The sequence below is a fragment of the Podarcis gaigeae genome (assembly GCF_964106915.1).
Source record: "Podarcis gaigeae genome assembly, chromosome: 14".
In the NCBI taxonomy this organism is placed as follows: domain Eukaryota; kingdom Metazoa; phylum Chordata; class Lepidosauria; order Squamata; family Lacertidae; genus Podarcis; species Podarcis gaigeae.
The window spans coordinates 34,387,600-34,450,574 of record NC_139690.1 but is presented as its reverse complement, the minus strand read 5'-3'; the positions used below and the strand labels follow the sequence as shown (position 1 = coordinate 34,450,574).

At 46.0% G+C, this 62,975-nt stretch overlaps 3 protein-coding genes across 4 annotated transcripts; 1 reads left to right on the top strand and 2 right to left on the bottom strand.

The window, feature by feature from the left end:
• Positions 1-2,313: 2,313 nt before the first annotated feature.
• Positions 2,314-3,684, top strand: LOC310831008 (olfactory receptor 2K2-like; the record flags this gene model as incomplete). Its single annotated transcript, XM_083711008.1, has 1 exon — positions 2,314-3,684. One exon carries the CDS (start codon positions 2,314-2,316, stop codon positions 3,247-3,249), a length of 936 nt encoding a protein of 311 aa, XP_083567134.1. The 3' UTR covers positions 3,250-3,684.
• Positions 3,685-4,209: 525 nt separating this feature from the next.
• Positions 4,210-14,525, bottom strand: EEF2KMT (eukaryotic elongation factor 2 lysine methyltransferase). Of its 2 annotated transcripts, XM_083711000.1 has the most exons (8): positions 14,145-14,525; positions 10,216-10,278; positions 9,229-9,309; positions 8,211-8,312; positions 7,556-7,689; positions 6,147-6,457; positions 5,097-5,246; positions 4,210-4,872 (listed from the first exon to the last, which is right to left on the bottom strand). In XM_083711000.1, exons 1-8 carry the CDS (start codon positions 14,271-14,273, stop codon positions 4,772-4,774), a joined length of 1,071 nt encoding a protein of 356 aa, XP_083567126.1. In that variant the 5' UTR covers positions 14,274-14,525; the 3' UTR covers positions 4,210-4,771. The 2 variants fall into 2 exon arrangements, with proteins under 2 accessions (XP_083567126.1, XP_083567127.1); XM_083711001.1 differs by lacking the exon at positions 9,229-9,309.
• A 1,168-nt stretch (positions 14,526-15,693) lies between these two features.
• LOC310830993 (ectonucleotide pyrophosphatase/phosphodiesterase family member 7-like) lies at positions 15,694-44,703 on the bottom strand. Its single transcript, XM_083710955.1, has 5 exons — positions 44,430-44,703; positions 39,187-39,332; positions 26,201-26,827; positions 21,236-21,567; positions 15,694-16,749 (listed from the first exon to the last, which is right to left on the bottom strand). Exons 1-5 carry the CDS (start codon positions 44,683-44,685, stop codon positions 16,689-16,691), a joined length of 1,422 nt encoding a protein of 473 aa, XP_083567081.1. The 5' UTR covers positions 44,686-44,703; the 3' UTR covers positions 15,694-16,688.
• Between the last annotated feature and the right edge of the window lie 18,272 nt (positions 44,704-62,975).

Here is a 62,975-nt window from a genome sequence, read left to right as displayed (position 1 = left end):
AACATAAATACAGATGGTATATAATATTTTTTTGTGGAATTCAATAACAATTTAAAGCAAGCAACAAACACATTTTTTATCTAAACCAAAATAATACAAACATAGTGTTTACTGACCCAACAGCAGCAATCTGAGCAGATCTAACTCACAACATATCACAAACCTGTTTTGACCTATAAGTAGATACATACTTTTTTTGTTTTTTTAATTGATCTCACAAAATTATTTTTATATACCGTATGCATTTATGTTAGTCTGAAACAAAATTTTGATCTTGATTTCTTTTTCATCGCATCTTCAGTTTGTGGGGACTTTTGTACCTCTTGATTTGCTTCAAGTCACTCAGAAATTAACACTTGCCTGGGAATCTACAGTGCATCGACATGGGAAGAGCCATAGCTCAGAGATAAGAGCATCTGCCTTGCATGCAAAAGTCTCAAGTTCAACCCCCAGCATCTCAAGGTAGAGCTTGGAATGTTTCCAGCATGAAATTTTGGAGAGACATTGCCAGTCTGTGTGGACAGTACAGACCTGATGGACCAGTAACTATAAGGCAGCATCCCATGTACCTTCTATCTGCTCAGTTGTTTTAGAGCATACGCTCATCTGACCTGGGGTACCACTGATGCTGTTCTCCACATGAACTGGGAAGGCATTCCTTCACAGATGTGGTTTCGGAAGAGGGTTGGTTGTGGATTTGCAAATGTGGGTTAGAAACTAAGACAGCTAGCTGTGAGCAAGCCATATTCAGGGGTGCTATTTCACCACTACTAATCTTCAGAGTCTGAAGAACCATTAATTAGCTTCCAGTGTACCCCAAAATTTGCTGTTTGAAAACCACTGCCTTTAAGAAAATGTGTTTCAGGAGGGAATTACAGATGCTCTATAACGCTACCATTCCATTGTCTAAGTAGATGGATGATCAGGAAACAAGAGACGACAGTTTAATTTTGTTCTCAATATGCCAGATATCACATTATGTACCAACAATTTACAACTGATCCCACCTTGCTAGGAGCCCACCTATTCCCAATACTAGAGATACAGAGACCAAGTAAATATACTGTACTTGAGGACCAAGTAAATGGGGACCAAGTAAATATATTTATTCCTGCCTGCAAATCTTTCCAATGATGGTATTCTTTCATTCCTGAACCCAACAAATGTGTGCCGATGTCATTGTAGCAACATCTGAAAACTTTCATGCCCAAAGGGTTTATATTTCAGCTCAGGGGTACTGTTTGCTGTGAGCCAAATAACTTACGATCAAATGAAATGTTATCTTAGCTGCATATAGCTCTCTCTCTCTCTCTCTCTCTCTGTGTGTGTGTGTTTGCTGGCAAAAATGCCAGCAAAAAGGTGGGTGATCCAGATCTGTGGAATTGTGGCTGTTTCACAATTTCCATTTGCTGGAAAAAACAACAACACACCAGCGCTTAGCTCCTATCTGAGTGTATCTTTTCTTTTGTTTACTGTGGTGAAATATCTTTGCAGTCTTCTTCAGCCACTGACTTTGTTTTTATCTCCCTGGCTTAGGGTGTTGTTTGGGTTGCAGCCTTAATTGATCATTTCACACCCATCAGCACCATTACAAGATTCCTGAGTACAGGGTGCACACTCACTTCTGCTCTCAAAGGTCAAGCTAAAAATTATTATTTGTTTACAGCATTTGTATCCCATTCCTCAGCCAAAAAGGCTCCCAGATTGGCTTACAGACAGTCAATTCAGACAAGACAGTCTCGGCTTGCAGGCTTACTACAGTCACACAAGGCAAAAGGACAGGGAGGGATGAGCAGGTGGGGAAATCAAACTCAGCACCAGTTCTTAAAACCGTCACCCTTTTAATGACCAGCTGGCACACTTCAGGCATAGGAAGTGTCTGATGTGTGGATGTTACAGAAAAGTGTGCACAATTTTTAAATAAATAAATAAAAAGCACCTCCAAGAGGCTGCTAGTTTGACTGGAGTGGTAATGATGAAGTACGGGGTCTTCAATAATTTTTCCAGGTAGTGGACTGAGTAAAGCATTGAACATAGGAAGCTGCTTTATACTGAGTCAGGTTATTGGTCCACCTAGTATTGTCTTCCCTGACTGGCAGCATTTCTTCAGGGTTTCAGGCAGGGGGATCTCTCCCAGACTTACTTGGAGGTGCCAAGGATTGAACCAGGGTATCAGCTGCCAGTCAGTGTAGACGATGCTGAGCTAGATGGAGCAATGATAGGTCCAACGAAGCAGCTTCTTATGTTCTTCTGGTCCTACGGGAAATGTGACTTCTTCCTTCTTGCTTTTTAAGGTAGCTACTTGTGACCAGAATGGAAAGTAGGAACCTCACTATTTTCACCGAGTTCATCCTCCTTGGATTTCTGGGCCATCCCCAACTGGAGATCTTCCTTTTTGTGCTTGTGTCCATTATGTACACAGTGACCCTCTTTGGAAACATCTCCATATTGACTCTGACTTGTTTGGATTCTCGCCTCCACACCCCAATGTACTTCTTCCTCAGCAACCTGGCCTTCTTGAACATCTGCTACACATCTGCAGTGGTCCCCAAGATGCTGGCCAACTTCTTAGTGGCCAGGAAGACCATCTCGTACCAGCTGTGCGCTGCGCAAGTGTACATCACGCTCTTCCTGGGGGCGGCCGAGTGCCTCCTCCTCCTGGTCATGGCATTCGACCGGTACGTTGCCATCTGCAACCCTCTGCATTACACGATGGCAATGAATAAGGGCACCTGCCTCGCTCTGGCCATCGGGGCCTGGCTTGGCAGCTTCCTCATGTCCGTGGTCCCTTCCTTGACCATGAAGCAGTCTCTGTGCAATTCCGTCATTGACCACCTGTTCTGTGAAGTTCCTGTCCTCCTCCAGCTGGCTTGTCCCAGCGACGACACATCCCTCAATGAGACCATGATGGTGGCAGGGAGCACGTTCACCTTGCTCATGCCGTTTGTCTTAATCCTGCTGTCCTATGTCCGCATCATCTTCGCCATCCTCCAAATCTCCTCCATGGATGGGAAGCGGAAGGCCTTCTCCACATGCTCAGCTCACATCACCGTGGTGACCATCTACTACGGGAGTGGGATGTTCATGTACATGAGGCCCAAGGCCAGCTACTCAGCTGAGAAGGACAAGCTGATCTCTCTCTTCTACTCGGTCATCAACCCCATGCTGAATCCCATCATCTACAGTCTGAGGAACAACGATGTCAAGGAGGCCCTCCTGAAACTGCTGAGGCGATCCAAAGCACCTTGAGCAAGAAGACAGGGGTGGAGCATCTCAGAACCCTGGGGCCAAATGTGGCCCTCCAGCTCTGTCTGGCCCTTCAGACTCTCCCCAAGCCATGCCCTCTCCCTGTCCCCAGATCATACCCCTACTTCACACCCTCCTTGAGTATTTTAGCCTGGCTGGAACGCATCCTTGAATTCTGATGGTGCCTCTTGCATGCCTGGATGGAGGATAGAGAGAGACATGTGTGTAGAAACTAGCCTGCTCCAGAGGCTAGGATTCAAACCAATGGCTTCAAGTTACAAGAAAGGAGAATCCGACTAAACATCAGGAAGAACTTTCTGACAGTAAGAGCTGTTCAACAGTGGAGTGGACTCCCTCAAGAGGTGGTGGACTCTCCTTCCTTGGAGGTTTTTAAGCAGAGGTTGGATGGCCATCTGTCTAGGATGCTTTAGTTGAGATTCCTGCTTTAGTTGAGACTAGATGCCCCTCAGGATCCCTTCCAATTCTATGATTCTATGAAGCGGTGCAACACAACTTCCCATGTGCCTTTGGAGGATATGGAACTCTTGTGTGAAGCCTATTTTGTCATGCTGTTTTATTGTCTTAATTATTTTACTAATTAGCTAGCATCCCTGAAACATAACTTTAATAAGTAGCTACAGTAATTGGTAGCATGATTTTGGCGTTCCTCCCTTCCTTCTTTCTTTCCTGGCACTTTTACAACATCTCATTGAGGAACCTCCGTGGTGGTCAATGTGACGGGACGCAAAGGCGGCAATAATATCAGACACTCACCTGCTGGGAGTAACTCCTTTGGGTGATCCGGATGCTGAGGGTAAGGTGGTAGCAACTGGGGAGAAGGCCTACATTAGGAGAAAGGAACCTTTATTCAGGTGAGGGCCACATTGCCTTCTGGGGGCGCATGTTGGTGGTGGGCAGAGCAATAAATTTAACTTTGACCTTTGCACAGAAACAGTTGTTGGATTTTTTAAAAAAATCATTTTTATTAATTTTCCAAATTATTACAAATTAAACCAAATTTATTTAACACAATTTCTTAAAATCAGGTTTCCCGCTCCTGTTTCAAACATATGATCATCATCATCATTTCCTTCCATTGCTGCAACATTTCTTATTTAGAGTCCAGTTGACATCCTTCACTTGCCGTTAAACAATTATTCCAGCAGGCTGCTCTTTTTCACCTTACAAACAGACCTCGGTTATGTACAGTCACAGTTGCTGGATTTTTCGCTCTGTTTCAAAGCTTAGTAAACCACTTTTGTGAGTTCAAAAGTGTTGTTTGAGTTCTTCTCCTCTTCTTCATCTTTTATAAAATGCACCATATTGTTTTAACTCATATTCTGGTAGAATTTGCTTTTTCCTTCCCCAACAGATTTTATTAAAGTTTGAAAGAAAATTCAAAAGTTAGTATGAGATATCAAACAGTTTTAGTAGAAACTGTATGCAGATATTTAACAGGTCTGTGATGGCATAATAAAATTTGATGGATTAATGATAAAATGAGTGTTTTAGAGACAACAGAAATTTAAACATGCAATCTTAGAATTGTTATATTAGCATGTTGGTCATAAGAGAAAAGATTCTTCTGAGGGCTGGGGACAACTTGCCATCTGATCCCAACTTTACCTGGAATGAGAGACAGGAAGAAAAGGGGTTACACTCAGCAAGGCTGCCAAAATGTTCCTCATCCCAATTTATCTGCAAAACCTAGAGATTCAGATTACCTGGACCACATGCAATCCATACATTTAAAGTACTACAATGCCAACTTAAACAGTCACGGCTCCTGCCCCCCCAATATATTCTGGGATCTATAGCTGGTTCAAGATTCTGAGAGTAAGGACACCTACCAAGCTCTGTTTGAAACCGGCAGTAAGTATCTGGGTTTCGAATTGTGCAGGCGATGTAGACTTCTGGGGCCTCCCCATCACCGTTGCAGCTGGAAAGCTTTTGCAGAATGCCAATAAGGGACTGTGTCAGCTCCGGATCATATACCACATCTGCTTGGAAAAAGGTGCATTCAAAAAACAGACACACAAAGAAAATGAAGAAAGCAGGAAGTACATGGGGGGAAATCTGGGAGAAAGCTATTGGATAGAGTCTTTACTGGCTGGCAGGCTAAATTTTTATCTCCTCAACCCCTGGGCCCCCCAACTTTGAGAGGTGGGCAGGGTCATCCACTTGTCAGTCTCCTGGTGTCATAGTGACATCAGAGGATGCTGCTGTCTGAAACCCCAAATGGTCAGACCCTGGAGTCCAGTTCTGGGCACCACAATTTTAAAGAAAGATATTGACAATGTGTGTGGAGGAGGGCAACTGAGATGATCTATGTGTTTGGAAACTAAGCACTATGTTGTTGATTATATAAATAGTATGGGGATTAAAAAATTAACTGCCTGGTCTTGCTGGAGGCACCACACTGGAGCCGCTTGTAAAAAAACCCATCTCTGCTTTACCCCAAGGCGATAACCATTAAGCTGTGGCAAAAACAGCAGAGTTCCACATATAATAATGGATCGTGAATACAGTCTTTGAGGTAATATGCTCCAGAGATCTTCAGGACTCTCAATGTAAAAAACAGGATCCAGGGGTTAATGGGCAGCCAATGCAGATCCCTGAGGACTGGCAAGATTTGCACCCGATAAGGGCAGTGGCATTTTGCACCAGCTACAGCCTCCAGAATAGTCATAAGGGAAGCCCCACCCACAGCACATTACAGTAGTCTAAACCAGGCATAGGCAAACTCGGCCCTCCAGATGTTTTGGGACTACAACTTCCATCATCCCTAGCTAACAGGACCAGTGGTCAGGGGTGATGGGAGTTGTAGTCCCAAAACATCTGGAGGGCCAAGTTTGCCTATGCCTGGTCTAAACATAACACTTGCATTCAGTGTACTGTACCTGCAGCAATGATGACGTCAGGGCTCTGAAGTTCTGCCAGCCGTTCTTTTGTAACTAGGTTCCAGTCAAGCTCTGCTACAGTTATTTCAGGGCCCTGGATTCTAGGAAGCTCAGCCTCACAGGTCTCTTGTTTTGCCACGCCATGACCGCAAGTTCCAGGCGGCAGAAACAGGCCGTTCAAGCGGATATTCTCCGACAGCTGTTGAAGAACACACTCGTGGTGATCGCTGAATGTGTACGTCCTGGGATGGCAAGCTTTGGAAATTGCAATGCCTGTCAGTCCAGTCCCACTTCCTAGTTCCAAAACACTCCTAAGAAAAGTGAACAGGAGTAAATCATGTTAAAGAAGACGAGGATATGAGCAATAAATGTAGGAAGCTAAAGGTTTCAGGGAAGCTGAAAGCAGGTTTTTCATATATTCAGATCCCACATTTTCAAATCATTTTTGGGTTTCAAGCATCTTTGGATCAAAATATACAACATACGCACATACATATACAATTTTCTTATATATATAAACCTTGGGACGTATCCAATGACCTTATGCAAGGACTTTTGTGTGCACAGCAGAACTCCACTCTTTTCCTCTCCCTGTTTTTCCCTTCACCCTCCCCGAATTTGCTTGGGGGGGGGGGGTTAGGGGACTTGAGAAGTGGGTGACGAGGGAGGGAGAGAAAGCCCTGTTGCACGGCCAAAAGTCCTTGCACTGAAAGAACTACTGCATTGAATATTACACTTTTTTTGGTTGACCACGCCTATCCAGACATGTACATTTTTATGTGGATTTAAAATGTAATTTTATCTAATAACATACATTTTAAAAAATGCTTTGATTTTGAAAAAAAAGTTAGGCTAGCTTCTTTTTGAAGTCTAATTTCCTCAGCCATTTTAATGGATATTTTATATTTTAGGTATTTATTACATTTATATCCCACCTTTAAGGAGCTCAAGGTGCTTCTCTTTCTCCCAATTTTATCCTCACAGCGACCCTGTGAGGTAGGCTAGGCTGAGAAACTGACAGGCCTAAGAAAGCTCCTTAAAGGCTTTGACATTTTAATTGGTATATAAATCCTGTTAAATAAAAATAAATAAATATACCACCAAATACTATTTATTTAAGTCTAATCATAAATTTATTAATATATCAATCTATCTAGACATGCACACACCACCTTTCCTTATCAGTTCCAAGGTGGTTGACAAGATATAGTAAAACAGCATTAGAAACGACGACTCAGAATGTCAATACCACCGTGGAAACAAAAATGTCAATACCACCGACAGCAAAACTAAACTGCCGTCTGGTTTGCATTCCAACAGCCCCTCACAAACCTCTGCATGGATCCCAAGGCTAAGCCCTGACCAGCACTGGGGTCTGCCTATGACCGAGCACAACAAGAAATAGCTACCTGTTGCAAAAAACTGCAGAATTCTCCAGCGCCCATTCAGCCAGGAAGAGACCAGCATCCCACGTAACAAGGCCTGTGGTTCCCCGTGAAATAATTGCTACGCTCTCACAAAGTGTAATGGCATCTCCAGAGGGCTACCAAAAAAGAAAAGAGAGCAATACACCATAATATTTTAAGAAAACACTTAAATACCTGAGCCCTCCAAATCATTTCCCCATGTAAAATGCACAGAAAACAGTAGATCTAACAGAAAGGTAACACATATAGAGTTCTGCCCTGATGGTTGCAATTCATCCCCAATTATTCTTATTGTATAATTATGCAATAGTCTTATAAAGGTTGCATAATCTTAGAAGGGGGGTTGACTGTTACTATCATGAAGGAACCCCGCACCTCTGACTTTGCCACTACTCCACTGGCTAAGATCTGGCAGTCCTGGTTTCAAATCCCCACTCAGTCATGCAGCTCACTGGTTGATCTTGGGCCAATTGCTGTCTCTCATCCTAACCAACCTCGCAGGGTTGTTGTGAGCACAAAATGGGGGAGGAACCACGTATTTCACCCAGAGCACTTTGGAGGAAAAGAGGGATATCAATGCAAATCCATAAAGAAAGGTCACCCACAGTACACACAGAATAAAGACATTCTTATTTACCAGTAAATAGCTTTTATAACACTGTGTGGTTTCTTCAGTGTTTAAGACATCCCCAATCGCTTCGTACAGCTGTTCCAGAGGTTCAGCACCCATAGACTCATGCTGCATGGAAAAAAGAAAGAACCAGAAGTCCAGTGATCTTTGAATATCACACAGGCAAACACAGTCGTGGGTTCATGTTGCAATTGCAGAGTGCAGCCGTTCTGGTTTCCAGCTGTTCCGTTCCATCCTCCCTCCCACATCTGGGCACCAGCATTCCATGCATACTGAGCATGCTCAGTCCTTACTGAGCTGTTTTGGGGAGGTTCCAAGCCTCCCACCCCCAGAGTGAGGGTTCTTTCCTATAATAATAATACATTTTATTTATATCCTGTCCTCCCCAGCCAAAGCCGGGCTCAGGGTGGCTAACAACAATAAAATAATACAACATTCCAAAATCATTTCATTATAAAATTAATTCAAATCAAATTGATGGCAACCATTGGGCTAGAGTTCTGTGGAGATTGCCAAAGGAGGGAGTCAGGCTGTGCCCTGGCCAAAGGCCTGGTGGAACAGCTCTTTCTTGCAGGCCTAACCTCTCTATGGCCTGGGACCTTCAAGATATTTTTGTTTGAAGACCGTAAGTTCCTCTGTGGGACATACCAGGAGAGGCAGTCCCGTAGGTACGAGGGTCCTAGGCCATATAGGGCTTTCCTACAAGTCACATAACCCAAATAGTCCAGCATCTTGCCCTCACACCGGCCAACTGGGTGCCTATGGGAAACTGACAGGCAGGAAGCGTTTTTGGCTGAAGAGTGGGTATAAAATTCTGCAAATAAAATAAAAAATATAGGATCAACTAGTTCCAATCAGCAGTCCGGCAGCTGCACTTAAAACCAGCTGAAGTTTCTGTACTGTCTTCAAGGGGCAGACCCACGAAGAGTGCCTTAGAGTGGTTTAATCTCCAGGTGATGACACCATGAACGACTGAACTATCAGAACTTCAATGGTATAAGCCATATTACTATCATATTTTTACCTTCTTAATAAGCTCTGATAAGAAGCATCTTCTATACTTCACTGAGAGAGGGTACTTCAAGCACAGTGGGTGAAAAACAGTCTGAAACAAATAAACGCAAAAGCCGATAAATGCAACACACTGAAATAACTGTGTGTGTCCCAGGCCAAAGTAGGAGTAGCCAACCCGCTGCCTCCCCTGATGTTGTTGGCTCCAACTCCTATCAGCCGCAGATAGCTAATGGTCAGGGGTGATGGGAGTTGTAGTTGTAGAGGAGTTGGCTACCCTCGGGCCAAAGTAACACACACAACTATATGTTACAAAACATGTTGGAAAAGTGATGATGCAATCATTGTAATTTAAATCAAGAGGGAAACCTCTTTGGACATATAATTGGCAGGATTTAGCTGGCCAGCTAACGCTATTATATTATCCAACCAGTTCAGCTTCTTCTTCTATTAGAGTCTAAACCTCATAGATGCAGGATAACAGGCCTGAAACAGACCCATGGATATAATCCAGGCAGCCCCCCTCCCCCACCAACCTACACCATTATAATAGGTGGGAGTTTGGGTGACTGACTGCTGCCTCACTGTATGAATTCACTGCCCAGTGAAAGCAAGCTTTTCAGAAAAATGATAATTTTGGACCCCTTTTCCACCCAACATGCTTATTTCCCATGTTGTTTTACAGAGAAAAACCCTCAAAAATCAAATTCCCCACCTGTTTTCTGGTGGCACAGTCTTTGAAAGGCTCTGCCGCATGTCTTTTCCTGAAGATGTAGATCAGTGTGAAGATGCACTGTTGCTTGCAATATGAAACTGGTCACCCCTCCTCCCAAAGCCCCCAAAACAAAACCCAAAGAGAAAAACTCATCACTAGAAAAAGTGGTAGAGTGTCTGTGAGGGACCAGATTCACCCGCAGCTGCCCCCCCCCACCTCAGTTTCTTCACAGTATCTAATTGCATATGGAGCATGAAGTATATTCAGTTATCCATAGATGTTTACCTTCTGTAAAACAGTCAGCAGTGGCGAGGAGTCTTCTGAATTCTTTAGTATCTGTTCAAGATCCTAGATCACAAGAAATATAAATGATCAGGTAAGGTGTGTGAGGAGGGAGCAGCAAAAAGGTATTGTGGCACCCCAACTATGAATTTTATTATGGCGTAAGCTTTTGCAGACTAGAAAGTGGGTTAAGACTTTGTATAAGCTATGGACACAGTTGGACAACTTTTGAGAACAATCCCTCTGCAAGTGTGTGTGTCTGTGTGTGTGTGTGTGTGTGTGTGTGTTACCCCGGGCTAATGCTGCCTTTTGCATACGGTGAATCTAGCCACTGGAATCTGCTCCACTTCCATCTGCAAAGCCCCAACCTTTCATTTGCATAGCTCTGTCTTAGATACCACTTCTTGGTTACACTGCTTGGAATGTTTGGAAGTTGCTTCATGGAACATAGGATGTTGCCTTATAATGAGTCAGACCATTGGTCCATCTTACACTGACTGGCAGCGGCCCTCCAGGGTTTCAGGCAGGGAATCGTTCTCAGCCCTACCTGGGATTGAACCTGGGACCTTCTGCATGCAAAGCAGAAGCTCTGCCACCAAGCTATGGCCTCTTGCTACCCAAAGCAGCTAGGAAATAATGGAACGCGACAGGAAAGGCAAATGTAGCAATTAGCAGAGTGATATTTAATTCTATTTATTGTGTGCATTGTAGCAGCAGTTGCTGCAATGCTGCTTTTCTGATCTACGCTGGAAATATTCTCTGGTGGTTTCAGTTGCTGAAATTAAACTCTTTTGTTGTTGCTGCTGCTTTAAATTACCAAATGCTGTTAACAGATGAATGAAAGCATCAGGCAAAGAACTTTCTGGGAAAGAAAAAATCGCCCCTATTTAATTTTACTTTGAGGGGAGAAACAACTTTATTAAAAAACTAAATTAAAGCAATACTCTCTGCTACTAGCATACCGCACAAGAAATCCAGAGCTCCGTGCAGGCATAAAGGGCTAGTGGAATTTCTCAGCCAATGCAACACTGCATTTTGTTGGTTAAGGTTTTTTTTTTTAAGAGTGAGATTGCAGATCCCAGGTTCAATCCACAGCATCTCCAGGTTTGGCTAGTAGAGATTCCTTGCCTGAACTCCTGGAGAGCCTCTGCCAGTCAGTGCAGACAATATTGAGCTAGATGGACCAATGGCAACTACCTCAGTTCCTAGGATGCAAATCTGTGTCACGGGCCTGTGGCTCAAGTCTTTTTAAGTACCAAATAATGGCCCTGAAAGGGACGCGGGTGGCGCTATGGGTTAAACCACAGAGCCTAGGACTTGCCGATCAGAAGGTCGGCAGTTCGAATCCCTGTGATGGGGTGAGCTCCCATTGCTCGGTCCCTGCTCCTGCCAACCTAGCAGTTCAAAAGAACGTCAAAGTGCAAGTAGATAAATAGGTACCGCTCCGGTGGGAAGGTAAACGGCGTTTCCATGCACTGCTCTGGTTCGCCAGAAACAGCTTAGTCATGCTGGCCACATGACCCAGAAGCTGTATGCCGGCTCCCTCGACCAATAAAGCGAGATGAGCGCCGTAACCCCAGAGTCGGACACAACTGGACCTAATGGTCAGGGGTCCCTTTACCTTTTAATGGCCCCGAACAGCACAATCTCATGCATTTTTACTTAGAAGGAAGGCCCACTGTGTTCAATGGGTCTTATTCTTAGGGGTTGTAGGTCAATCTGCTAACTATTGGGGGATGTGCTAGCTGTACATTTCCAGCATGGAGCAAGTGGGTGGATTGCATCTAATACCCGCACCAACACCAGGATTCTCAGTGCAGGGACCCCTGGAGTGTTCCAAAGAAGTAGCGGTTGTGTTCAAGGTGGTCAGGAGCTACTTTTGGCAGCTATTTTCATATCTGCTTATTTAGTGATAAAATAATACAGTGGTAAGCTGTCACATTCAATATTGCTGAGATGAGCTTATTGCAAATCATATGAATGCTTGAACGAAGAAAGAATTTTTAGACCCGGTCATTGATCAAAAGCGACAAGGATGCTTACAGAACATTCATCAGCCTTAAATACGAGTCTTTTTTGTTTGTTGCCTGGTTATCCTAAAGGGGTGGGAGAAACCAGCAGTCCTCCCCTACACAGGTCAAACGCAGGAGCAGCTCTAATACCCTCTGCCTCCCACTTCAGAGGTTCTTATGTTTAGGATTCCAGCCTAAAGGAAGGTCTGAGAGTATCACGTACTGCTTCACAGAGAATGAGTTGAGCAAGCTATAAGTGGCTGAGCACCTAGTTTTCATGCAAAAGATCCCAGGTCCAAGCCATAGCATCTCTAGTTAGGGCTGGGAAAGGTTCCTGGTCTGAAGAATCATAGAATTGTAAAGTTGGAAGGGACCACGAGGGTCATCTAGCCCAGCTCCCTGCAATGCAAGAATCTTTTGCCCAACATGGGGCTCAAACCCACAACCCTGAGATGAAGAGTCTCGTGCTCTACTGACTGAGCTACTCTCACCCCGGAGTCCCCAGAGAGCCACTGACACACAGGGTAGGCAAATACTGAGCTTGATGGACTAATGGTCTTAACTGCCTTATACATTAGTCCATCAAACTCAGTGCTGTCTACTCTGACTGGCAGCGGCTCTCCAGGAGCTGTTCAGATCAGGAATCTTTCACACCCCTAACTGGCGATGCTGGAGCTTGACCTGAGATTTTTCTAGCTCTTCCCTTGGAAGTTCAAAAGTTTTTGCATTGGATTTGGCTGCAACTCAACCACCGTTGAGTTCATGTCCAGGTTAATTAAACCCCTGGGTAGACGGTCCAATTATGGATTAAGAATAGCTTTTCCATTTTAAGCCTTTCTTCCAGGAGCGGATTAGGTAGTGTATCTCACAAAACGGGAGAGACGCCAAGGCAGGTCACGCTCAGGTTAACCTAGGATCGAACGGGCACATTATCTATTTGTCAAAACATTTCCTGCCTGACCTTCAACTAAAGTTCCGGGTGGACAATTTATAATAAAGTGCAAAATGAAACTATCTGCAAAGAAGGTGTAAAGCTACAGCTATGCAAAGGTCACCACCACCAGTAGCCACATAGCAGTACGGAGAGTCTTGTTGACAACTGCAGGTGGGGAGAGATTTGCCTGCAGGCGTACCAACCAGGGGATCTGTTCGGCCACTGTAAGAATAGAATGCTGGACCAGGAAGGCCACAGAAGTACAGTTGTACCTCGGGTTAAGAACTTAATTCGTTCTGGAGGTCTGTTTTTAACCTGAGGTACCACTTTAGCTAATGGGGCCTCCTGCTGCCCTGCATGATTTCTGTTCTCATCCTGAAGCAAAGTTCTTAACCCGAGGTACTATTTCTGGAGCGTAACCTGAAGCGTCTGTAACCCGAGGTACCACTGTATCTACTCTCTGATGCATTTAAATTCGGTGGCTACTAGCCATGATGGTTGCAACTTCCCGTATCAGGATCTGGATAGCAGTTGCTGGAGAGTGTGCTCTTATATACAGGGATTCTGGGTTTCTGATTGGCCATTGTGAGAATAGGATGCTGGACTAAAGAGGCCTTTGGCTTGATCCAGCAGTCAGGCTCTTAGCAACAGATGCTGGCTGGGATTAAACTGTGGCCGGGGAAAACTACTCTGTGCGTGCTCTCAGCTGTTGTTCTTTTTATTTTTTTAAAAAACCACTTCTGTCCACGCGGCCGAATTCTTATTTCAGCCAGTAGCAGACCAAAGGCTCCGTCTAAGGCTTTTCTTCTAATGCAAAGGACTGCTCCTCTGTCCCCCAACAAAGCCCCTCTGCCGCCTCCCGAACAGAACCAGACTCCCCCGTTCCCATCCTTAGCCGATGGGGTTAGCTCGCCCAGTCCCCTGCTTCCGCGCAAGGCACGCCCAGGCCAGCCTCCGACCGCGCGTCCTTCGCTCCGCCTCCTCACCTCCCAGGGCAAATCGCGCAGCCGCTTCCCTGCGAGGAAGCCGCGCTGGAAGCGGAGCGCCACGCTCTCTTCCGGGGCTTCTCTCGGCTCGCACGCGGCGCTTTCCTGCCGGGGCTGTTGCTCCTCCATCGGCGACGGCCGCTCCTCCTCCTCCCGCTCCTCCTCCGTGCGCGCCGGCGGGCGGGCTTCGTAGCCGCGCCTCCTGGGCTCCGGAGCCCGGCCTTCCGGAACAGGGGGAGGATCGCCGGGCAACCCCGGTTTGTGGGCTGGCTGGGTGTCTAAAGCGGCGTGTAAAACTCCCCAGGTTTTTGTTTCAGTTCCAGGTTTTTTTTCCCTTTTGCGAGCGGCTAGTAAATAGGGAAGAGTGTGCTTTGTGGCATGAGCAGAGTGGCATTTCGTAAATAATAATAGTTATACTTGGGCGGTGCAGACTACCCATCTCCAAAGTAAGGTAAAGGCAAAGGGACCCCTGACCATTAGGTCCAGTCGTGGCCGAATCTGGGGTTGCAGCGCTCATCTCGCTTTATTGGCCGAGGGAGCCGGCGTACAGCTTCCTGGTCATGTGGCCAGCATGACAGCCGCTTCTGGCGAACCAGAGCAACGCACGGAAACGCCGTTTACTTTCCCGCCAGAGCGGTACCTATTTATCTACCTGCACTTCGACGTGCTTTCAAACTGCTAGGTTGTCAGGAGCAGGGACCAAGCAACGGGAGCTCACCCCGTCGCGGGGATTCGAACTGCCGACCTTCTGATCAGCAAGTCCTAGGCTCTGTTGTTTAACCCACAGCACCACCCGCATCCAAAGTACCAAATGTTTATGCACATGTAGTCTCGGGTGTCAGACCTCTACCCCAAAAGGTGTGCCCCAGCCTCTCTATTGGGTAACCCTGGGGGAGGGCGACACAGAGCCTCTGTACATTATTTTGACAGGTATATGCATTTTATGCACCCCCACCCACCCAATACGTGCCTATGGTTCGTTGGACAACTGCACTGCAAAAATCAAAGAAGTGTGAGTTTCATAGGCTTGCCATGTTTTGGTTCGCTTATTGCATTGGGTAGTGCAGATTAGGCAGGTTTGATGTGAAATGTGAACTAATGAGAATTTCTCTCCCATTGCTGGCTTGATGCAAATATTTGCTTTCACTGCTTCTGTCAACGTGAGCAACCAGTTGATAGCGCTCAATTGGTGTGTTGAAACAACAGACGGTTTATGAGTTTGCTTTCTTCTTCTTCGCTTCCTGTTCTGTTTCCCCTTGTGCGTTGTGTGTTTTAGATTGTAAGCCTGCAGACAGGGACTACTTTGTTTTAATAGGTTTGTATGTAAGCTACTCTGGGGGCATTTTTGGCTGAAGAGCAGGGTGCATATGCACTAAATGCAATACATACATACATACTGAGAGTGCTTTTTTCTGGGGGGACGCAGGGGTACGCATACCCCTAAACATTTTGTGAATCATTGAGGGGCACTATTTCAATAGGAGTAGGAAAATGAGAGTGCCCCTAAACATTTTTTTAAAGAAAAAAAAGCACTGCATACTGATTTGCATATCTATTTTATTCCAAGAGGCAGCAAGACATCCCGTATTGTGTTTATATAACAATTTGTGTTAATATAACAATGTGGGTGCAAATGACACCTCCCTATGTTCCCTTGTTAAATCAGCCCTTTATATAGAAACACAAATTTTGGTCTTGGATTGAACCAAGGCAAAGCAGGTGCTCTCCCACTGCGCCAAAGCCCTTCTCCAGTGGCTGAGATCTCACCTTACCCATCTGCTCAGTAAGCAAAAAATGTATGGCTACCAAAAAGGGGGGCGGGGAGGGGAGGCAAGAGGTTCTGGGGGCCAGTGCCAAAGATTTCTGGACCAGCCCCTAACGACACCCCTGGAGCTTGTGCAGATAACTTTGGGGGTGTTTTTAAGTGCACTCCTACTTTTTCAGCAGCAAAATGTTATTGGGTATGAGGTCAAGTCTGTAACAAAAGAATATCACTTTGGAGCACTGAGTTACTGAGATGGTGGTTCTACTGCTCCTGATTTTGGTCAAGCGTGTGGAATCAGGCTGCTTCTCTGGGAGAATTGATGTTGCAATCCCCCCCCCCTCCCTGAAAGGCAAATGGGTGTTTCCTGCCACCCTGTCCATCTTGCCAGATCACCTGGTGCCATAGCCAATGATAGGCAGAGTCAACTAATGCTTGTTTTGTGCCCATCTTCCCCACCCCCCCAACTAAGTCTACAAGGGCACCACTGAGGCTAAGGACAATGGAGATGACAGCCAGGGCCACCAGCCCCCCCTGAACTGGCTGTAAGTAAGAAGGGAGGGCAGGTGGGGGCTGATGGAAAGTGAGGGTGGGGCAGTGCCCCATTCTCCCTAATAAATCCGGCCTCTGCTGCCCTGCTGTGGTTTGACATGGTACAGTCTATCCAACCTCTCAGAGGACTCTTTCAACACCTCATGAGCATCTCATTCTGCAGGGTGTGCAACCTAAGCCTTGGACAACGTCATTCCAAGAGTGCCTTCTTTGAACATGAAAGTGAGTCATCATAAGCCAGTTGACGGCGGCGCTGTCTTTTTCATTTCTTCGGGATGCTCATCTTTCTTCCTGTAATGGATGGGAGCGTTTGGAGAGAGAGAAAATCAGATATGATTTGGAGAGCGTTTTTGGTATTCAAATAGAATTTAAAATTAACTTGCCTTTGGAGGGGAGTGTTTCATTGCACACAGCAGGGTTTCTAAATTTGAGAACTGTCATTTTAAGGTGACACAGAACCTCTTAACAGCTCAGAGCAGGTAAGATTCCTCTAGGGGCACAGCAAAGACAGAACTGCGAGTGCTGCAGGTTGGGAGCCCCATCTAGACATCTCTTTTTATTGTGCATTCATGATTATTTGTGCTCATGGTATCGGGGTAGTTATAGGCACCCTGCTTTTAATACTGTTTGCACCTGCAAAAGTTTTGGGGCAGACATACTGCTTGGTTTCCAATCAATGCATGCCCCTTACCTTCCTGCTGAAATCCCACAGCCTTTTATACATCAAATGTTCTGGTTGTTGTTTAGTCGAGCTTTTGTCGGACAATGATGATAATGAGGTGACATTGCGGAAGCAGCACAGAGCAACTAATAAAGCAGAATGAAGTATGGATGGCTTTGTATCAATTCATGTGCTATTATGGCATCAGTGGCATGCTGCAGAGCACACTTTCTCTGGAAACCTCATGGGGAAGCAAGATGTTGCAGTGTTAATGCTGTGAGCCTCTCCATCCTATGTTCAGGTTGTTTATAGGTGTACATAAAGGCATATATCCCAAAGACATTGCAGACATCCTAAGGAAATCGAACCCTGGGTATGTTCTGGGACCCCCCAGAATCTCTCGCTGCTTGGATATTGGGGTAATGAGCAACAGTACTGGGTAACAGATTTTTATACCTGAGCTAGAAGCATAACAATTGACAAAATTGGTTTTTTTTTTTTTTAAAGAGACTTTATATTCCTCTGCTCTGGCAAAGCTGTTCACAAAAAGCTGATTGCTTTCCCATTTCACAGCCCACAAAACCAGCAAAAAAACATATGTGCAATCTTTGAAAATGCGTTTTGAATGGACGCGTTTTGTCGCTGTTTACGTAGAGCGTTCTGGCTTCTAACAGATTGCCGAAGTCGTTTCTAGATGCTTTTTATCCAGAGATAGATGATATGCTTAATAAAACATCTGCTATGCTATTGTTAATTAGGGATTGGAAATGGTTTCTATGCAAAGGGAGAGAAAGAAAAAGAAAAGAGCCCACAACTGGAGATATATTTCAAGCTAGGGAGTAGTGGAATATCATTATTTAATGAGATGGCAACTAGCTGTAGTCTTGATCAGATCCTGGCACACTCAGGAATGCAGGAAGTATTCCAGCTAAAACGCATGCCTGTTAATGTGGACTTGTTCAGGGCTGACCACAAGCGTTTCTTTCTCAAGATCCAAAGACTGTTCCTATGTTTCTTGTTGAACCATGACCTGGGAGACTTGGGTTCAAATCCCTACTCAGCTATGAAGCTTACTGGGCGATCTTGGGCCAGTCACTGTCTCTCTGCCTAGCTTACCTCACAGGGTTGTTGTGAGGTTAAAATGGGGAGGGGAGAACCATGTACACCACCTTGAACTCCTTGCCATTGGGGAGGGGAAGGTGGTGTATAATTAATAATAAATTCCTGGCTGGCAAAGAGGCAGGGGTGCCAACTTGAATAAAATATATGGGGGGCCCAGGTAAGCCCTACCCCCCATAATCGATCACATGACACGGTGCATGCACACCATTTGAATGGCAATGCCCATCAACCTTTGGGGGCCCAGTCCCCCTCAAATATTTTATTGGGGGGCCCAAAGACCCCTTGGCACCTAGGAGTTGGCTCGTATGCAAGGAGGTATGGGCTGCATGGAGGCATTGCGGGTGCCAATCTGATGGTGCCTCCATAGAGTCCTAACCCTGCTGCCACCTTATTGCATCCAAATATGCTGCAGTGACAATGACAAACCTAGACAGCATCTTAAAAAGTAGAGACATCACCTTGCCAACAAAGGTCCGTATAGTCAAAGCTATGGTTTTCCCAGTAGTGATGTATGGAAGTGAGAGCTGGTCATAAAGAAGGCTGATCACCAAAGAATTGATGCTTTTAAATTATGGTGCTGGAGGAGACTCTTGAGAGTCCCATGGACTGCAAGAAGATCAAACCTATCCTTTCTTAAGGAAATCAGCCCTGAGTGCTCACTGGAAGGACAGATCGTGAAGCTGAGGCTCCAATACTTTGGCCACCTCATGAGAAGAGATGACTCCCTGGAAAAGACCCTGATGTTTGGGAAGATGGAGGGCACAAGGAGAAGGGGACGACAGAGGATGAGATGGTTAGATAGTGTTCTCGAAGCTACCAACATGAGTTTGACCAAACTGCGGGAGGCAGTGGAAGACAGAAGTGCCTGGCGTGCTCTGGTCCATGGGGTCATGAAGAGTCGGACATGACTAAACGACTAAACAACAACAACAAGCTGCAGTGATGCCAGAGCTGGCAGGGTGGCTCTGTTGTGCCACACTGGCTCCCACTCATCTGCACATCTCAAGATGAATGTATGGATTGGGATGTAGCTGTCCAGCAGGCAAAGCTCTCAGTATGGTCTGAAGGCACACAAGGCTACCATGAGGCCCTTGCTAAAGCCCAGTGGGTCTTGGTTTGATTGGTGCCTGGAACATAGGGAGCTGCCTTACGCTGAATCAGACCACTGGTCAATCTAGCTCAATGCAGTGCTTTTCTGGATGGATGTGTGTAGAAAATAGCCTAGGAACATAAAAGTAGCCTTTGGATCAGACCAGTGGCCCATCTAGTCCAGCATCCTGTTCTTACAGTGGCCAGGCAGATACTGGTGGGAAATCTTGAAGCAGTATCCAAGCACAAGAGCCCTCTCCCATCCTGCGGTTTTCTGCAAGTTGTACTTAGATGTGTTGGCTCTGATCATGGAGGCAGAGCATAGCTATCCTCGGAAGAAGAAGAAGAGGAGGAGGGGAGGAGGAGTAGTAGTTTGGATTTGATATCCCACTTTATCACTACCCTAAGGAGTCTCAAAGCGGCTAACATTCTCCTTTCCCCTTCTCCCCCACAACAAACACTCTGTGAGGCGAGTGAGGCTGAGAGGCCCAAGGTCACCCAGCAGCTGCATGTGAAGGAGCGGGGAATCAAACCTGGTTCACCAGATTACGAGTCTCCTGCTCTTAACCACTACACCACACTGGCCATGGATAACCTTATCCTCTAAGAACCTTATCTTTAGCACTCACTTTTGCCTCTGCTCCTGCCCATCACTGGTGTCTGGCCCCGAGAAGGTTGCCTAAAAGGTAATGTGGCCCCCCTCGGCCTGAAGAAGGATCCTTACCCCTGCAGTTAGGCCTTTCTGATCTTTTGTATTGTGTTTCTGTGCTGCATCTGTGCAAGCGGGAGCGGAGTAGGGTAATGAAGCAGGCAAAGGATAAACTTCCTGTGTTTTTCACTGCATTCTCTATGAATGCGGGTTGCATTTTGCGAATTTTACTGAGCCATAGTTTGCAGTGCAGATGTCCCTTTTTACGGGCCCAGCAATTTAGAAGGCGAAATGAACATTGCATGAGAGATGTTTTATAGTGTCGCAAGCAAAAATAAATAAATAAATGAAATAAATGGCCCTCATAATTGCCGGCTGATTGAATCCACGTGAAAGTTTTATACAGATACATGTTGTTTACTAGGATGTTTTCATAGGGTGTAATAAGGCTTGCATTGATATTTCATTGCTGAATAATCAATGTGTTAGTGAAACATGACAAAATTATGACCGGGAAAAGAGCATGCTGGTGTTTTATTGTGGTTTCAGAGTGCGGATGTGATTTGTGAAGATGCAGATTTTTATATTTATTTCTTAGAGGAGTGAATAAAACAGGATTTGCAGTGAATGGCTTGCTAGCTGGCGTTTGCTGATCTGCCTCTCAGGAATAAGAACACTCCTGTCCTTTGCCTTATGTAGTACATTATGAGTGGAAAGACCCTTTTTCAGCCTGAGGGACACATTGCCTCAGTGGTGGGTGGGGCCAGAGCCAAAAGTGGGCAGGGCAATTTATGTGATTCTTACCTTTGCACCTTTGACTGGCAAAGGTTCTCCTGGATTTCAAGTAGGGGAGTCTTTACCTCCCCAACTGGGAGATGCTGGGGACTTCCTTCATGCAAAGCAGATACTATACCACTGAACTGTGGCCCTTCCCCAAAGGGCAGATGGCCATAGCTCAGTGGTAGATCATCTGTTTTGCATGCAGAAGGTCCCAGGTTCAATCCCTGGCATCTCCAGACAGAGCTGAGAATGTCCCTTGCCTGAACTCCCAGAGAGCTGCTGTCAGTCATTGTGGACAATAGTGGACCCCATGGTCTGACTCCAAATAAGTTATTTTCCTGTGTTCCTGTGTAGCAATGGATCCTGTCAGCTGCCTGAGGGTGCCAGGTGCCAACACTGGCCTTCTTTACCCCTGCTTCCTCCTTCCACAACATGCCATTCCAGAACTAGGGAACAAAGAAGGAAACACGGCTTACCTCTTCTGACGTTGACTAGCCTTGTAGGACACTATGGAGATGGGTATCAGAAGAAGCAGGACTCCCAGGATGCCTCCTACAAGGATGGGAATAAGGATGTTCCTGGATTGTGCTGAATGGAGCATGTTGCGAGTGAATGCCAAAGAGCCATTGTTGGGTTCGGGGTGGATTCCCAGGAGCTCACACATCAACGGGTAAATGTGGATGGTGTCAAAGGGTTGTGCCAAATAGCCCTTCTTGAAATCTGGACCAAAAGCTCTGAAGATGGTCTTCATATCCATGTCTTCGTTGTCAAATCCATGGTCACCTTTGTTGACGTAGAGGATGAACCTCTGAAAAGAGAACGTAAGCACATTTCCAATGGTTTGTGCACTTATATTTATTGCATGCCTGAAGTGCTCTTAGGTTTCTGGAGGAAAGTGCTTCCTTAACGATTCCATCTGGGTGCATAGCTAAGCAACACAGAATTAAATTATGGGATTTGTAACCACAAGCTGTAGCGATGGGTAGCAGCATAGATGTGTGTGTGTGTGGTTTTTTTTTTGGGGGGGGATACTACACAGCAATCATAAAGTGGGTGTGGGAATTGGAGGTGGACAATCTGCCTTTTCCTATGCCCTGCTGTGTTTGAGCAGAAGGTACTGGTGGTGGACGAGACATTTTTCTTTCAGTTCTCCCAGACCCTTTCTCTAATTTTGTTTTGGGGGGACACTTTTTTCTTCCCATTGATTTCAAAGGGAGAGAAATAAACTAGATCAGCTCCAGGACTAGTATAATCCCCCCCTGTTCTCATTAAAAGAACCATAGAATCATAGAGTTGGAAGGGATCATCATAAGGGTTAATCTAGCCCAACCTCGTGCAGTGCAGGAATCCTATGCCCAACGTGGGGCTTGAACCCGCAACCCTAAGATTAAGAGCCTCATGCTCTGCTGACTAGATGAACAGTTTGTGGGGGAGTACACAGGGTGGGTTCTTTTAAGCACAGCACTATCCAAGGCAGCTGCCAAAAGGAAGATTACTCTTTGGATGGATTCTTTGGGGATCTGCAAAACAGCCCCAGAAACTGTACAGTAGCAATAGCAGCAGCAGCAGCAGCAGCAGCAGCAGCAGCAGCAGCAGGGGCCTATGATTGTAATACAGTATTGAAAATATGCACTTTGAGTGTTTTATACTGTATTTTTATTGGTTTTCATTCTAAGCCCTTTGAATATTTTAACAGGAAAAATGTGTTGATATTAAATCTAGATCTAAAAATGCACCATGGGCATGCCATGGGTAACCCTCTGCAAACATGTCACTCAAGAGGAAATGTGTGCAAGGAATAGATAGATAGATATAGATAGATAGATAGACAGACAGACAGACCGATAGATAGATGATAGATAGATGATACATAGTTAGATAGATAGATAGACAGACAGACAAGTAGATAACTGTGCAATGTCAAAATGATTCATACAAAGCATGACCTCTCATAACCTCTCAGTTCTCATCACTGCCTTCCAAATGTTGGAAGCCTTAGGACTTGGTGCATCAGCCACTATATGTCACTATTGCTCCACTCGAAACTGGGCACCAAGTTCACATCCGTGGTTTATTCTAGCCTTATGCTTTGAAAACTTCAGACGTACACCTAAAAAAAAAAGTATGATGTGTGAAGAGGTCTTTCATGCTTCAGGATGCATGAACTGTGTTAACTTGGTCTGAAGATCAGTCTACATGTTTAGAAATAGCTTGTGGAACTGCAGATTGCACTGCTTGAGAACGCAGGCCGGCAACTGTATGACTGAAAACTAGCTTGTTTGGGGAAATGGCTCTTTATCTTTATTGATACTATTTTCACTGTGCTCTTCAGCTGAGAAAAAAAGGCCTGCAGAGCACAATTAGAGCTTGCTGGATCAGGCCAATGGTCCGTCTAGCCCAGAATCTTGTTCTTGCAGTGACCACTCAGATGCCCATTGAGGACAAGCAGGACCAGAGCTCAAGAGCAGCCTCTCCTCTTATGGATTCCAGCAGCTGGGATTCAGAAGCATTTCTGCCTCCAAGCAGCTTACGAATATAAATAATGACTTGCACTCTGAAAGGTGCAACATAAGAGGCAAAGGGATGGGGAGAGAGGAGGAAAAAAGCAAACTCAGGCACTAATTCTTAGTTACAGAGTTCTTGTAAGGACTAACCAGAATGTGGGTGGATTGGGGCATGCAAGGAGAGGAGAAAGCAAACATTGATGAGCTCTCTGCTGAGTGGGGAATGGACCTGCTTCCTTTCCCTTCCTCAGTCTGCTGCAGGCTCATGCAGGGTCTCCTGCCAGGTGACAGCTGAGGGAGGAGAGACCCTGGAGTCCCATCTCCTCCTCTGCTATAGGCTGGTCACTTCCTTGACATGCTAGCGGGGAGTTTTTAAAACAGAGGTGCATCCATTCCCCCTTCTCACCCCTTCCATACAAGGAGGGTCATACTATGCACCGTGTTTTTCACTCTATAGGACGCACCAGACCACAAGACACACATAGTTTTTGGAAGAGGAAAACAAGAAAAAAAAATATTCTGAATCTCAGAAGCCAGGACAGCAAGCGGGATCGCTGCTCAGCGATCCCACTTGTTGTCCTGGCTTATGGGATAGCCGCACGCAGCCGCTCCCGGGCAAGGGGATGAAGGCTCCCCTTGCCTGGAAGTGGCTAAGCCAGAAGCCAGAAGCCAGGACAGCCAGCAGGATCACAGCACAGCGATCCCGCTGACTGTCCTGGCTTATGGGACACAGCCTCTCCTGGGCAAGGGGCTCCCCTCCCCATCATCCCCTGCCCAGGAGCGTGCGGAGTGTGGGTGCGGCTCTTGGGGGCTTTTCCCTGAAAAGCCCTGAAGAGCTGCACACATGCTCCACGCGGCTCTTTGAAGGAGTGCTGAGCAGAGCCTCCAGTCTGCATTCGCTCCATAAGACGCACACACATTTCCCCTTAATTTTTAGGAGGGGGAAAGTGCGTCTTATAGAGCAAAAAATATGGTACTTTTTCTGAATATGTTTTTAGGTTCTGTGCACATTTTCATTTTGGATACAACAAGCTCAGTGGAGCACACCATTTTGCAATGGAAACATTTCCATAGGATGCACGCCCAGGTGGTGAGCTTTGCCATGTATTCCACTTTGCAGATCTTTGGAATTTCTTGTCTCTCCAGGTTGCAGCATGCCTGAGAGTTTGCCACATGGGGGCGCAATCAGAAGGAAAAGATCCCAAGGCGAAAGTGAGAGTAAAAAGCCATGCTGTGCACTTACTGTCATTTCCCCACAAAAATTGTACTAGTCTTTACGATGTTTTGAATTTTAACCACTATTCTGAATAACAAACATTTAAGATCACAGCCAGTGGAGTGTGTATTTTGCATAGGGAGAATTCCATCAGAAATTGAAATGGGAGCATAAATTGGCTACGATTTGCATATTCAAGAATGGAAATCACACAGTCAAATATGAGCAGTGTTCAGTATTGTTTTTTTCTTTTAGTCCACAGTCTTTATGTTAAATTATATATTATTTCTTTACGTTGCATCTGATGTTTCCCTTCCACTGAAATTGAAATAGTTTTTGGGCACAGTGAATAGTGGGATGTAGGTTTTAGTGGAAGCCAAAGTGCTGCAGAAGGTTAAAAGTGCTGAGTGCAATGAACACAAGACGAGACGGAAATCTCTGCCTCCTGACATGTCTAACAGTGCACCTCAACATGTAAAGCTTCTGTCCAGTATTACTTTGGGCTGCCTGCATGGGCCAGGTATGGTGGGTGCTGCCGTTTATTTCCTCATTCCCTTTCATTTATGAATCATTTCCTATGAAACATCTTAGAGGGATAGAACAATAAAACATCGGGAACAAAAACATACAACAAACCAAGTTCATATATAAAAACAATTAGTTCCACAACACTTGGAGGACCAAAGGTTCCCTTCCCCTGAATTATGGCAATTGCAGGATGGATGGTGGCTAACAGATTGAGGTTGAATCCTGACAAGACAAAAGTACTCTTTTTGGGGGACGGGGTGGGCAGGTGTGAGGGACTCCCTGGTCCTGAATGGGGCAACTGTGCCCCTGAAGGAGCAGGTGTGCAGCCTGGGAGTCATTTTGGACTCACAGCTGTCCATGGAGGTACAGGTCAATTCTGTGTCCAGGGCAGCTGTCTACCAGCTCCATCTGGTACGCAGGCTGAGACCCTACCTACCCACAGACTCACTAGAGTGGTGCATGGTCTAGTTATCTCCCTCTTGGACTACTGCAATGCACTCTAATCCAGAATGCGGCAGCTAGACTGGTGACTGGGAGTGGCCGCTGAGACCATATAACACCATTCCTGAAAGACCTACATTGGCTCCCAGTACGTTTCCGAGCACAATTCGAAGTGTTGGTGCTGACCTTTAAAGCCCTAAACGGCCTTGGTCCAGTATACCTGAAGGAGCATCTCCACCCCCATCGTTCAGCCTGGACACTGAGGTCCAGTGCTGAGAGCCTTCTGGTGGTTCCCTCACTATGAGATGTGAGGCTACAGGGAACCAGGCAGAGGGCCTTCTTGGTAGTGGCGCCCACCGTGGGGAATGCCCTGTCATCAGATGCCAAGGAAATAAACAACTATCTGACTTTTAGAAGACATCTGAAGGCAGCCCTGTTTAGAGAAGTTTTTAATGTTTGATGTTTTATTGTATTTTTAATATTCTGTTGTGAGCCGCCCAGCATGTGCATGTGTTAATATGGCATTTTACCTTGAAAAGATCCAAGTATTATTGCATGATGTGGAAACTACATAAGGATACTCCAGTTGGATCAGACCAGGGGCCTATCTAGTTCAGCATCCTGTTCTCAGAGTGGACATCTGGATGCCCCAGTGGGAAGGCATAGCCAGGACCTGAGTGCAATAGCACCTCTCCTCTGTTAGGACCCCCAGCAACTGGTATGCAGAAGCCATGATTTCATAATGAACTTACCCCATTGACACTGTAACCTGAATCTCCATAAACCAGGATTGGCAAAACCCGTTCATGTTGAGCGTAATGGAAATGCTCAGGAAACTCTCCCTTTTTATACACTTTGAGATGAGGGTGGGCATTTTTCAATGCCTGATAGATTTCCTCTTCTTTACCCGGTTTGGGGAGGATCATGCCAAAGCCACCATAGTCTACGATGTCAAATTTCACCAGGTCGCTGAATTTAATGTAGTTGCTCAGCATGATCTCAGTAACGTTCGGTTTCTTTTTGACCGTGGTCATTCCATGATCAGACGTGATGATGACATTGAGGGTCTCCTTCAAGCCGTGTTTTTCAATTGCTTCAAGGAGGTAACCGATGGTCCGGTCAATTTGTCGGATGATCGTTTTCCTGTCTTCAGTCTCTGGGCCAACCATGTGCCCCACCTTGTCAGGTTCCCCATAATAAAGTGTGACAAAATCAAAATCTTCCTCGGCGAACCATTTCATGACGATATCAATGTTTTCCCTCCACTCTGTCTCGTTGCTGTCGGGGTGAGTAAAGGACTCAACCAAACTCCTTTGGACTCCCTGGCCACTGTAATTGGCACCTCCACCAGGATAGTGAAATGAAGCTGTTTTTTTTCCCTAGTGGAGAAAAAATGAGGAGTTTTTAAAATTAAAAAACGGGGAGTTCAGGGAATATTCTTAACTGCGTGAAGGACAAGAAAAATCAAGCCAAAGCATCTCTCTTCGTTGTTGCAACCTGAATGCAAACATACTTCAACACACTCTGAAGCTGCTTCCAGACACTCTGTTTATTGAACATTTCCCCCGGTTTGTTAGTGCAAATGCCACCTCCTTACTATCAGTGTTTTGTGGAAGGGATTCAGCTGCAATAATGTAAATTTAGAGTCACACAATTGTAGTGAATTAAAGTGCTCTGGTGTAACAATTCCACTTTTTGTTTTTTTAATTTGGACTCTTGCAGTTAGGACAGTGATGGACATTTGCATAGGCCTCATTGAGCTCAATGGGACTTCTGCTTAAACACGAATAGGATTTAAAGGAACAAGACAGGGATGTCCGTTGTCACCACTATTATTCATTACTGTCCTGGAGGTCTTGACAAAAAACCTGCGGGAATCTACAACCTTGAAAGGTATAAGAATTGGTGTAAAAAAGTATAAGCTAAAAGCCTTTGCAGATGATTTGGTCCTAACATTAGAAGAGCCACAAACCAGTGTAAGGGAAGCACTGGGGAAAAATGAAGAATTTGGGCAGTTGGCAGGTTTTAAGTTGAATAAAGGAAAGACAAAAATGATGAAAAATATGAATAAAGGAAAATTAGAAGAGATGCAACAGGAATTTGGAATTACGGCGGTCAAAAAAGCAAAATATTAATATTAATTTGTTTAATGACAATTATGTTTCAACATGGAGAGAAATTAAAAGTGATTTAGAAATATGGAAAAGATTAAATATGTCATTGTGGGGCAGAATATCCGCTATAAAGATGAATGTTCTACCCAAGATGTTATTTCTTTTTCAAATGATTCCGATAATTAAAGGAACAGGGCAATTTAAGGATTGGCGAAAGATTCTATCGAGATTCATCTGGCAAGGGAAAAAACCAAGGATAAAGTTTAAATTATTAATAGACAAAAAAGAAACTCCTTGCCAGATTTGAAGCTCTACTATGAGGCGTCCTGCTTGTGTTGGTTGAAAGAGTGGATAACATTGAAAAATACAGATTTATTGGATTTAGAAGGTTATGATAACAGATTTGGGTGGCATTCGTATTTGTGGTATGATAAAGTAAAAGTGCATAAAGGATTTCTAAACCACATGATAAGAAAATCAATTTATGATGTATGGGATAGATATAAAAATCAGTTAGAATGGAAAACACCTTGGTGGCTATCTCCAGTAGAACCACTGACTGTTAAAAAATTAAATATGGAAGAGAAATGGGCCACCTATAGTGAAATGTTGATAGAAACAGAGAAACGGTGGAAACTCAAACCATATGAACAGATAGGGGAAATGTTTACTGGTTGGCTGCAATGTTACCAAGTAAATGATATATTTAGTGCTGACAAAAGGAATTGCGGATTTGAAAGTAAGAAATCTAAATTTCAAACTGAACTGCTGGAGGGTAAAGTTAAACTGTTGTCAAAGATGTACAACTTTTTGTTAGAATGGCGTACTAAAGATGAAGAGGTGAAATTGGAAACCACTTGAAGGGAGGGAGGGAAGTCACAAGCTCGGTAGATCAAATGCTTTTGAATGGCTATCATAATGTTGTCATATTTTATGTTTCTGTTTTATTACTGAAAATAATAAAAATTATATTAAAAAAAATAAACACGTATAGGATTACGCCATAAGGTAGAAATTTCCTCCACATATGAAATGCCTGTCAAATCAGAGGTAACCTCTGCCATAAATTTTACAGAGTAATTTTATTAATTGAATTAATTTCAGAGTAGCACCAGCCAGATTATTATTATCATTATTATGCTTATCATAATGTTCTTACTGACATTTAATATGCCATTTTGGGGCTGAGAAAAGGTCAAAGCTGATTTAAAACCCAACTTCACAAAAACAGGCAAATCCTGCCAAGGAATGTAAAGATCAATCTGAGCTCATAATACTGTCCAGGTACAGTGGACGCTTGGGTCGCGAACGTGATCCGTGTGGGAGGCACTTTCGCCACCCACAGCATTCGCAACCTGCAGCGCTGCATCTGCGGATCATGATTCGGCGCTTCTGCTCATGACACGATTTAGTGTGTTTGCGCATGCGCGAGCGCCGAAATCTGGAAGTAACCCGTTCCAGTACTTCCGGGTTTGGCGCGGTGCACAACCTGACCTGAAAACACGCAACCTGAAGCGTCTGTAACCCGAGGTATGATTGTACAAAGGACAGAGTCTAGCTTATAACATCAGAATCTCCATTGTGATATTTGGCACACTTTGGGATACCAGTTCCATATTTTCGTAGTTTCACAGTGCAATCCTGAGTATGTTTACTCAGAAGTACAGTGGTACCCTGGGTTACATACACTTCAGGTTACATACGCTTCAGGTTACAGATTCCGCTAACCCAGAAATAGTGCCTCAGCTTAAGAACTTTGCTTCAGGATGAGAACAGAAATTGTGCTCCGGCGGCACGGCAGCAGCAGGAGGCCTCATTAGCTAAAGTGGTGCTTCAGATTAAGAACAGTTTCAGGTTAAGTACGGACCTCCGGAACGAATTAAGGACTTAACCCGAGATACCACTGTAAGTCCCACTGAAGGCTAATTCCAGCTGAATGCGAACAGGATTGTCATCTCAAAATGCAACCCTATACATTTCTACTCAGAAGTAAGTGCCATAGCATTCAAGGTTGTCCCTCTGGGTGTTGTGGGATCACATTGAGCATTACAGAGTTACAGGACCGGGGTGGGGTGGAGGTGGGAATAGACAGATCCCCATCCCCAAAGAGCTTACAATCTATACTTTCCCTGTATAAATTAAAACATGGCAAAGTGAAGGCTAGGCTGATGTGCTAAATTTCCATGCACAAGGAGTTTTATCTGCAAACTTGCTACCCATGCACTACCAGAACTGGCAGAGTCCTGAGAAAAGTTTACCCCTTGATTCCAACTATTATGGCATAAAATGGCTTATGAGTTTCAGGCACTGGGGTGTACATACATCTATATTAGGACGGGGCACCCTTTTCTGCTAGAGGGCCACATTCCCATCTAGGGAAGCTTATGGGGGCCACATACAAAAGTGGGTAGAGCAACAAATGTTAATTTACTCATATATCTCTGTCCTCCATGCAGACAAGCCAGAAGCATCACCAGAGTTCAATGATGTTTTCCAGCCTGCCAAAAACTATCAAGAGGCTGTGAATCAGAGTTGGTGAGGGATTTGACATGGGGAAAAGGGTGTGGCTGGTGAGGGACCATCTCCTAGGGAGAGTTCTGTGGTGCGGGTGAACTAGAGAAGTCTGAGGCTCATCTCCCTCCAACCTATATGCATAAACAGGCCTGATGGAGGGCAGTGACTATGCTGTCTTTCTCCCCCTCTTTATCCCCAGAATTGTACCTTGGAGAGCTTTGACGTCTGGCTCCAGATCTTTTTAACCCAAGTAGCTGAATTCACATTGAGTCAAAACCTGGCAGGGGAATTCCTCCTGTTCTTATTTCCAACAAAACAATTTAATAAAGCTCAATAAAAATATAATTATGTAGAAACAAGAGGGTATTTACTGTTCTTGCCTCCCCATTTTATTAACATAATCAACTTTACTAGCAGCTATAAAATTTGCGATTATTACCAGTTTTACTGGGAATGTTATTTTCTGTTAATATTGCTGCTTTCTTTTATTGCAGAGCATCACAGACATTCTTATTATTCCTCAAAGTTGTGAATTCAGGCAGCTGGCAGGTTTGCGGGCCTGTTTCCACCCCCCCCCTTTCCTGATCGTACCCTTTGCTTAAACTAAAGTGCTTTGTAATTTTGGTTTCTCCTGCTTTTCACTTTGAAGGCTGCTTTCAATTTGACATAAGCTAGATTTAACCTTTAGCTGCACAAGCTCTTTAAGATTCCTGTTCCATGTGTCATTCGAATTAGCATCACTCTTCCCCGCACCCGCACCCCCCATGCGAGGGCAAAGAAACTGTAGCTACATTTTCCTTTGCTAAGAGAAAGAGTTGAAGTAGAGGAAATACAGAAAAAGAAAAGAAAGGGAGTTATATTGTTTGGTTGGAGATTTACAAGGTCACTGTTTCTCTTGACATTCTATTTAGTCTTCTGCTAAACAGCGTAACACATCTTTAGAGAAATACTTCAAGGCTCTCATATATCAATGCATTTTCAAAAAAGAAGAAGAATGAAATTAGATGTATTATGTTTAATCTCTGAGTTGCTAGAGTGACGTTTGCTGAGACCACATTCCTTTGCCTTGAATTCAAGACACATTTTGTCTTTTCCAAAGCAATCAGTACATGGGCTTTCAACGGACTAAGGGATGTTCAGCCATTTCATTGTCTCCCTCTGAACTTATCAACCAACCAACCAGTCGATCAAGAGGTAAATAGTATGTGGTCAGGAAATTCTGGCAACCAAACCTGGGCTCTTGACACTCTGTGTAGGTTTAGGAACAAAAGAACTACCTGCCTGGATCAGGCCAGTAACCCATCTAGTTCTGCATCTTGTTCTCAGAGTGGTGAATCAGATCTCCACAGCGATCAGGGCCCAGTACATTTTGGCACCTGAGGCAAACCGCAAAATAGCATCCTAATGGCAAATTGTCAGGGAACTGCCATCGGAGTTAGAGGTGCTGGACAGGCTCCAGCAGAGTAGGAGAGACTCTGCAGCAGAAGCAGGAACCAGCAGGGGGAGTGCAGGAGTTACAGCGGAGGGGAGGCTCTCAGACGCTTCTAGTGAGAATAGTGAAGAGGTAACTAGACCCCCTTTAGGAATTCCCTCCCTTCGCCGGAAACTGTCACGCAGAGAGTCACGAAAGCGCATGTCCGTCAAACAGCTTTTATGTTGGCGTAAGTTCCGTAGACGCCCACTGTCAGATTCTACCAGCGACTGACGGAGTCATGCTTTTGGGGGCTCCGTTAGTGCCTGGGTTTGGATGACCGGCCAAACCCCAGCGGGATCAAGCTTTTACGCACAAGCAGCTCATTATCCCATCACAGCAATCTGACAGTCTCCGAAAGCTGTTTGTGCAAGCAGAGGGCATCATGAGTGAACCAGCAGGAACCGGGGCAGCTGGAGCTGGAGCAGATCCAAGCCTGGAAGAAAGGTACAGGGCGTTGGAGGTCCAGCTCGCACTGCAAACGGCGAGGCTGGAGGAGAGGAGGGCTCAAGATGCAGATAAGGGGAAAACCACCCCACTTGCCAGAAGGGTGCCTGGATTGGTGCAGAAATTTGGGGGGAATCCCAGGAACTATCAAGCCTTTAGAACAGAGATGCAATATGCTCTCAATCTACTGTTTGATGACTTCCCCGATGAGAACTCTAGAGTGGCGTACGTGATTGGCCATCTAGAGGGAGGGGCGAGGGACTGGGTTCGCCCCCTGATGGCAGCCAATAATGAAATCTTAAAGGACACAATGAAGTTTTTTCGCGCCATGGACTTGATGTTTTCCAGCGAGATTGAGCAGGGGATGGTGCGCAGGGAGTTGATGGCTTGTAAACAGGGGAGCCGATCTGTACGTGAGTACTGGACTGAGTTCACCATGCTGATTCATAGACTGGGGTGGAACCTTGCTAGTGAACCTATTCAAATGCTATTTGAAGAAGGTCTCTCTCCGGCAGTGAAAGATGAACTTTCCCGGGCGCCTAGGGCGGAGTCTATGGACCAGCTGACTAAATCAGCGCTGTCCATAGGAGCACGCCAGGAGGCTAGAGCTTTGGAAAAGCGGGAAGGAAAGGGGGAACGTTGGAAGGACTTCCGCATTCCAGAGATTCCGGAGCAGCCTTTCCCGCCAGCAGAGCCGATGGAACTTGGAGCAGCGCGCGCGCGCACAGTTTCAAACACCAGTGAAGGGCGGAAGAAGGAGGGAAAGAGCGGCAAGAGATGCTATCTCTGCCAACAGCCAGGTCACTTTGCCAGAGTCTGTCCGCAAAGGAAGGAATGGCAAGGGATGGCAGGAACTGTTGGGGGGAAGGAGGAGGATGAAATGAAGGAGCAAGTAAAAGCCAACGCCTGGTTGCCAACATCAGGGCACAGCAGCCAGGCCAGGGAGTAGTGAATGTGCCCACGCCGGAACCCCCAAGACCAGCACTTGTGATAGAGGTGTTGCTGGAACTGGCAAACGGACACCCACTAAAGATAAGAGCGCTATTGGACTCAGGTAGCTCATGTAATTTCATGAGTAAGGAGTTTGCAGCTGAGCACCAGATACAGACTATCCCATTAAGTAAGCCTTTGCAGGTTACCACGATTGATGGGAGGGAGCTGTTGGGAGGAGAAGTGAGCCAACAGACTGTACCAATGATAATGAGGGTGGCACGGCACACAGAACTGATAGCGTTTAACGTAGCCACCCTGGGAGGAGCCCCTATTATCTTGGGAATGAGCTGGCTGGCACTACATGATCCGCTAGTAGGCTGGCATCAGCGCGTGGTTTCCTTTGGATCAGCACATTGCCTAGAACACTGCAAGGAGGGAGAGGCCCAGGCAGGCAGCAGGGCCACTCTAGCAGGGGTGGAAGTGATGGACAAGGGGAAGGTGCCACCACAATACGCTGACTTGATTGACGTATTCAGCGAAAAGGAAGCGGATAAATTGCCCCCGCACAGACCCTTTGACTGTCAAATTACCTTACTCCCAGGAGCACAATTGCCAGTGGGGAAGCTGTATGCAATGTCAGACAGTGAGATGCAGGAGTTAAGGGAGTTCATTGACAAGAATCTCAAGAGAGGTTTCATCAGAGAGTCACGAGCGGTGGGGGGCAGTCCAGTGTTCTTTGTGGACAAAAAACACACGGGCAAGCCCAGACTTGTGTGTGATTTCAGGTCCCTGAATGCAGTGTCAGAACCAGTGACTTTCCCTATGCCTAGAATTGATGACATTCTGACACAGGTGAGAAAAGGGAAGATTTTTACCAAGCTGGACCTTAGGGGGGCATATAACTTGATACGTGTGAGGAAGGGGGATGAGTGGAAGACCACTATGTTCACCCCCTTGGGGGCGTTTGAGTACCTCGTTATGCCTTTCGGATTACAAGGAGGCTCCGCCTGTTTTCAATCATTCATGAATCACGTCCTGGGGCCATTGCTCTACAAGAACTGCGTAGCGTTCTTAGATGACGTCCTGGTGTACTCAGAGAATGAGGAGCAGCATGTGCGAGATGTAAGAGAGGTACTGAGCAAACTGCGAGAAAACCGGCTGTGGGTGAAACTGGAGAAGTGTCAGTTTCATACTAGGGAGGTGGAATTCCTGGGGTACCGGTTGTCTGACAAGGGATTGGCCATGGATCCCAGCAAGGTTCAAGCGGTACTGGAATGGAAAACACCAAAGACCAAGAAGGACGTGCAAAGGTTCCTGGGGTTCGGAAACTTCTATAGGAAGTTCATCAAAAACTTTGCCCATTTGACCGCGCCCATCACAGATTGTCTTAGTAGCAAAAAGAAATTTGTTTGGACGGAAGAAGCGCAGCGGGCGTTCGAACGCCTAAAGCAGGCGTTTGCGTCGGAAGAACAGCTTCTGCACGTGGATCTACAACAACCAATGAGAGTGGAGACTGACGCGTCAGACCGAGCAGTGGGGGCCGTGCTTCTCCAGCCGGGAAAGGATACGTCGGAATGGAGACCGTGTGCATTCTTTTCGCGGAAATTGAACAAATCCGAGAGGAACTACACAGTGTACGACAGAGAACTGCTCGCCATTCATGAAGCATTTCGGAAATGGCGGCACTTGCTGATTGGGGCGCAACACAAGGTTCAAGTCCGAACTGACCACAAAAATCTGGAATATTGGAGAACAGCCCGTGTCCTGAACCAGAGACAAGTGCGATGGGCCCAGGAGTTCTCCAAATTCCACTTTGAGATTCGTTACGTGCCAGGTTCAGAGAACGTGAGAGCGGATGCCCTTTCCAGGAAACCTGAGTACTTAGAGGGGGAGGGAGCGCCTGAGGCAAGGCATGTAATCTCCGAAGACCGCTGGGTGTGTGGGGCGGCATTGGTGGGGCAAAGGGAACTGATGGAAGGTACGGAGAACGATGAATACGCCCAAGAGAAACTCAGAGAACTCAGGAGGACAGAAGAGAACACAGGGGGATTTGAAGAAAAGAACGGGGCGTTGTATTACAAAGGGGCACTGTACATACCAGATGGGGAACTGAGGGGCAGAGTACTCAAGCAGTTGCATGACAGCCCCACAGCGGGACATTTTGGACAGCACAAAACCATGTGGTTGGTTACCAGGGAGTTTTGGTGGCCCAAGGTGAGGGAGGACGTGCGGGAATATGTTAGGGGTTGCGACAGGTGTCAGCGAGCAAAAGGAGAGAGGGTGGCGCCAGCGGGGCTATTACAACCCTTACCCACGCCAGAAAGGCCTTGGGAGGCAGTATCCATAGATTTTATGACGGACCTGCCAAAATCCAAAGGCAAAACAGCTGTTATGGTGGTGGTAGATCTATTAACCAAAATGTGTCATTTTATAGCCTGTTCACATGCGGTTACAGCGGAGGAGACCGCCAAGTTGTTTGTAGAGCATATTTTCAGGTTGCATGGCGCCCCCTTGAGGGTGGTCAGTGACAGAGGCAAACAATTTACTTCCAGGTTCTGGAGGAAACTTATGAGCTTACTGCAAGTAGAACTCAATTTCTCCACTGCCCGACACCCAGAAACTAATGGGCAAGCGGAAAGGGCAAACGGCATTTTGCAACAATACCTGAGGTGTTATGTAAAGGACAGAGAAAATGATTGGGTAGATAAGCTACCGCTGGCCGAATTTGCCTACAACAACGCGGAGAATGTGTCCACAGGGATGAGTCCTTTCCTGGCAAACTATGGGTGCCATCCCCGGGCATTCCCAGGAGAGGGGGGGGAGAGATGGAGCGTGCCGGCAGCGGAACATTTTTTTGAAGAGATGGAAGCGATCCACCGTCAGCTTCAACTTAACTTAGAGAGAGCCAAGGAAGAATATAAGAAGCAAGCAGACAGAAATAGGAGGGAAGGTGAAATCATAAGGGTGGGAGACCGAGTGTGGTTGTCCACCCAAGGACTACCGTTCAAGGGTGGGAGTAAGAAATTGAGACCCAAGAAATTGGGACCCTTTGAGGTCATACAGCAGGTCAACCCAGTAGCATTCAAACTCAGACTGCCCAGTCACATGAAATTACACCCAGTATTTCACAGGTCATTACTGTCGCCGTACCGAGAGGGACGTGAGTGGGGGGAGCGTGAGAGAGAGGCCACCCAAACGCTCGTGATAGAAGAGAGAGAGCGCGACATGAACGTGGCAGGAATCATTGATTCCAGGTGGAAGGGGAATCAGGTGGAATATCTGGTAGAATGGGAGGGGGAAGTAGAGTCGGAAAACACTTGGGTGCCAGCAGAGGTAGTGAATGACGAGATCTTAATAGAAACATTTCATCAGCGTTTCCCAAGAAAACCGCAACCCGTGGCACGATTTAGAAGGGAACACTTTGGGACCACCGATGAGGAGGGAGAGTTTGAAGGGTTCCCAGAGTCAGGGGTGGGTGAGGAAGCTGCCTCCGACGAAGAAGAAGAAGACGGGGAGAGAGATGGGACGCCGTGGCTAGAAGTGTTTGAATCCTCTGATGACGAGGATTGCTCTTTCAGGGGCTTTCCGCCCTCACCGCCAGTGGGAGAGGAGGCGGGAGGGGGTGAAGGGGGGCCTGGGGGGGAGGTGGATGTCAGGGAACTGCCATCGGAGTTAGAGGTGCTGGACAGGCTCCAGCAGAGTAGGAGAGACTCTGCAGCAGAAGCAGGAACCAGCAGGGGGAGTGCAGGAGTTACAGCGGAGGGGAGGCTCTCAGACGCTTCTAGTGAGAATAGTGAAGAGGTAACTAGACCCCCTTTAGGAATTCCCTCCCTTCGCCGGAAACTGTCACGCAGAGAGTCACGAAAGCGCATGTCCGTCAAACAGCTTTTATGTTGGCGTAAGTTCCGTAGACGCCCACTGTCAGATTCTACCAGCGACTGACGGAGTCATGCTTTTGGGGGCTCCGTTAGTGCCTGGGTTTGGATGACCGGCCAAACCCCAGCGGGATCAAGCTTTTACGCACAAGCAGCTCATTATCCCATCACACAAATGCTATTTGACAGTGGAAGAGGCTGCCTCTGGTGTGACTGTGATGATCATGAAGGAACCCTGCACTTCTGATTTGGCCACTACATGACTAGTTGTAAGTTAAGAAAGAAGTAGGAAGGTGGGGACTGCCTGAGGGCACATTTACCCTAATGGACCACCCTCTTTGGCTTAACTTAGCCCTTCATTACATGAGTCTACACCAGCCTATTTCTTTCCCAGTGTTTCCCATGGAATCCTGGCAACATGGATTCTGTCAAAGAAAAACCGTTAGACTTGGCCAGAGGTTAACACATTTATCTCCAAACAAACATGCCCAAATTGGAGCAGAGTGGGAGGGACTGGTATCTTGATGATTAATAAACCCAGTTTTGTCCAAATCGCATGCGGAGTCAACATTTCTCTGAAAATGATGTAGGTGATGCCACATAAGGTGAATCGCTTTGCTGATCTTCAGCTATCAGCAGGCTGTAACCGCTTGGGATTCCTAAAATGGGCATTGCCTAGTCATTGTTCATGTGATTAAGAAGTAATGACAATCCTTTGGACTACTGAACAATGAGAGATGGTTCTGGAAAGCTGGATTTGCCCAGAATTAAGTGTGCTTTCTGTACAAGTGTTGACAAGCTCAGCAGTGAAGAAGAGGAGGGATTCAGGTGATAAGTAATAAAGGAAATATGAAGCTCAGCTGTGTCAGAGGCAAGAAATTGGCAAACAAAAAAAAACACACAAAAAACTGAGAGTAGAGATGGGAGAGAAATCATAAGAAAATAACATGCTGGATCTGGCCAGTGGCCTGCCTAGCTCAGGATCCTGTTCTCACAGTTGCCACCCTAATGCCTGAGCACACGATCACTCTCCCCTCCTGTGATTTCCAGCAACTGGTATTCAGAAGTGTTACTGCCTCTGACCATACATCCACATAAAGATTCTTTCAGGCCATCTGTATGTACGGGTTCTTCTTATAGGATAAGGAACACAAGAATTTTTAATTAAAAAACAAAGACACGCCACAATGATGCTGATTCAGTCGTGCTGTTTGCAGATCCCTGGGTTTTTCTGTATAGAAAGGTGTGAACACCATCCACAGAGGTGGAGGAAGGGGGCGGTCTGCCCCCTGTGCTATCTCTGAGGGGGGTGACAAGAAGGCACCCTGTGGGAGACTTGCCCAGCTGTCCTGGGAGTGGCAACGTGAGCCGCCGCCATTGTGCCACAGCAGCCATGTGCAGAAGATCGCTTCGTCACCACTGCAGCTGCAAGCGGAGAACCCCTCCACTGCCACCACGAGCAGAGGATCCCACTGCGGCGCTGTTGGCAAACCACCTGGCAGCGCATGCACAGTGCTGCTACGTACGGCGCATGCATATGTATGGTGCTGTATGTATGGCGCATGCGCACGAGCTGCCAGGCAGTTTGCCCCGCCCCCAACACCCTGCACTGGGTCCTGGTTATCTTTTGATCGCCCCTGACCATCCATCAGAGTAAACGACTTTGCTGATTTAACCTTGATCATCCTTCAGTCTACATCCACTTGTTCATCACATGAACTTATGATGATCCTGCTGGATCAGATCAAAAGCCTATCTGATCTAAATTCTTGTTCAAATAGTCAGGTGCCTGTGAGATACCCTCAAGCAGGACCTGAGCACAAGAGCCCACCTCCTCCTGTGGTTTCCAGCAGCTCATATTGAGAAGCATTAATGCCTCTGATGGTGGAGGCAGAGCATAGCTAGTTGCTACTAATAGCCTTGTTGCTATCAAAGGGTTAAAAGGTAGCAGAAACGCTCTAATCACTGAGCAGCTGGAGGTCATTAGGCTTCCAGGAACATGAGTTTGTATAAATAGTCTCCTGTGTGTTTGTTCTTCCCTTTTCTCCCCCTTTTTGGGCGTGTTTGCTGAGATGTGTGGTTCTTCGCCAGGGTTGTTTTTTGTTTTTTGTAAATAAACCTTATCTTTGAGTTACAAACCGCATGCTCCAAGACTCCTCTTTGAAAAGATACTGCCTCTCCTGCCCTTCTTCAACTGCTGTGCGAAATACTCTGCTGTAGTGGGACTTGTGACGATGGAAGCGCACTGGGCATTTACATTAAACTAATTAAAGTTTAATGGGACAAGCCTTCCCCATGAAAATGCAACCCTTGATCCGGAGAAACTCAAGGATGCCCTTGGACAATTCATTATAGCAATATAATCCTTGCTCTGGATCCAGTACCTGGTTTTGAGCTGTGATCCACAGTGGCAGAACTCCATTGTCCCACCATTCGGTCTTGTTCTGTGTTTCTTTGTGGCCATACTTTCTCAGAGTCTCCGTGTTGAACATCATATTGTGGATGACACCATGGTCTTCGATCCAGCGGCCTAGGTTTGGAAAAGAAAAAGGATGAAACGGGGTAAGAAAGGTGGGTGTTCTGTTGTGACTGTGGACTCACTGCCCCATAGGTGACTGGAGCTCCTGATAGTATGTCCCCCACTTCTGCAGTAGTATGACACTCGACTCACTTACTTTTGTGTTCTAGACCTATCTGTTCTGCTGCCATCTTGAATACAGAACAATTTTTGATACAGAGCCAGTGAGAGAAACTTCAGGCTCTGAGCATTTCACCACTTCTGCACTTTATTAGTGCTATATTGCATCCTAGAATGAATTTCTGGCAAAGATAATCTTTTTTAACCAATCACATTCAGATACTAATTAAATCATTATCTGAGTAATGTATTTACTTTACAGGAAGTTCTTTTTAATGAGGAATATTAATTAAAACCTGTTGGATGGCTTGTAAGCATATAAGCATATCTGCCTGTCTGTTTTAATTAATTCCCAGTAAATAATGAGGCCATATAAACATGTAATTGCATTACAGATTTTTAGAGCTGTGTTGAACATAGCATTATATATATATATGAGAAACCTTTCTGTTTCTGAGTTTTAAACCTCAAGGGTGGAACATCTGCCTTGCAGACAGAAAGTCCCAGGTTCAGTTTCCAGCATCTCCGGATATGACAAGGGAAGACTCCTGCTTGAAACCCTGGAGAGCTGCTGCCAGTCTGTGTAGACAATACTGAGCTAGAGGGACCAATGGCCTGACTTGGTATAAGGCAGCTTCCTGTGCTCTTCTGTTATCCCTGTGTAATCAGTCTTCCATATCATAATCATGGATGTTTCCTGGAAATATCAACACACATGTATAAGGCAGGTTGGCCATCACTTGGTCACAGTGGACTTCTTTTATGAGCATAGGATGGGTGCTTTCAGCCATGACTTCCTGGGCTGTCCTCTTCATGGAGAAAGGCAACATCCAAAGATACTCTCCCTGGAACCACAGCTGCCTGCCTTGATTTCAGACCTGGGTGGTCATGCGATCTACTTTATAGATGGTAGTCCTCTATTGGAAGGTACCTCAGAGGACAGTCCCCCTGCTGGCAGGACTTTCAGGACCATGCCTTGTTTAATAATAAAGAACTATACGGATAGAGACCAGGAGATGTGTGTGTGTGTGTGTGTAATTTCTGTGTCATGATGGCCACCAATTTGGATGGCTTTAAAAGAGAATCAGACAAATTCATGGAGGAGAAGCTATCAATGGCTACCAGCCACTAAGGCTATGTTCTGCTTCTATGGTTGGAAGCAGCAATGCTTCTGAAGACCAGTTGCTGGAAGCTACAGGAGGGGAGAGTTGCTCTTGTTCTTGGGTCCTGCTTCTGGGTTTCTCATGGGGCCATCTGGGTGGCCACTGTGAAAACAGGATGACGGCCTTGATGGGCCATTGGCCAGATCTAGGAGGACTCTTATTGTGTTCTTACAAGTAGCAGCAAGGAGATGGCTACTGCCTGTGGACTTCCTGGAGGAATCTGATTGGCCACTGTGCGAAGAGGATGCTGGACTAGGTGGGCCTTTGGTCTGATCTAGCTGTCACAGATTAGCACGCTCAACTCTATATGCCACTCTCTATCCCTAGCGATGCACTCTTTATTTTTTGGAGATGAGTAAGTAGGCACCCTCGATTTGGGCTTTGAACAGGGTGAGAGAGGCTCTGTCTGAAATAACAGAAAAGGCTAAAAACTAAGAGAGAGGAGCATGAAGAAGGTGGTGGTGGTGGGGAGAGAAGCCTGGGACCAGCCTTGGCAGAAATCAGCAGAGGGAAGTGAGAGTTCAGATTCATTGTGGGCACAGGGCACTGCCTCTGCTAAATTAACTGCTGAGCGATAGACTTCTTAGCAAAAGGCCAAAGCTTATAGTATTCAGCTGCACTATAAATAATGATCTACCCAGAGAATGAGTCACAGGATCTGGCAGGGAAGAGAGAAAACAACAGCTTTGGTCTTGGAGAATAAAGTTCTAAGCAACAAATATTGAAGCCGGAAATAGACACCCCATGATATTGGGCCGTTGGCCAGCCAAACGGCACAGGCAATAGAGGCGAATGTTTGCCAGGTTTGAATCAAGAGCCGGAACAGTGGCAGTGTGGTGTAGTGGTTAGGGTGCTGTACAAGGTCCCAGGAGACCAGGGTTAAAATCCACACACAGTCATGCGTCTGGGTAGGGTTCTGAGCTTTGTAGGCACAGAGGAAATGCCTCATGGGCTCCATTGACTGCTCCCCACCCCACACATAAAGTTTTTAGCCTTGAATGCTTTCAGTTAATTAGGATTGACTTCCAGCATATCTATTTGCAATAAGAATTATCAATTTTCCTCAGCTTTCAAAGCTATTTGTTGGCAATGATTGATTAATTAATTAATCAAAGCACCCACCTTCCCGTCCTGGAAATGGACCTTATAAGGTGGCTGACTACTGTGATGGAACATCTAACAATAACGTAATATAAACACTAATTAAACAAGATGACAACTTAAACTTCTTTCCCAAAGGATTTTTCCGAAAGACTATACAATTTCCGCATTGATAATTCTGTAAGGTGTTCGACTGCAGCAAGGACAGTCAAAGCCGAAGCCAAAACAAAGTTGAATTGGGGGCCTCTGCAACGACTGCACCATCCCCCTTTGTAAGAGATGCCCCTTTTCTTAACATTTTTTTCCTTTTTGCAAAGAGCAGAAGGTTCATTACAAGGTAGTTGCTTAATTGGTCCCTGAACTTGAAGATAAGATTTTATCTTGAGTTATGTAAGGTTTATCTCTTGGTATCTGATAAGGGCTTTGATTAACATGCACACATACACACACCCCTTACAGATTATTCTTTCCTCGGAGGCAGTCACAGGAGTCATATACCAGAAGCGTTATTCCACCCCCCCCACGCTTGTTTTATTGGTGAAATCAGTTCATTATTGGTTCATTGGAATGGTGAAGCTATGTGAACAGATCTACTAGTAAATAAAAAATTGTCCAGTAGCACCTTAGAGACCAACTAAGTTTGTTCTGGGTATAAGCTTTTGTGTGCACGCACACTTCTTCAGAAAGCATGCAAGCTACTGGACAATTTTTTATTTATCTCGACTGCGTCAGACCAACACAGCTACCTACCTGAATCTAGATCTCCTAGTAGTAAAAACAGTGTTTTGTCTCCTTGCACCAAACCCCTGCTTCTATTACCTATTCTGTTCACATAAAGGTAAAGGGTAAAGGGACCCCTGACCATTAGGTCCAGTCGTGGCCGACTCTGGGGTTGCGGTGCTCATCTCGCTTTATAGGCCGAGGGAGCCGGCCTACAGCTTCTGCATCATGTGGCCAGCATGACTAAGCCGCTCTTGGCAAAGCAGAGCAGCACACGAAAATGCCGTTTACCTTCCTTTGATGTGCTTTCAAACTGCTAGGTTGGCAGGAGCAGGGACTGAGCAATGGGAGCTCACCCCGTCGCAGGGATTTGAACCGCCGACCTTCTGATCGGCAAGGCCTAGGCTCTGTGGTTTAACCCACAGTGCCACCCGCGTCCCTTGTTCTGTTCACATAGCTTCACTGTAACAATGACTTCTCCCTGTTAGATGAGTTATGCTGGAGAACGGACAGCAGGATTGTGACCCTGTTAGTTCTTCTAGACCCCTTGGTTGTTTTTGATGCCATGCCATTGATTCTGTTATCCTTTTGGACCACTTGTCTAGCATTGATTATATGATGGTCTCAGTTCTTCCATTTCCAGAAGGTGGAGCTCTTCCTGAACCCCATAGCGATTGCTTATGTGGCACCACAGCAGTTGATATAAATCTCTGATTCCAGTATGCTGTAGTGTCTATGGTGTCAGATGGGGACATGGGAGACCATGGTTCAAATCCCCAGTCAGCCATGAGCTCACTGAATGACCTTGAGCCTAGCCTACCTCACAGGGTTGTTGTGAGGATGAAATGAAAGTGGGAGGGAACAATTTAACCCCCTTGAGCTCCTTTGAGGAAGGGTGAGCTATAAATGCAAGAACAATGCTATTTTAGCAGCTATGTCAGGGTTGGGGAACTCGAGCCTGGGAGCCAAGTCTCCAGACCTCTCTATCCCTTTGAACTCACATCCAGGTCTCACCCCTTCTTAACCACACCTTTTCCCTCAGGCCACACCCCTCAGCAGCCCTGCTTTGCCCCCTCCTTGAGTGTTTTTGCCTGGCCGGAATGTGCCCTTGAACTCTGATAATGCCTCTCGCTTGCCTGGTCCCAGCAAATGGAATTCCTCAACTTGCAATTCCCAGCAATTGGCATTCAGAGGCATACTGTCAGGCAGTGGAGTAACCACCCCCCGCCGCAGGTTGCCAGGAATGGACGAGACAAGGAAAAGTCCTTACCATCTGCTTTTATTCAATATTCACAGACAGAGGCTTGGGAATGCCGCCTCTCGGAATAATGGCATTGTCCTGAGTGACTCTCCACCCCCTTTTCCTCCCAATTCCACATTCATTATCTCTTCTAGGGCTGGCGTTAAGAACCGTTTGCTTCTGAGCCCTTTGCTCTACTACTTTCAAGGCTTGCCAGTTTCTAGGGGTGTCTGGAATGCGTTCTGAAGATGCTGTGTCCATCAGCTGTTGCCCTCCTGGTGGTTCCTTTTCCTCTCCCATTATTTCCCAGCTTTTCCCCTCATCTGCCTCTGAGCTGTGACCTCTCTCAAACCCCTGTTGTAATTCTGAACTGTCTTCTTCTCTGGAAGGGTCAGGCTGGGGAGGTGGTCTCCACCATATCTCCTCTGCCCAGTCTCTGACACATACTCAGTTAAAAACACAAGAAGAGCCTAATGGCTCTTCTACTCCAGCACCCTGTTCTCACAGTGGTCACCCAGATGTGAAGCACCCAGATGTGAAGCTATGGGAAGCATACAAGCAAGATATGAGTGCAGCAGCTTCCGACAGCGGATAAAGAACATAGCCATTGTGGTTAGTAGCAACTGATAGCTTTTTGTCAGACCCTTTTTGAAAGCCATCCAAGTTGGTTGCCATCGCTACATAAATAAAATAATATATAAATGGAATAGACGTTTTTTACTAAGGATGAACACCAGATAGCTGGGGAATATGGAATGGGCTTACCTGAGATGGTTGTGAAATGGGATGGTGAAGTCATGGTCACAAAGGGAGGAGTTACATATTCCGCTTTCACCCCTTCTTTGACCAAGTGGTCCATGTTTGGAGTATCGACATCCTGGTCATAATTCCACCGGAATCCATCGAAGGAGATCAAGAGGAGTTTATGGGCATTTGCTTTCACCTTGCTCTGTGTAACAGGGTAACAAGCAGTGGCTGTCAAGAGGGCAAACACCAGTGCAAGGAAGTTTGTGATCTTCATCTTGAGATGTCCAGCAGTCGAAAGAAAGTTCTCTATCTTACCATCCTCTTTTCTAGCATGGTTTAAAAATACATACCTATTTACATATATCTAGAGCTGATCAGAGTAAAGTTCAGCACAGATAAGACTATTCATAGCTGCATGCTCATCTTCTTACTATCACCAGTTTCTATGAAATGAAAACCATGCCAAATGCAAACGAGATAAAGAAGTATCTTCTGAAATATGAAAAGATACTAGCAAGCTGCTAGTAAGGATGGATTCTTGATCATTGGCCATGTTGCGTGTGGCTGATGACACAGGAGATAGTGAGGGCCACCAGCTTAGATGGCTTTAGAAGAGGATTGGGCAAATTAATGGAGGAGAAGGCTATATTGATACCAGCCATGATGGAGGTTGTGCTCTGCCTGCATAGTCAGAGGCACTAATGCTTCTGAATACCAGTTGTGAGAAATCACAGTGGGGGAGAGTACTCTTGTACCCGGGTCCTGCTTGCCAGTGTTCCACAGGCATCTGGAGGTGGAGCATTGTTAGACAAGATGGGTCACTGGTCTGATCCAACTTAAGCTCTTCTGATGTACTTAAGTGTTGCCCAACAGCTTCAGGTTGGTGAAGCCTGGGTGACCGGATTAATTGGGCAACATTTTTAAAAAGCTTTATTTCAGGCAATGCTCTCCCCAGGGAAGCTCACCTGGTGCCTTCATTACATATCTTTAGGCACCAGGCAAAAATGTTCCTCCATAACCAGGCCTATGGCTTTTTAAATGTGTTTGTGGGAGAGGGTTTACTGTTTTGTTATGTTATCTATTTTGTGTTCTCATTTTGTATTTTGTATTTTTATGCTGTAAACTGCCTTGTGATCTTCAGATGAAGGGCTGTATATAAATTTAATAAAACAAACAAAGTTTATATGATATATATATGAGAAATCTGTAAATGAAAAAGAACCATCTTTGTAGGTCACATCCACACTCTACACTTAAAGCAATTTTATGCCAACTTAACAACTTGGAGGCCCCTGGGAAGTGTGTTTTGTGAAGGGTGCTAGGAAATATAGGTGTGTGAGGTCACTATCCTTAGTAAACTATAATCCCCAGGATTCTTTAGGGGAAGCCATGACTTTTAAAAGTGGTATAAGAGTACTAGAAATGTGTAGCATGGTAGACAACACCTTTCCCCTTTCACCTCACAAGGAAAGAAAGGGCTCTTGAAAGAGAATGCTTGCTGTTGCAATACATGCATGTACAATGGCATAGCTAGCTGCTCTGGTGCCCAGTGCGGTGTGTGCGTCCTGCAGCCAGGGGCGAGGTGAGCTGCCCATGAGGGTGGGGCCAGCCAAGGCAGGGCGTGCTGTGTGGAGCCTCTCTTCAGCCTCCCCCTCAGCTGTAGGGCGGCTGAGGCGGTGGGCAGACTTCTGTTTCAGTGTATCTGAAAGCATGCACACAAAAGCTTATACCCATAACAAACTTAGTTGGTCTCTAAGGTGCTACTGGACAATTTTTTAATTTATTTTGACTGCGTCAGACCAACACAGCCCATGCCTTCCTCCAAAGAATCCCAGGGAGTATAGTTTAGTACCTTATACAGACTAAAGCTTCCAGGATTTTTAGGGGAACTAATTGGCTTCAAATGTATGGTGTGCACAGCATCTAGAAGGCAGCAGGTTATTGAAGATTGGCATAAACCATTTGGGAAAAATTAGATTTGCAGCTGATTTTCAGTTATCCAAAATTAAGCTTGGCCTTTTGAGAATGCACACTCTTATTGCCATGACCTCTCTTAGCTCTCCAGATCTCTCTAGATTCTGGAACTCTGACCCCCCAGGCTTTCATCTCTGATTCCTGATGCCTTAGCCAGCCACCACAGCCCATCATTGACGGGCTACACCAGTTGCATGCCAAATGGGCCTTCCAGGGGAGCAGGGGAGAGTCTCCCACGTTTGGAAGATGGGAAGGTCAGTAATTCAGGCAATCACTTGTTCTAGGGAAGGAGAGTGAAGAAAATTAAACTGCCAACAATGAATAATGAGAAATCTTTGATGGAATTAGTGATGCTGAACAGGGGCTTAATGCTTCCTTATTTCCTCTGAAGCCTAAAGTTTTAACAGAGAAAGAACAAGAGGAAAGAGAGAGAGAGATGGAGAGAGAGAGATGGAGAGAGAGAGAGAGAAAGAGAAAGAGAGAAGAACAAGTGTGCCAAGAATCCAGCTCTGAAGATGAAGAACCATGGGTTGGGCAGGAGATATTTTTTGGAGAAGACAATATGGACAGTTGAATTGATAGGTTAGCCACTTTAGCATGGAGGAGGAGGAGGAGGAGGAGGAGGAGGAGGAGGAGGAGGAGGAAGAAGAAGAAGAAGAAGAAGAAGAAGAAGAAGAAGAAGAAGAAGAAGAAGAAGAAGAAGAAGAAGAAGAACAACAACAACAACAACAACAACAACAACAACAACAACAACAACAACAACAACAACAACAACAACAACAACAACAACAACAACAACAACAGGCAAATGAAGTCTGCTGTGGTCCATCTTTCCCACCATCCTGCTCTAATACTGGCCACCAAGATGCCTCTGGTAAACTGGCAAGCAGGACTCTAGCACAAGAGCTCTCTCCCCTCCTGTGATTTCCAGCAACTGGTATTCAGAAGCATTACAGCCTCCAACCATGGAGGCAGAGCATAGCCATCATCACTGGTGGTCATCAATAGCCTTGAAATAGTGGACTACAGAGGACACAGGATTTGCGCAAATTTGCACATACTAATGGATGCACATTAGAAAGAATTACTACGCTCAGCTGGGATGCGGGTGGCGCTGTGGGTTAAAGCCTCAGCGCCTAGGGCTTGCCGATTGAAAGGTCGGTGGTTTGAATCCCCGCGGCGGGGTGCACTCCCGTTGCTCGGTCCCAGCGCCTGCCAACCTAGCAGTTCGAAAGCACCCCCAGGTGCAAGTAGATAAATAGGGACCGCTTACTGGCGGGAAGGTAAACGGCGTTTCCGTGTGCTGCGCTGGCTCACCAGATGCAGCTTTGTCACGCTGGCCACGTGACCCGGAAGTGTCTCCGGACAGCGCTGGCCCCTGGCCTCTTAAGTGAGATGGGCGCACAACCCCAGAGTCTGTCAAGACTGGCCCTTACGGGCAGGGGTACCTTTACCTTTACCTTACTACGCTCAGCTGGCCCCCGTCTGCCATCTTCCTTACTTCCAATGAGCCCTGGGAGCTGGTGGCGGCAGTGCCTGTCAGTATCCTCCTCTTAAGTCTCAGTGTTGCCCTTGTAGAAGTCAGCAGCGAGGAGGAAGACAATATTAGAATTAGTTGGCCCTGCCTGTCATTGGCTCTGGCTCCACCTACTGTTTTGGCTCTCTGTCTACCACCCTATCTGAAGAAGTGTGCATGCACACAAAAGCTCATACCAAGAACTAACTTAGTTGGTATTTAAGGTGCTACTGGAAGGAATTTTGTTTTGTTTTGACTATGGCAGACCAACACGGCTACCTAGCCAGTGTGGTGAAGTGGTTAAGAGCGGTAGTCTTGTAATCTGGGGAACCGGGTTCGCGTCTCCGTTCCTCCACATGCAGCTGCTGGGTGACCTTGGGCCAGTCACACTTCTCTGAAGTCTCTCAGCCCCACTCACCTCACAGAGTGTTTGTTGTGGGGGAGGAAGGGAAAGGAGAATGTTAGCCGCTTTGAGACTCCTGAAGGGGAGTGATAAAGCGGGATATCAAATCCAAACTCTTCTTCTTCTTCTATCTGTAACTGTCTTCCACCCATCACTGACCATACTTTCAAAAGAAATAGACTCCATTTCACCCTAGTGAGGAAGACTGCAGCCAGGTGACCTGAGAGCTTCTTTGTTCTGCTGTCCAGCTGCTCACTGTTGATAGGCAACTTCAAAGCCCTCTTGGTTCTCCATTCTTAGCTTTCTTTATTTTTAAACTGGGCTTGTACTAGACAGTCCTTGAAAGAGATTACTCCTTCAGATAGAGGATTGTCCTCTGGCAGCCCTTCAAATACATCAACCTTGAATTCCCCAGATGTTGTTGGACTACTATTCCCATCATCCCTGGCCACCTTAGCCAGCAGAGTTGTGCTATGTATCCATCACTGTCAGACCAAACTGAAAGCACACTATCACTTTGCCAGTGGGAACAGGATGGAAGACCAAGATGAATCATCCATGTAGATTATGGATTGCTTTTCTCAGATGCATTTGGTATGGTTTGCAAAAAGTGAATATGTACCATCCTTTGTAATCTGTGTAATGTTTTGCTTGGCTATATGTACCAAGAAGGCATGAGCATTTTGCATTAGCTTGCCGTCTGCTGATCACAGTGAAAATATTAGGGGCTAATCAAATGACTTATCATGTAGCATAACCCTGCCTTTCCAACCCATAAAGAAGGGTTGACTAAATGCCCAATAAGATGTGATGTTCATTGCATGAATGCAATTAACATTGTGCTATGTAAATATCAGCTGCTGAGAAGCCTACCCATCCAAACAGGAGAAGCAAATCCCAATGATGCATTGCTAAAACCTGCTCTCAATGTGCAATTGAAGTCAGGCACCAAGGACAACCCCAAAGACAACATCTTACTGTAGTCTAGCTTTTAGCTAGCAAAAAGAGGTTCAGTTTGGGATTGTGGTTGGACTAGGACCAGGGAGACTAAGTTCTGACTTCCCACTGAGCCACAAAGGTCTACTGGTCATGAAGACTATATATAAATTCCAGGATCAGAGGCAGAATGTCTTTGAATATCAGTTTCTGGGGTGCAAAAAGGGAGAGAGGGGTGTTGCACTCATGTTCTGCTTGTGAACTTCCCAGAGGCACCTCATGAGTGTTGAATTAGGGGTGTTGAATTAGGGCTTTGACCAGCAGGCTTCAAATCATCACATAGTCATGGAGCTCTCTCAGTGAGCAGCTACTGTCTCTCAGCCTAACCTACCTTCCTTGGTTGTTGTGAGAATAAAATGGAAGCAGGATGAGGAAGAATCATGTGCACTGCCTTGAAGTATTTGGAGGAAAGGTGGAATATACAAGTTACAACTAATAATTTTTTGTGGTCTTTATCAATTGATCACATCAATAAGTCAGCACAATTATTGCGGCCCCCATAACACATGTATCTCTATGGAGAGGACTAATTAATCAGTGAACCTATTATGCATGTTCCTTACTGTTACGTTTTGTAACTCACAATCCAATAACATGTACTCCATGTGTTGTCTTTGTTTTTATGTTATGCTTATAGTGTTACTGTTGAAAACCAATAAAACACACACAGAGATATAAAATAAAAAATAAAATATTAGTTTAACAGAATGCTGGGTGAGACAGGCTCTTTCGATGGTCATATACTCATATGAAAGCAGCTTCTACAGTAAAGTGTTTTGCAAACTGTCCTAAGTGGTCCACCAAGGGTTCCTCCTCTCCTCCTTAGAGGCTGAGATGTTACCAGCCCCTCTGAACCCAGGGCTGCACCAGCAATGCCCAAATGGTCATCACTGGGATGTTGAAACTGACCTTAATTAAACTTAAAATACAGCCTGTTCTCTCTCTCAAGGTTCTCTTCAAGGAGCCTGCTAATTTACTTAGCAAAGGGAAACAAATGCAGCTTTAACTTTACTTTGATGGTGCCTGGATTTTCCAGAGGCAAAAGTGTCACTTTTCAGAGATTATCGATCTGTTTCGAAATAGCCTTCCTCATGGTTAATCATTAATGAAAGGGTCACACTTTTGTCCCCTCTGGAAAGATATAGTAGGCAGACAGAGACTTCTCCCTGCCCCATCTCTATCCATGACAATAAGCCTGACATCAATAGAGATGGGCCTGTCCATCCCCATTGCATTTTGCATAGATCAAGGCATTTAACCTGTCACTCTTTGTTATGCCACCCCTGTTCCAGGGGAGGAGGAGAGCTACCTCTGTATTCAGTGCGTGCCCAGCTGAATTCAGAGGGAGTGGGGAGGTGAACGTGGGCCAGAGAGAACTTCCAAGCTGGATTGGGGAGTCTGAGGCCAACTCAAAGTTTCGTTGTTGAATTTGCAAGTATGCCTCTGGGAAGGAATGAAGAGTAACATAGCTCAGTAGTAGAGCATCTGGGTGTCAGGTTCACTCTCTGGCATCTCCAGGTAGGGCTGGGAAAGACTCTGAAATCCTGGAGAGCTGCTTCAAATCAGTGTAGGCACTGCTGTTCCAGCATCCTTTCCCCCACTGAGCTTGAAAGAGACCAGAACACCCAGAAAAGGCAGAGACTCCTCTTCTTGTATCCCAGTTTTGGGAACCGTTTCAACCTGAGTGTTGCATACCTGAAGGAGAGTCTCCACCCCCTTCGTTCAGCTTGGACACTGAGGTCCGAGGACCTTCTGGTGGTTCCCTCACGGCAAGAAGTGAAGTTACAGGGAACCAGGCAGAGGGCCTCCCTGTGGAACGCCCTCCCATCAGATGTCAAGGAGAGAAAGAACTACACAACCCAGCCAGATGGGACGAGTATAGTAATAATAGTAATAATAGTAATAATAGTAATAATAGTGATAATAGTAATAATAGTAATAATAGTAACAACAACAACAACAATCTCCTAGGCAAGCTTCTGTGAAGATTAGGGTCAAAAATCAAAGTGGGCAGGGCAATTAGTGCAAATGTTACCTTTGTACTGGGAATTTGTTCAGAAGCAGGTTGCTGGGTGGGCCATAGCCACAACACCAGTTTTGCATCAGGCTTACTGGAAAGCAGAGGGTCAAAGTGGCAGAGAAGCCAGCACAGCACCAAAACATCAGCAGAGCCAAGTCAGTGCTCCTGCTAGTGTGTTTGCACCACACTGAACTTACCTGCATTCTCCTCCTCTCATATCCAGCAAGCAACCTGCTAGGAAGCTAGTAGAGCATCCATTTCTAGGCTTGTTTCTACACATGCTCTCTGTCCTCCATCCAGGCATGCAAGCATCATCATCTGAGTTTGAGGACACAGGCCAGCCAGATAAAAACACTCCAGGGTTTGGGAGGCTGGTGAAGGGAGTGGTCTGGGGGAGAGCTCCGAGGGCCAGATGATGAGGCCTGGGGGGCTGCATTTGATCCCACCTAGGGCTGTGGTTCTCCATCCCAACACTATCCCCAAATCCCTTTGAGCTGACTCCTGGAAGATCACATCAGCTATTAACTTTGCAAAATGTTTTGCACCTCCTGCTTAAGATGACCGGTGCCGACAGCCACACATCCAGACAGCAGAAACAACACGCTGCCTTTGATCTGTTCCCCCACCCCGAACCCCCTTTCCTTGCAAAGAACTGAAACAAGCTTTTGAAGATTTCTTGGAGATGCTTTCTCCAGTTGTCATGGGGATGAGGGGAAACCAGCCTTTGCCGCTGCTTAAAGCCTACTGAAATTCCTGGATGTGGAAAAGGACCTTTAGAGCACATGCGCAGCCCTCCACCTTCTTCACCAAAAGCATCTCTTTAATGTTTTTGACTCTAATCCATTATCCAAGGCCTTCATGTGCACACTACATCATCAAAGCGATATCCTTTGATGGCTATGGAGCTCTTTTTATAAATTATTCATCCCTCTTTTTATATCACCTACTGTGGCACCAGGGGACAAACAAATATTAGACATGGCACCAATAATAATAATAATAAAAGTATGTATAATAAGTCTTTAAAAACCCTTCATCCCCTGCCAAGGTTTGCATCTTGCAATAGAATACTAACCGCCGCCACCAGGTCCTTCCAAAAGCTCCCTTGTCACACATACTCTTGTTGATTTTAATGCTGTTTTGCCAAATTGCCGCTCATTCCCAGATTTCATAAATGTGATTGATTCCTTCTGAGGACGAGCCAGCGCCCCCACCCCACCTGCCACAATTCCCCTCTCTCTTTAAATATTAGACTTGTAAATCTTAAAACAGGGTTCTGGGTCTAATTTGACGATGGGGCGGGGGGGGGGGGGGGGAGGAAAGAAAGATGTAACTCAGCCTGAGACATTGGAAGAAGCTTCTGAAAAAGACTGCTTCAATTAGTTTCTGGACTTGATGGTCTTGTGCAGCAAGAGGGGGGAAGAATATTTCCCAGCTTGAGGGCCACATTTCCTTCTGGGCAACTTTCCAGGGGCCACATGCCAGTCATGGGCAGGATCAGAGGGAAAAGTGGGCAGAGCAATGGATGCAAACCTAATAATAATAATAATAATAATAATAATAATAATAATAATAATAATTTGTTTCTTGCTTATTCAAATACTGCCCATCTGACTGGCTTGCCCCAGCCATTCTGGGTGGCTTCCAGCAAATTAAAACTTCAAACACAGTAAAACATCAAACATTAAAAATTTCCCTTTATAGGATGTCTTCTAAAAGTCAGATAGTTGTTTATTTCCTTGACATCTGTATTCATTCTTTTTTTTTACTTCGCAACATTTTTATATATCACTTGCCTATAATAAAACCTCAAAGCAGTTATAGAGTAGGCTAGTTTTTATGCGTGCTTATGCACCCCTCTGAATCCTGCACCGGATGCTCAGGGCGCGATGCTCAGGGTGCAAGGCAAGGCCAGTGAGGGGTGTGGCATGAGGAGAGTCCCAGGGGCCCAGGCAGAAAGGCTTAGAGGGCCACCTATGACCCCCTAGCCTGAGGTTCCCCATTTATAGGTCCTACTTGTGGGTTCCTATAGGCACCTGGTTGTCCACTGTGGGAATGCTGAACTAGATGGGCTATCGGCTTGATCCTGCAGGATCTTTGCATGTTCTTATCTCGGTTCATTGGAGATGTGAAGTTTGACCCAGCAAATTTGTGCCGGTTGTTGATCCTCAGCTCTCGGTTTGATAAAGAGCCAGACTTTGATCTTCTCATTATCACGGAGATAGAGGATATCTGCTTAGCCTTCAAATCCAATCCAGAAGATTGCTATTATTCCAAGCACATTCTCACTCATCATTGTTGAAAGAGGGCTCTTCTGCCAGGGCTGCCCTCTCCCATTCCAAACCCAACAAGGCTGCCAGTTGAGTCTCCAACATTGCGGGTGAGACAGCATCCTCTACTGCAGGGGGTGGAGAATACCTGTGGCCCCCCAGGTGCTGCTGGAGAACAACTCTCACCAACCCCTGCCAGCTCAGCCAATGGGAAAGGATGATAGGGGTTGTGGTCCAACAACACCGGGGGTTGGGGAGGCACACTACTCATTGTCACCCCTGCTCTACAGCAACAAAGGGCAGCAAGATCATTGCATGCCTGGCAGTGGAAGTGCCAGTTTTGTAGCCTGCTTAATCTCAGCTGCCTTCTGTGACAGGAGTGATAGGAAGAATCCTTTAGGAGGTGCCCTAGAAATGTCTGATACCACAGAAGTGGGACGCCCTGCTTGAACTTTCCCCAGGATCCAACTTTTGACACTCTCAATCACTGGCCCCCTCCACCAGCTCTTTCTTTTATAACACACTATTTCAAACATTACATTAATAAACAGTATACTCTTTGTTCAGGTAGGTAGCTGTGTTGGTCTGATGCAGTAGAAGCATTATATAGGACACTCTCTCTCTCTCTCTCTCTCTCTCTCTCTCTCTCTCTCTATATATATATATATAATGTGCAGTAGCACTGAAGTATGCATGCACACAAAAGCTCATACCAAGAACAAACTTAGTTGGTCTCTAAGGTGATACTGGACTATACATACACACACACATATATATATATAGTATACTCTTTGCTTTGCCAGGCTTGTGACTTCATCCCTTCAACTGGTGTTTTGTTTTCAGATAATTATACTCGCACTTTACAGCTCTGACATTTGTTGAGGTCTCCATTTGCCTCCCTGATCCTGCTTGGGCCCTCCCCCAGTCAATCTAGTTCCAAGTTGTTTAGAGTGTGGTGCTGATAACATTAAGGTTGCAGATTCGATCCCTGTAAGGGATAGCTGCATATTCCTGCATTGCAAAGGGTTGGACTAGATGAGCCTTAGAGTTCCTTCTGACTTTATGATTCTACGTCTATGTCTATCTTACCCTCCTCTTCAGAATCCATACCCTTCGTGACAATTCCATAGGGCTCATGGCATCAACTCTCCGCAATACTCAACCTCAAAAGAACATAAGGAGAGCCCAGCTGCGAAAGTAAATGGGTATGAGCATGTCTGACTAGCAAAATGATAGCATACCCTCTAACATCCTGCTGATCAAAACTGGGAGGCTCATATTTTGGTCCCAAGCTTTTGTGGGAGCCAGGTGACTCATGCCAGAGCGATGAAACAAAAAAATGGGACATCCAATCAGAAGCCGGGATGGCTTCTGTAATTCCAGAATGTCCTGCTTAAATTTGGATGGTTGAGGGGTATGTGATAGCCAACAGACAACCTCTTTGCCAGTCCTCTGCACCTGTGTGTGTTAATCCCCCCAAAAGCTAAACTTTTATACTTTAGGTTGGGAGAGGGAAACCTCAGGCCTGAAGGCTAAATGTGGCCCTCAAGGTCTCCTTTTCTGGCCCTTGGAACTCTCACCAAGCCACACCCCTTCTTTGGCCTTGTTTTATACCTCAGGTGTTCCTGCTTGGCTGGGATGCATTCTTGAACAAAGCTGGTCCTCTTTCTTCCCTGGATGTAGGATAGTGTGTCAGGAGTGTGTGCAGGAGCCAGGCCCTATGACCAGTAGGACTTGCAGGACTGGAGCCTTCCTAAGTTTGTTCTGAAGAGGCAAGGCGTGGCCGCACAGGTGAGGCCGATTGGTAACTCACAGCACCTGGTGGCAAGAGCCGGGAAGGGATAGAAGGTCAGCATTTCCCTTTGGCTCTTTGCCACACAACACGTTCCCTGTCTTGCTGAGTTTGGCTCTTGTACTCCTTGCTTTTTGACATTGGACCCTTGACATGTGACTTCTTGCTTCCTGATCCTCGGACTCTTGGCTTTCTGACTCTGGGCTTCTGGACTCCTGTTCCTGCTCCCACCCCACCATCTTGCCCCTGGTCCCGACTTCCCCAGCTAGGACTTTGATCGCCTGTGAACCGGACCGTGACATAGAGAGGGCCGTGCATGATTGTGCATAGAAACTAGTCCACTGTATGTACAAAGGCAAAACCAACTTGAATTGTTCTGCTCACTTTTGCTTCTGGATCTGCCCACCAGTGGCCTGTGACCTGTGGAAGGTTGCCCAGAGTGGATTGTACTCCTCAGGCAATAAAGCTTCCCAACCCTTGCTTTAGGTGAAGACACAGATTTTGTGCTGGGCTCTAAGCTTTTGAAGAAGGGCCATAGCCCACTGGTGTCCTCACCAAAGGGGCCTAGGTTCAATCTGCAACATCTCCAGGGAAAGGCTGGGAGTGACATTAGCCTTAAATTTTGGGTGGCGGCTGCCAGCCAGTGCAGGCAATACTTAGCCCCAACCTGGTACCAGACAGAGTTCTCAGAGGATGAACTGGATACCACACAAGTAAAAGAATCTTAAGGAGTAGGCATGGCTCCCCAAATAGAATGCTGAGATACCCTTGAACTTTGGGTTGGTACTTAATGAAGAAGCCCTGGAGGAAGACACTTTACAGGTGTGCTGCCACCAAAAACTTCAGATCCAGGTGAAAGGGCAATCCCTGATACTCCTTAACTGCCAGCAGCTGTGATGAGGGTGTTCAGGAGGCCAGAGTATATAAGGCCTCTCTCTAGAACCTTCTGCTTGTTGGAACTAAAACAAATCCCTGGCTTCTTGGTGTGTAGCCCTTTGATTTTGACCATGGACTGTTGCCTGCCTTTGCCTCTGGATCATGTTTGGACCTAGACTGTTTCTCTCTTTTGACCTTGGTTTGTTTGTGCTGTGTTGCATCTACAGCACTCCTCTTATTGGTAGGCACTTCGTTCAGGTTTATAGTTTCTGCAATGGGTAACCGGAGCCTCTGGAGCTATGACAGCTGGATGCACTCACTTGAGCATAAGAAGAGCTTGCTGGATCAGGCCAATGGCCCATGTAGTCCAGTATCCTGTTCTCACAGCAGCCAGCCAGATGCCCTCAAGCAGAACCCAAGCACAATGCATTCCTCCTCCTGCACCAACTGGTATTCAAAAGCCTGACTCCCTCCAACCTTGGAAACGGAATAACCCTAAAGGTTAGTAGCCATTGACAACCATATCTTCCATGAATTTAACCAATGCTATTTTAAAGCCATCCGATTTGGTGGTCCTCACTGCTTCCTATGGGAGCGAGTTTCTTAATTTTATCTGTCCTGAATCTTCCAACATTGAGCTTCTCTGGGTATCCCTGAGTTCTAGTGTTATGGGAGAGGGTGAAGAACTTTTCTCTGTCAACTTTCTTCATGCCATCATGCCTGGTATAAGATTGTTGCCAATGTTCCCCGTTGTTGGGTGTTGTGCTGGAGCTTGAATTGTCCCAACCTGATACGGAGGAGTGTTTGCTGTTCCAGTCTTCCCTGCTCTTGACCCTCTCCCTCCTGTTCACTTTTATATAACTATTGTCAGAGCCTTTTATTATTATCTTTATTAATTTACTACCAGGATGAAACTTCTAATCATTAAGATGCAGATAATGTAATTCTGAGTACACTTTAGCTGATTTTGGACTATAAAGTCCCTCTTCGGTGAAGATTTCTGACTGGCTTGCACAAATGGCCTCTTTTTCTTTTAATGCTAATGATGTAAAAAGTGAAATTTATTGAATCCGAGCTCGTGCTAATGTTCAATAAATCACGCCTTTGGAGATTTTAGGTGAAGTTGGCGATAAATACTAGGTTTAAATTATCGTTTATGTGAGTCTGGCAAATTGGAGGAATCTTTTTTCTTTCCCAAGGTTACATGCTCAGGATGTGACCCAATCACCCCCAGATTGCATTGTTTCAAATATGCCCCCCTCCACTTTGACTGCTCATAAGAACCAGTATCTTTGGAGTGTGTAGGCTAGAGGGCATGTGTTGTTAACCGATGGGGGAACTGAATACCGGTAAGTGGAAGAAATAGAAAAATGTTCAATAGCCTCTTCTGTTTTAGCTATTGGGGCTCATGCACAGGGATGAATATTATTGGTAGTCCGGGGTTGCAATAATGTCTCCTCTCACCTACACCTTAATTTGAGGGATGTGTTTTGTGAGTTGTGAAATTTTGGGGCAGGGTAGACCTTGGCCTTTAATTATATATGTTTACCAGTGTGCCAGTGTGGTGTAGTGGTTAAGAGCGGTAGTCTCATAATCTGGGGAACTGGGTTCGCGTCTCCGCTCCTCCACATGCAGCTGCTGGGTGACCTTGGGCTAGTCACACTTCTTTGAAGTCTCTCAACCCCACTCACCTCACAGAGTGTTGTGGGGGAGGAAGGGGAGGAAGCCGCTTTGAGACTCCTTAAAGAGAGTGAAAGGTGGGATATCAAATCCAAACTCCTCCTCCTCCTTCTTCTGTCACCTTGGATGATAAACCTCTAGGCTAGAAGTAGCCAATGCAGTGCCCTCCATTAGTTGTTGGTATATAACTCCCCCTGTGGGAATACAACTTTCCCCTGGGTCTGAAGTTCCACATCCCTGATTGTTGGAGATCATTCTTGGGTGGGGTGTGTCTGGTTACTTTGTTGCCAAATATCTTTTGTGGATGAACAAATTTTAAAGATGTTTTATTTTAATGGGTTTTTTTTTACTATATAATTTGTACCCTGCTGTCCCTGTAAATTGTTCTGGGACTTTCCTCGGGCATTTAAAGCTGTCAGGAGTAAAGCAATGGTGCTTGCAAAGAGTTACCTGTACCCAGTGTCTGTGTGTGGGGGGGGGGGGGCAGGCGTGATAGACAGGAAGGCAACCTGTTCTTCCTCCTCAAAGACTCCTTCTCTTTTAGCAACTGCTGGTTGGCACTTACTTTCATATTTTACTTCCTTCCTGCATCTTCTCCAAATCTGGTATGGTATTGGTATGAGCTGGCATATGCTAGTGTTAACTTTCCTCTTGGCCATTTGTAAAACCTATGCACAAAATGACTTCATAGAATCATTGAATTGTAGGGTTGGACTAAGGGACCACAAGGACCACCTAGTCCAACCCTCTGCAATGCAGGAATCTTTTGCCCAAAGTGAGACTCAAACCCACAACCTTGAGAATTGAGTCTATGCTCTACCAACAGAGCTATCATTGGCCACAAGTAATAAACTTTTATCCTTCCAGCCAGCAGTCTTATCAGACCATTTCATTCTGCACATGGTTGCAACCACTCTGAGATCTACAGATGAAAGGCAGAATACAAATTTAATAATAATGATAATCTTTACCAAACTCCATTGAAAGCAATACATGAAGGCATTGGCACTGCATTGAATTGGCCTTGTTAACTAGTCTGTGCTGTGAAATTCCTGTACGGGGAGGACTCTTAACTGAAAACAAAGCACACCCATTGGAGGAAATTCTCCTTGTAGCATTAGCTCATTTCTTAATGAGCCTAAGAAATCAGGGAGGGGGGGAAAGCGGGTCTAGCTTCCCACCCCCCAGCAATTATTACCTCCTCTGCAGAGTTGACACGCACAATGATCATCATTACTGCGTCATGTTTTATTCACTGCTCTGGCTTTAATGATATTGCTTAAAAATTGAAGTTGCTAGCATGTGCCTTCATCTCTAGGCTAATAATGCCTGTTCAATGTCTGCTCCGTGCTTGATGTTTCTGGTCGGGATTATAGTGGTGGGAGTGGTACCAGGATATTCAAAGAGCACTCCACACTCCCAGGGATGCCAACAGCCCCAGGCAAAATGAACCTCCTCTGTGCCAGAAGTAAGCATTCTACCAGGGAAAGGGGAGTTCAGGTTACCCACCAGAGGGGTGTGTGTGTGTGGTTTGGGGATGCTTTCCTGACCTCCTGGAAGGTGAATTTCTGTGGCTTATGGCAGTGGTGGGGAAGAGACCAGCATGGTGTAAACAGACAGCCTCCAAGTTTCCCTATTTTCTAGGGACGTCCTTGATTTAGAGAAGCCGTCCCGGTTTCTGATATGATCCTGGAATGTCTCGCTTTTCCGTAGGATGTCTCTCTTTTCATTGGAGAAATGTTGGAGGTTATGGAGTTATCCAACCCCTGAGGCATTTGAAGGCAATACTGTATAGGAAAGTTTTTTTTTTTTTAATGTTTCATGTTTTATTTAAAGCCCTAAATGGCCTCGGTCCAGTATATCTGAAGGAGCATCTCCACCCCCATCGTTCTACCCAAACACTGAGGTCCAGCACCGAGGGCCTTCTGGCGAGCCAAGTTACAGGGAACCAGGCAGAGGGCCTTCTCGGTAGTGGCGCCCGCCCTGTAGAACGCCCTCCCATCAGCTGTCAAAGAGAACAACAACTACCAGACTTTTAGAAGACATCTGAAGGCAGCCCTGTTTAGGGAAGCTTTTAATGTTTGATGCATTACTGTGTTTTGATATTTTGTTGGGGGCCGCCCAGAGTGGCTGGGGAGGCCCAGCCAGATGGGCGGGGTATAAATAAATTATTATTGTTATTGTTATTGTTATTGTTATTGTTATTATTATTATTATTATTATTATTATTATTATTATTAATGTTTTTATATATGTTGTCAGCTGCCCAGAGTGGCTGGGGCAACCCAATAAGATGTGTGGGGTACAAATAGTAAAATTATCATTATGGGATATTTTCATTGGAGAAATGTTGGAGGGTATGTAAAGACACCAACAGACCCAATCCAATACTCCTGCCTTGTACCCACCCCCTAATAGTGTTCTCCCTGCAACCTTGCCCCTCTCCCTGCCAGTAAGTAGTAGTGACTCAGCTGCTAGGAGGTTTGATAAGTGTCTCCACCCCACCAGGTCAGCAGGTCCTGTTACACACTTCAGCCTCAGGTCAACAATGGCTTTCTTCCAAACATTTCTATTAGCTGCCTTTTACTGAATGCCTTCTTACAGGCTGACCTGGTCACCATCATGGATTTTGTATGGTGGACCCCCAACCAAGCTGGTCTCTAAGATTCCAGTCTTGAGTCTTGCTTCTGTGGCCTTAGGAATGTGCCTGATTTGTTACAGGGGTCAGATCCTGCTGCTGATGTCAGACAGCAATACCATTGGCTTCTAACAAAGGTGGTTGTAGGCATCCTGTCTGGCTCCTGCACAAGTCACTGGCTACACTGAGGTCCACCTCCCTTATACCGTAAGGCTCTGTGGCACAATGCGTTGGTGCGTTTTGCTCTTAACCAGAAGGTGGGTGGTTTGAGCGCGCGCAGGGATGGCTATGGGCAAGATTCCTGCATTGCAGGGGGCTGGATGATCCTTGTGGTCCCTTCCAACTCCACAATTATATGGCTGGGCACATGCTGCCCTCTCGCAAGACTGGCAAAGGAGCCAGCATCTCAAGATTACCACTGCTCTCATTTTGCATGGAACATCCAAGAAGATTGTAAGCAGCATGCAAGAATTCTCCGTTTGCACTGGCCCTATATACGTCCCACAGGATCAGCTCTGAGCTTGATGGTGCCTGCATCAAACTGGCCTAACTGGAGTGGTCCCCTAAGCAGGTTTATCTGGCGGTGTCAGGAGCAGCAGGCAACCACAACTGCAATTTCTCACAGTGCCTCTGATGAAGCCTCATTCTGAGGCACCATGAGATGGCAGCTCCCAGACTCAGGGGCCTAGTGCTTGTTCCAAGTGAGGTGGATTCTTACCTCAGGCTCGGGAGTGAAATGCAACCCTCTGGGACTCTATCTGGCCCTTGGGACTTTCTCCAGGCCACACTCCTCACTGGTCCTGCTCTGCCGCTTCGTTGTATTGTTAACCATGACAATGCCTCTTGCTTGCCTGAATAAAGGCTTCTGAGATGGGTGTGTGTGGATGTAGAAATCTGACTTTTGTGTGACTGGAATGTAGCCTGTTGTATCCAGCAGGTGTGGGGAACCCTTTTTGGTTAGAGTGCTGCATTCTCTTCTGGCAATCTTTTGAGGGCCACATGCCAGTGGTGGGCAGGGCCAGAGGCAAAAGTGGGTGGAGCAATGAATGCAAATATTACAGTCGACTAGTTTCTACATGCACACTCGCACACCCTTCTCTATCCTCCATCTCATCCAGCCTTGGGTCCCCAGCTGTTGATGGACTACAACTTCCATCATCACTAGCCAGCAGGCCCAGTGGTCAGGGATGATGGGAGTTGTAGTCTAACAGCAGCTGGGGGCCCGAGATTGGAAAAGGCTGATGCAGACATGTAAGAGGCAATATCAGAGTCTAAGGACACATGTTCTGTCCGATTGGAAACTCTTGAGGGGAATGAGGAAGACCAGTGAGGGGTATGGTTGGCGAGAGTCATATGGCTGGGGAGAGTTATGTGCACCAGAGAGAGAGGGCATGAGGTTCTCCCACTCCTTGTCTAAAGATCTCATCAATTACTCCATCCATTTTTGTCTCTGGCCACACCTTCCTCTAGCATGTGGCCCTTGCAAGGTTGCCCATGAGATAATGTGGCCCTTAGACTGTCCAAGGCAGGCATTGGTAAGGAAATGCTGCCAGCTGCTACCAGGCATATGATAGGTCTGAATAGGACAGCTCCTTTAAAACACACACACACACACACAAACACACACACACACACACACACACACACACACACATCCCACACCCTGCTGGCTTCACCCTGCAAGGTCTTTTCTTTCCCAGAGTGTCTTCAGCTTCTGCCAAGGACCAGTTCCCTGACTTTGCCCAGTGGATATTGGCTGCGGAGTAGTTTATAGCTCTTCCTTAATATTGCCGAACAGCAATATCATTATCTGGCACACGAGTCAACCTTGTGTTATCTGAAATGTCGCTGACTGGTAGGGTGGATTGAAACAGGTGACAATACAGCCCCCCCCCCCAAATTTATGGCCAGATAAATGTTAAGTAGTCAGCTTTCCAAGGTGTGTAAGAGGCTATTGCTTTTTAAATCCGATCAGCATTAATTGGCGTTACGTAACTGTATCCCGTAATTGGGGTAATCAATCAGTAGAGGGCAAGAGAACAATTTGTGCTCAAGAGCACAGGTAGGGAACCTGCACCCCACGGTTTCATTTTATGGTGAATTCACATGTGGGGAATATTGCCTTAGTTTTCCTGATTATAAAATGGAACAGAAATCCTAGCTTTATAATGTCCCTTTCACACTGCAGTACCTGTTGTATATATAACGGTGGCTTTTTGACCAATATACTGGTATGTTGTGCTAAATTTCATTCACACGGGTGGGTGTGGTGTGGCACAACAACAACAAACATCATTGGACAACTTCCCTACGCCCACCACCCTTTCCTCACATGCCTGCTTCTCTTTCCCCATGACGGTAAAGAACTGTATGCTGTTAGACCTCCTCAGATTTAATGA

What these genes read in the sequence shown, in the direction of transcription:
- EEF2KMT (XM_083711000.1), bottom strand. Translation starts at nt 14,273, where the DNA reads ATGGAGGAGCAACAGCCCCGGCAGGAAAGCGCCGCGTGCGAGCCGAGA. An exon ending in TGCGCGATTTGCCCTGGGAG is followed by an intron (nt 10,279 to 14,144) that starts GTGAGGAGGCGG and finishes CTTGTGATCTAG; the next exon opens with GATCTTGAACAGATACTAAA. An exon ending in CCGGTTTCAAACAGAGCTTG is followed by an intron (nt 4,873 to 5,096) that starts GTAGGTGTCCTT and finishes CTCTCATTCCAG; the next exon opens with GTAAAGTTGGGATCAGATGG.
- LOC310830993 (XM_083710955.1), bottom strand. Translation starts at nt 44,685, where the DNA reads ATGAAGATCACAAACTTCCTTGCACTGGTGTTTGCCCTCTTGACAGCC. An exon ending in GGATCACAGCTCAAAACCAG is followed by an intron (nt 26,828 to 39,186) that starts GTACTGGATCCA and finishes TTTCTCCACTAG; the next exon opens with GGAAAAAAAACAGCTTCATT. An exon ending in GCTAGTCAACGTCAGAAGAG is followed by an intron (nt 16,750 to 21,235) that starts GTAAGCCGTGTT and finishes CATCCATTACAG; the next exon opens with GAAGAAAGATGAGCATCCCG.